Source organism: Palaemon carinicauda, chromosome 31 (assembly GCF_036898095.1).
Source record: "Palaemon carinicauda isolate YSFRI2023 chromosome 31, ASM3689809v2, whole genome shotgun sequence".
NCBI lineage: Eukaryota > Metazoa > Arthropoda > Malacostraca > Decapoda > Palaemonidae > Palaemon > Palaemon carinicauda.
In genome coordinates this window covers 33,209,002-33,281,090 of record NC_090755.1, presented here as the reverse complement: position 1 = coordinate 33,281,090, position 72,089 = coordinate 33,209,002, and the positions used below count along the sequence as shown (strand labels likewise).

Below are 72,089 nucleotides of genomic sequence, written 5' to 3'. Positions count from 1 at the left end.
ATATCGAGGAAGTTGATTGTTGTCGCTCGTTGCGAAGAGATTGATCTGAAGTTCCGGGACTTGGTGAGAGATGAAGGAGAATGATCTTGCGTCTAGAGACCATTCCGACTCAATTGGGCTTGTCCGCGGTCACGTTGCGGAATCCTTTTAGGTGAACTGCAGACAGGTGCCATTTCTTCCTTTCTGCCAAACGAAAGATCGGGAGAAGCACCTGATTTATCTGGGGCGATCTCGAGCCCTGACAATTGAGACATCTGACTACCACCGAGTTGTCGAGAGTCAGACGGATGTGGATCGAGGGAGGCGGGGAGAGTTTCTTCAGGGTGAGAAGAACCGCCATGGCCTCCAAGATGTTGATGTGAAACGTCTTGAATAGGGGAGACCATGTTCCTTGAACCTGCTGTTGGTGGGAGTGACCTCCCCAACCCTCCAGTGAAGCGTCCGTGTGGATGTTGATCGACGGAGGCGGGTGTTGAAGAGGGATGGACCTTTTCAGGGCCTTTGCTTCTGACCACGGCTTTAAAAGTAAGCGAAGTCTGTTCGGAAGCCGTCTCTTGAGGTCTCTTCGAGCGATGGATGCGAATCGTCTCCAGACTCCCGCGGCATACTTTAGCTGTGCGCGAAGCACTGGTTTTGTCACAGAGGCGAACTGTAGAGAGCCGAGAACTTGTTCCTGTTGTCGTCTTGAGATCCGTTTGGATTTTAAAAGCCTTCTGACAGACCCTGCTATTTCCTTCCCTTTCTTCTGTGGAATGGAAAGGTGGTGTGACTGAAGGTCCCAATGGATTCCCAACCATTGGAACTTCTGAGCTGGAGAGAGGCGAGATTTTTTTGCGTTTATCTTGAAGCCCAGATGCTCTAGGAACTGGGTGACTTTGTTGCAGGCTCTCGGACAATCTTCGAGTGATGTCGACCAGACTAGCCAGTTGTCTAGGTAGGCCATCACTTGGACGCCCTGAAGACGTAGCTGTTGGACGATTGCGTCTGCCAGCTTGGTGAAAATCCGTGGAGCAATGTTGAGCCCGAAGGGCATGGCCCTGAAGGTGTAACTTTTCCTTTGGAGTCGAAATCCTAGGTAGGAGGAAGCTTAGTGATTCATTGGAATGTGCCAGTAGGCATCCGCCAGGTCTATGGAGACCGTGTAGGCCCTGTGAGGCAGAAGGGTCCTTATTTGTTGCAGTCAGCATCTTGAATTTGTTGTTCGCAATGAACTTGTTGATAGGGGACAAGTCTAGAATGACTCTGAGTTTGTGTGAGTCTTTCTTGGGAACACAAAAGTCTCTCCCTTGGAACCTGGTTGACTTTACCCTCCTGATCACCTTCTTGTTTAAGAGTTCCAGGACATATTCTTCCAGGAGGGGGGTTGACTGTTGGAAGAATTGCTGGAAGGCTGGGGGTGGTTGAGTCCAGCTCCAGCCCAGTCCTTTCTTGATGATGCTGTGTGCCCAAGGATCGAAGGTCCAACGATCCTGGAATTGGCGGAGTCTTCCTCCCACAGGAAGCACTTCATTGCTTCTGGTGTCCCGAGGGTTTGCCACCTCGGCCGCTAGCTCCCCTTCTTCCTCTGCCTCTGGAGGGGCGGCGAGAAGAATCTCTGCCGGAGCCTCTGCCTGAGCCCCTACCTCTGGGACGAAAGGTAGTAGAGTGTTGCTCATAGGCAGGGGTGAAGACCGGTGACTGCGACACCACCGGCTGGGGGACCAATTGAAAGGTCTGTTGTGGCTGCGTAGCCACTTGGGGAGTAGCGGGACCCGGAAACTGTCGTCTTGGTTGACGTTGCTGGGGTCTGGGTGTTGAGGATTTCCTCTTAGGCTGAGGGCCATCGTCCTGAGAGGACTTCCTCTTTCGGGACATGCCCCACTTGTGGAGAAGGTTCCTATTCTCCGTGGCAGCTTTGTCCACTATCTCTTTCACCAAGGTAGATGGGAAGAGATGTTTACCCCAGATATTTGAGGAAATCAGTCTCCGGGGTTCGTGTTTCACCGTTGCACTGGCGAATACGAATTCCCTACAGGCTCTGCGAGCCCTAGCGAAACTGTACAGATCCTTGGTCACAGTCGCCAGGTGTGACTTAAGCTGGCCATACACGATAGAGACTGGCCCGTCAATTTCAAGGGGATTGTCCCGCATCGGTCGAGTCTTTATGGTGTATGGGGGGAAAAAAGCCAGTCTCGTCGGGCTTGTCTTGGCTCGCCATCCTTTCAGCATGTTGAAAATCCTGTCCTGTCCCGTTGCAATTTGCTGACTCGCCGCGCAAGTCCCTAACGTGTGTGGGAAGAGATTAGCCTCCCAGAGTCCTGACCATCCCTCAAGAATGAAACAAGTATGATACCTGAGACTGAATGTTATTCACCCGTAGGACGAAGATTGGCCTCCATACATATCGTTTTAAGCAGTGTCCTCATTGCAACTTATCAAGTATGTCGCAGGCAACCAAATATTTAACTCAAGATTTTGTTACTGAATTCATTGAACTTTATAGACTTCATCCGTGTTTATGGAAGGTAAAAAGTGAAGATTATTTTAATAAATCTAAAAAGCAGGCTGCCTATGAAGAGTTATTAGAGGTTTGCAAGAAAATTGATGAGAACGCAGACGTAGATTTTGTGAAAGCTAAAATTTCCTCATTCAGAGGATCTTTTCGAAAAGAGCTTAGAAAAGTCAGGACCTCGAGGAGGTCTGGTGCAGGAGAAGAAGAGGTATATGTGCCCAAATTATGGTACTATGATTTGTTACTTTTCACGGCAGATCAAGAAATTCCCAGGGATTCTACTTCAAACTTACAAGATGAACAAACGCAGCAGGAAAATCAAGGAAACTCTCATGAACCAGTAAGTAAATATAGCCTTTATTTCCTTTAATTAACAGTTTTATTAGCAATGTGATTACATAAGAAAAAGTTTTGACATGAAAGCAATATATATATATATATATATATATATATATATATATATATATATATATATATATATATATATATATATATATATATATATAAAACAAGAGCATTCTCTTAATGTATCATTGTGTCTTGCCATGGAACTTTACCATTACCACTGAAATATTCAACATATGAAAATCTAACATCTTTAGCTGAATCGCAGGCATTTCGTTGGCGTGCTACTTGAATGTTTGCAAAGTGTGTAGCATTATAGTCGGCCTTTCGCCAATCTCCATCCTGCAAAATGCCACTTTCAGTGTTTTCAAAGTCAATCATGTTTTGAGGTGTGTAGGATTTCCTGCAACTTCTCCGTAAGAAATTATGAAGTACACAGCTTGCCAATACCACAAGATCAATTTTCTCAGGTTTCAATGCAATGGGGGTATGAAACACTCGAAATCTATTAGACAATACACCAAAAGCATTTTCCACTACTCGTCTGGCACGAGATAATCTGTAATTATAAATCTTCTTCTCATAGTTTAAATCTCTTTGGGGGAAAGGTTTCAGTAAGTGCTCATGCAGTCCAAAAGCTTCATCCCCAATGAAGACAAAATTCAACCCATGTTTGGTTTCGTTATTTTCAAGCAAATTTAAAGTCCCTTCCAATAACTTTTGGTGAAAAAGAGTTTCATCCAACACTCCACCATCTGAAACCCGGCCATTTTTGCCTACATCAACCATTATAAACTCTAAATTAGCATTGACTATTGCCATTAAAACAATACTATAATACCCTTTATAATTAAAATAATAAGATCCACTGTTTGCTGGAGGTACAATAGAAACATGTTTTCCGTCAACTGCTCCACCACAATTGGGAAAATTCCATAACAGATCGAAGTCCTCGGCAGTTTTTTTCCACTCTTCACGCGTTGTTGGGAACTGAAAGGCAGAAAAATTCATCTATGTAAATAAATTTCAATATATAATCATAAAAACAGCAAATTTTTGTATATTTTCGATGAGTAGAATAGGATATATATATATATATATATATATATATATATATATATATATATATATATATATATATATATATATATGAGTGTGTGGTATACAGTGAATATGTGTATTAATATTTATTAATTAATTGTATGATTTTCATTTTTCTCAGTATGGTGATGAGGAAAATTTAGAAACAGTCCTGGACCAAACAAGGAAACCATCTACGGCAGATGATAGGCCTACTTCTTTAAAGTCATCTGTTCAGGAAACCCGTAAGAGAAAGAATGGTGGAAACCTTCAAAGGGAAACACTCATGAAAAAAGTTGAGAAATGTCTCGAAAGGGAAGAGGATGACTTTGATATTTTTGGCAGACTCGTTGCTTCAAAATTAAGAAAATTAAATGGCCAACAACATATGTTGGCTGAAAAGCAAATCTTGGAAATATTATACAACTTCTCACTGAATACAAGTACAGCCTCATCATCAAGATCATACTCCCCCATTCTAAATGAAAATCTACGAGAAACCTATGTAAATAAAATGATTCTGATATCCCTTCGTTCAGTGGTGAAGAAGTAAACCGGCCCTATTATTTTTCATTATAATTTTCAAACAGTTTGAAAAGAGCCCTTATAACTTTTCATTATATTTATCAAATAGGCTAGCCCATATTTTTTTTTATCATAAATTTGAAATACATACATATACCAAAGGCACTTCCCCCAATTTTGGGGGGTAGCCGACAACAACAAGAAACAAAACAAAAAAAGGGGACCTCTACTCTCTACGTTCCTCCAGCCTAACCAGGGACTCAGCCGAGTTCAGCTGGTACTGCTAGGGTGCCACAGCCCAACCTCCCACATTTCCACCACAGATGAAGCTTCATACTGCTGAGTCCCCTACTGCTGCTACCTCCGCGGTCATCTAAGGCACCGGAGGAAGCAGCAGGGCCTACCGGAACTGCGTCACAATCGCTCGCCATTCATTCCTATTTCTAGCACGCTCTCTTGCCTCTCTCACATCTATCCTCCTATCACCCAGAGCTTTCTTCACACCATCCATCCACCCAAACCTTGGCCTTCCTCTTGTACTTCTCCCATCAACTCTTGCATTCATCACCTTCTTTAGCAGACAGCCATTTTCCATTCTCTCAACATGGCCAAACCACCTCAACACATTCATATCCACTCTAGCCGCTAACTCATTTCTTACACCCGTTCTCACCCTCACCACTTCGTTCCTAACCCTATCTACTCGAGATACACCAGCCATACTCCTCAGACACTTCATCTCAAACACATTCAATTTCTGTCTCTCCATCACTTTCATTCCCCACAACTCCGATCCATACATCACAGTTGGTACAATCACTTTCTCATATAGAACTCTCTTTACATTCATGCCCAATCCTCTATTTTTTACTACTCCCTTAACTGCCCCCAACACTTTGCAACCTTCATTCACTCTCTGACGTACATCTGCTTCCACTCCACCATTTGCTGCAACAACAGACCCCAAGTACTTAAACTGATCCACCTCCTCAAGTAACTCTCCATTCAACATGACATTCAACCTTGCACCACCTTCCCTTCTCGTACATCTCATAACCTTACTCTTACCCACATTAACTCTCAACTTCCTTCTCTCACACACCCTTCCAAATTCTGTCACTAGTCGGTCAAGCTTCTCTTCTGTGTCTGCAACCAGTACAGTATCATCCGCAAACAACAACTGATTTACCTCCCATTCATGATCATTCTCGCCTACCAGTTTTAATCCTCGTCCAAGCACTCGAGCATTCACCTCTCTCACCACTCCATCAACATACAAGTTAAACAACCACGGCGACATCACACATCCCTGTCTCAGCCCCACTCTCACCGGAAACCAATCGCTCACCTCATTTCCTATTCTAACACATGCTTTACTACCTGTGTAGAAACTTTTCACTGCTTGCAACAACCTTCCACCAACTCCATATAACCTCATCACATTCCACATTGCTTCCCTATCAACTCTATCATATGCTTTCTCCAGATCCATAAACGCAACATACACCTCCTTACCTTTTGCTAAATATTTCTCGCATATCTGCCTAACTGTAAAAATCTGATTCATACAACCCCTACCTCTTCTAAAACCACCCTGTACTTCCAAGATTGCATTCTCTGTTTTATCCTTAATCCTATTAATCAGTATTCTACCATACACTTTTCCAACTACACTCAACAAACTAATACCTCTTGAATTACAACACTCATGCACATCTCCCTTACCCTTATATAGTGGTACAATACATGCACAGACCCAATCTACTGGTACCATTGACAACACAAAACACACATTAAACAATCTCACCAACCATTCAAGTACAGTCACACCCCCTTCCTTCAACATCTCAGCTTTCACACCATCCATACCCGATGCTTTTCCTACTCTCGTTTCATCTAGTGCTCTCCTCACTTCCTCTATTGTAATCTCTCTCTCATTCTCATCTCCCATCACTGGCACCTCAACACCTGGAACCGCAATTATATCTGCCTCCCTATCATCCTCAACATTCAGCAAACTTTCAAAATATTCCGCCCACCTTTTCCTTGCCTCCTCTCCTTTTAACAACCTTCCATTTCCATCTTTCACTGTCTCTTCAATTCTTGCGCCGGCCTTCCTTACTCTCTTCACTTCTTTCCAAAACTTCTTCTTATTCTCTTCATATGACTGACCCAGTCCCTGACCCCACCTCAGGTCAGCTGCCCTCTTTGCCTCACGTACCTTGCGCTTTACTTCCACCTTTTGCTCTCTATATTTTTCATACTTCTCTATACTATTACTCTGCAGCCATTCTTCAAAAGCCCTCTTTTTCTCTTCCACTTTTACCTTCACTCCTTCATTCCACCATTCACTGCCCTTCCTCATGCTGCCTCCAACAACCTTCTTGCCACATACATCACTTGCAATCCCAACAAAATTTTCTTTTGCTAACTTCCACTCCTCCTCTAAATTACCAGTTTCTCTTACTCTCACCTCGTCATATGCCATTTTCAACCTTTCCTGATATTTACTTTTTACCCCCGGTTTTGAAATAGCCTACATAAATTTGATTTTTATTAGGTAGCCAACTAAAGAAAAACACAGGCTTTTAGTTTTTCATTTTAATTTTCAAACAATTTCAAAATAGGCAAGTTAATTTTTTTAATTTGTACTTAATTCAAATAGATGAGTAAATTGCATATGTGGAAATGACTTATCAAATAAAGTACTAAAAAGGCATGATATTTTACTTACCTTCAAATATTCATCACGTAAGCTGTCATATATTGCTTGACAAGTTTCAGGTATGATTTTTCCTAAAGCTTGGGCAGAAATTCCAGTTGAAAATTTGAGATCCTCCAGTGACCGTCCCGTTGCTAAAAACCTCAATGTTGAAATCAACCTTTCTTCTGCAGAAATAGCCTGTCTCATTACTGTGTCTTCTTTTGTAATCTTTGTCGAAACAAGGGATAAGAGGTATGTGAAGGCTTCGTTGGTCATTCTCAAATAATTTCTATAATCATCTGGGTTATTTTCCTTTAACTCATTCAGTAACATCATATGAGAAAATTACTCTCTCTTTCTTAGCCATTCTTTTGACCATTGTCTTCTGCGATTTTTGCCACACATTTCATAGTTATTGTCCTCTTGATCCAAGAGAGCTATGATTACAGCAATCATCTTTCTTTTATTTAAAAAAAAAAGCCATATTGCGAATGATATGTCACCTTACAATCAAGACCGCTTGAACACTGAGTAATCTTCTCATAGACCGATGGGCAGATAATGAAGAATGTGGTAACTCCCAGAGATGGCAGAGCATGTTGTCCTCTTGAAATCCTGTCTCCATCGTGTATGGGCAATCCTTAGGGGTCTGGCGCGGAGGGCCAGTACCGCTGTGACGGCCCGCCGTGCCAGTCTCTATCGTGTATGACTAGCTTTAGCAAGGACCATGTAAAAGTCCGGGACTCTGGTGTCCCCGGCCATGAGTTCTAGCTGTACCTGATGTGACAGCGAAGCGGCGAGTCTCTCCTTAGTATCCTGTTCCCTACGAAGGAGATGATCATTCAGTCGTGGGAGGTCCTCGTTGAACTGACGACCAGCCACATCAGGTTCTAGCTTAACCACCGTGAAAGTCAGCTGGACGTCTTTCCAGTACCTGTCATCGGGGGGAAGAGTGAGGGAGAAGGGTCTGCACTCCTCCAGTGCAGGGCAAGGCTTCCCCTCCTCCACAGCCTTCATGACCGCTTGGAAGGCCTTTTCAATGAAGGGGAAGGTCACAGTAGCTGGAGAAACAAAGGTTGGATGCTTCTTGCTCAGCGGTGGCATCTTGGAGTTTGTGAAACCCCGACTCTTCACTGCCTGAGCTAGCATAGCTTGGGCCTTCGCGAGATCGAACACTATCACTTATTTTGGTTCGGTCTCTTCTTTTGAGGCTGGTTTGGACCTGAGCCGGACGTAACAGTCCGGATAAGCCTCGAAGTTCGGGAAGAACTCCACTTCTTCCAGAAGAATAGAGCCAACCCTTTCACTAAGGAAGATTTTGCCAGTAGTGATTGGCTTATGCTCGGCGTATCTCCAAGGGTTGGCTTCCGAGCAGGTGGGGAGGTCCTTAACCGAAATCTTCTTCGGTTGTTTGAAGCCGACGAGAGTCGTCCGGAATTGTTCCTGGGTCTCACGCAGCTTCTTGTCCATGAGGGCTTCAAGCATTCTGAAGACCTCTTGAGTGGCCGATGGAAGAGGGTCCGTGGTGGCAGAAGTCGAAGGAACAGGTTCCTCGAACGTCGCTGGAGTTGCTGGGGGGAGCAGGAGCGACCTCGTTCTCCGAGTCAGGGTATTCCACCTGATCTTCCTCATAGTCGAGCTCCTCGCCCATGAGGTTCTTCTCCGTCTCTTCAGACACCTCCGACATACGTTCCACGTTGTCGGAATCAAGATGGCACTCGCGCATGGACTGTGCCATGACGATGTCGGGTTCGACCACTATTTGGACGGTGGGAATTTGTTCTGGAGGGACCACCGAGTCCTTGGATGCTTTCGGAAAAAGCAAAGCCCTGAAATCTTCATTGGGAAGATAAGGTCCAGTGACGTTCTTTTGGAAGCCACGCACCCATTTGCGTAACTTCTCTCTAACGATGTCCCTTACCTCCGTGGTAGGAGGATCGTTGAACGCCTCGTCAAGAAGACACTTGCAGACTGAACAGTTCTGTGGGTCCCAGAATTTAAGGTCGCCTTTCTTGGCGGCGCAGGGGGCGTGGGTCCGGCACGCCTTGTGCCCGTAGAAGTCCGGGCGCTTAACTCCACAGAAGTTGCTTTCACACTTCATATACTCCTCCTGTAAAAGAAAGAGGTCATGAGTACATGGAAGGCATAAGAATGACTTACATTACTCTAGACTTAAGAATAACTTAATCTAAAACCATATTAATGTTCAAGATTGATGAGCAGGAAGGGAAGTAGATAGACACATACTTGTGAATCCCGCCCAGCCGGTTACCGTAATCTTATCCGTAGACAATTCCTTAGGACCTGAGGGTCTCAAATGAGGGAAATCCGTATGGATTAGCCAAGCTAGGCTTCTTAGAAATGAATTGTCCGCAGAGTGTACAAGGATCTGAGACCACTCAGAGCCTTGGGGGAGAGGGGAAAATAGGATAAACCCCTTAGAAAATGTAGGTTCCGACAATCGACTGCACTGAGATGCACAGAATATGCTGGAAATGTTGTAATGTGCAATCAAACAGCATAGCCACTATATTAGTTGGTATAACAATACCTATATGGAGGTGGCCAGGCTATCTGGCTGCATCATATTGACTGCTGGCATGTTGCCGGCAGCCAGGAAAGGGATACATGTCCCTTAGCGCCTCATTAGGGGGCTCCGGCAGACCAACGGCACGCCGGAGGCCGGTCCTGCAGGGTGGAAAACATCAAGGAAGACACACTGAGCAACGAAGATGGACAATACCACATTGGCGACAGCCGGCACAGCGGCGGATCGCCGGCAGAGGCGGCGGGGTCCGGCAGCCAGAGACTGGCAGCATGGTGAACCTTAGTTCAATTCATAAGATATATAAATATAAAGGGTGGATACCTCGATTACCGGCATGTGGGCGGCAGACTTCGGCAGTCGGGCGGCTGTCGCTAGGTAAATATAAGGTGTGGAACGTCGGCGGTATGCCGATGGAAGACGGCAGCCTCCGACACGCTGTGGAAAAAATTAATAATAGTTGGGAAAAATACAAACCATTTCCACATATAACAAGCTTGGGTTATATATGTTTTACAGTAACTCTCATTATCAATTCCCTTTTGTCATAATGTCTGATATTCTGCCCCAGTACTGTACTATAACATTTTATTCACTGTAAAGATTTCAATTTTTCTTAAATAGGTTTAAATGTTTTGCAAGTATAATGTAAGGGGTATGTATATATTTTTGTTTGGTCCTACCAACTGTCTTAACAACATTTGTTTTTGCAGCACGCCCTACTCTCTGTAGGGTTTGAGTCAATAGGTTCCTTCATCAAGAAAAGAAAAAAAGAACAGATACGGCAGACATTTATGTTGACAGAAGTTCCCATTTGTAAGGGAAGTTTACTCGAGACCACTGTATGTACAGTATATAGGAACAGAGTATCTGTCTAGTACTGCTCATAACAATTATGAATGTGGTTGATGGCCTGTTACCAGTGTGTAGTGGTGTGTGTGTCTGCTCTGTATTCATTTTACACTGCCTGTGAACTGTAAGTACTATCATGTGTTTGACTGAATAACACCACAACCAATGTATTATGAGGCCATTGGCGATTTCTCGTGTGTTGACAAGATTTTTGAGACATTGTTATTGTGGGCCTGCAGAGACCTGCACGGCATCGTATGCGGCCATACCGTTTAGAGTACAGTTTGATAATTTTAAGTGACTTTGCAGTTTAGTGGTGAACTGGATATTGAAAGGACAGTAGTGATTCAGGGGAAAGTACTGTAGTTCAGTAGTCTCACAGATTTATATATTTCTTATGGGTGGTTGGTTTGAGATGGCTTAGTAAACGTGAGTGACCAGTATGTGAATAATTTTTTTTATTCTTTTTCAAAATTTGTTTATCTGGTTATCCTGTGGCTGAAGCTTGATGTAAAGGGATGCTAATTTTGCCTTTAATTTTCTATTTGGATTGATGGGTCAATGTAATTGTAATCCTAACAGTATTGGTTAAATAAATATTTTTTTCTTGTTTTTTATAATACAGCATCTCATTCCAGTTCCTTAAACCACTGAATTCCCCTACTCAGCCACTGTTTTTTTAATCTTTCAAATAACTTAAAATAATCCCTTTCACCTAATGTTCTTATACTTATGATCAGCAAGCTGGAGAAGCAAAGGTTTAAGTCAGGATCTAGCTGGGTCCCCTTGCCCATTATAAATCAAGGGGTGGTGCCCAGTGCTTTGAACTGTTACTTAGGTTTTTGGGTATTCCACCGTTGTATGTTTGTTGTGTAGTGAACGTCGGGTTGTGGTCGGCATTCGGATACTAGGCAGTTTGGGTGCTACCTTTGGCCACAGTCCGCAAACCACTACAACGCGGTAGGCGGACGTCTTAGAGGGGAGGTATCTTATGAATAGAGGTCACCTGAGGTAGTGGTGGTTATCGCCGGCAGTAGAGGCAGCAAGGGACCGGCACCATGATAGAGAGAGAAAAAGGTAAGGAGGGATGGGAGGGGTAATATCCTATACCCCTCCGGCATCCCTCCGGAGAGAGTGCACTCACGATAGGAGTAGGTACTCTTAACATCCGGCGGCAGACGGCCGGGAGCCTGAGGTAACCCAAGGGAGGGATAGAGAGCTCTCAAAGAGGGGGAATCCTCCGCCGGCAACCACCCTTATAGAACACTATGAAGGGCATGTGTACCAGAGCGGCCAGCTCAGTTGAAGAACAAGGTTAGCCCTACCACTCCACCCAAGGGAGGAGTTGTAGGACCGAGGACAGGGGTGTGTAGGCAGGCCTACACCAAAGGGATAGAGTGGGGAGGGAGAAGTAGGGGTCTTTCTTAAATGGGTAGACTCTGTATGAGAGCGGCCACCAAGGCAAGGGAGAATGCTCCCTAACCTAGGATAGGTAGCCCAGATCAGGTACAGTACTTATGTACTGTCCTAAACTATAATAAGACAGAGTCTGCCCCCAGAGCTTGACCTAGATTAGGAGGACCAACTCCTAGGCTAGGAAAGTCTGAAAAACACATCGCTAGGTGCAGGGAGGAAGGAGTAACCCAACCAAGTGCAACTGGGGAAGGGCAGAGCCCTTCCTAATGTCTCAGACGCGACCCTAAGGGGGGTTCATTCCCGTAGGGTAGGCTGAGAAGCGATAAATACTCTGGGTGAAGACAAGATTCTCCCTATAGATAAGGGAAAAGCAAGGCTACCCAGAGGGAATTACCCGTAGGCAAGGAGCCTACAAGGGTTCCTACATTAGGTTAGGAGGGGATTGGTACACAAACCAACTCAGTCCCTTGAATGGTCCCCGAAGGCAAAAACACTTTCATCACAGTAACTAGTATGTTTAATAATAATGCCAAAATCTTCATAACTTAACTTAGAAACACTAATATATATCATGCATGAAATGAGCACTAGGCTGTCAAGCCTAGGGGCTAAGCTAGCGATCTAGTATGGGGTCGAACAGCGACCGTAGTCTAACGAGCGCTAAAACAGGATATAATGATTTCCTAGCTATGAAGACTAAATAACTAATAATATTAATTAGTTAAAGGACCAGAGAAGGCTGTTCTGACTAACTAAATAAGGCATGCAACGTGAACAGCGACGCCGTCATGGCGCGTCCGGTATCGGCACAGCTCCGCCGCAAAACACAATATTTTAGGAAAAATAGAAGTTACTTTACAGCCAGAGCTTATTTAAACAATACTAGGACCTGTTACTCAACTTTCCAGAAGAAGGCGAGGCTGAAGGCTGCGACATTACGGCGATGTAAGCAGATAAAAGAGGCACTTGGGAAAAATCCGACTTAGCGTAGAAGCTACAGGCGAAAGGATGAGGACGGACGTGACGTCATTTAGCAATGGCGCCCGTTTGTTTACGTCTCGAGTACCAAAAGTAGCCACGGATGAGAGTAACTTTGGAACGGCTCCTTAGTTACTCAGCCACCTTTCCATATCGAAGTGTTAACTCTATATGGGGTGCAGATAGCTATGTGGCGTGTTCATACATGCGTCCCCTGTTGATATACGATATCCTAGAGGGAAACCTTTAGGGTACTTGCACCAGAAGTTAGAATTCTGTGATAACCTTTAGTTTAATTCTTTGGGAATATCCACTGTAGTTAAGTATACCCTAGGAAGCTACTGGAGGAACCTTCCATCAGGACGACATGGCTCGAGCCCAAAAATAGCGATCGCAGAAAAGGGGAATAGTATAATTTGAACACGCATAATTCGGGACCCTACTGTAATAGGATATCCTCAGTCATTCCCCAGGATGTTCTCTCAACTTTATAGGTAGTCGCCGACTTACAACGGAGATGGGGACCAAGTGGCTTGTCGTAAGTCGATTTCGGCGCATGTTGAACTAAAAAAGTGAAGTTTCCGTTGATTTATTAAGCTGTTATGATTCAGCAATCTTCCAAGTCATATTTTATCAATATTTTCTTACTGTATATCATTATTTCTTTTTCTTGTTCCATAGTATATCTTATGCTCTAATAAATCTCTATTGTATTCTATTTTCAATTTCGGAAACATTTTTGCAGTCAGAAATTACCAACTTTTTTCTTTACTTTTGGTTGTGATCAGCTGTGCTGTTGATATGACGGTCCCGCATTGCTCATAAAATGGCATATTGTTTATATGATTATGTTTTTTTATTTGAAATATATTCATGATGAATATTATATACAGTACCAGAATTTTACATGATATAGTTTTCATATACTTCGTTTATAACCAGTATTGCTAGGAATTAGCTATATTATGCTGATAGTATTCTTTAATTTTGGTGATTTAGGTAGCCGATCTTGTTGACGCTAGGCTTCCTAGCCTAAGTGTTTTAGTTTACTCTCCTGCATGATATAATAGGAGTTCCTAGTGTTATTGAAATTAAATGAAGATATTAGGCAATTTATACGTGTATGAAATATGATTTGCTTAATAATTTCCCTCTTCCAAGATAGTATATGTAAGAGCTTCGATGAGTTAGGTAGTCGATCTCACTGTCTCTAGGCTAATAGCCTAGTGGCTTTAGTATACTTTCATACAATCTCCCTGGTTACCTTAGTGTATAAGGTAATCCCTTCTTCCCTCTGAGTATAGCCTATGGCTATGATCCTATCCGGCCTTGCCTTGAATTGTGATTCTGGTAAGGTTACGCTAGGGTTTCTGCTCCTTTTCCAAGACATTGTTTATGAGCTTTGAGGTTAGGTCAGGACCTCAGAGTACTTGTTGTATGCCATCTTCTGCCTAATAGGGTGAATGTACTCCCCTATCGGGCTTAGCTGGTTGGCATAGGAGGCCTTGCCTCCCTGGTCTGCACTTGGAGGGGTCATGGGATCCCCTCCTCTCTGCGGTCTGGGGACTAGTCCATTACCTGCGGATCCTAGGCTATAGGATAGTGTTTACTCTTGGCCTAGGAAGGTGTAGGCAAGGGAGCTCTTGTTTCGTTATAGTTAGGTGACGGCTTGATGCCGATCCCTTTACTGTATTGGCACACCCTATGCTGGAAAATGTACTCTCCTTAAGCCTAGGATGCTAGTGATAATGAAACAGAGTTCCTTACTGTGTGATAGGGACGACTTGCCGGCTCCTATCACATCTCTTACAGGACCTTTTTTTCCCCCGTCCCTTTCTATCCTTTAGCAATGGCCTAGCCTTCACATCTCTGTGTCCGTTGTCCTACAACTTCACAGTGTGCCGGCGAGTTGTAGGACTGGCTCGGTCTTGTGCCTGTATGGCCTAGTCGTTCAGTTTCCCTTAAGACATTTGGTTCAGGGTAGCCCGTTTCGGCAGGTCTAGCTGCAGGCAGGAGACCCTTTGCCTTTGAGTGTTCTTCAGTCCTCCCTTGGGCTGCCTTCCGTTGCCTTTGTCAGACTGACTCCGGCATAATCTGCAGATGGATGGAAGCTTGATTATGATATGTCTCCGCTTCCATTTGAACCCTCATTCATGATATGTCTCCGTTTCCATTTGAACCCTCATTCAGGAGGAAGGTAGTGATTCAGTGGCTAGTGCCGCCACTGTTCTTCATATGCCTTCTCTCCTCGCTTTCTCTCTATCTATTGGCTAGTACCGCCTTTGATTCATTGACATCCTGACTCTGCCGGCGAGAGCCGGCGGTGTCTGCCCTTGGCCCCTACCCAGTCGCATTGAATGATGGCTGGGATGGTGTGCCTTCGGTCGGTGACCCTCCGGCAGTCCCGGGGGTCGCCAGCAAGGCAGCTGCCTCTGACTAATCTTAATTTTATACTTGGCCACTATCCAGTCACATTGAATGATGACTGGGTTGGTGTGCCTTCAGTCGGCGATCCGCCGGCTGCCGGAAAAGTGCCGGCAGTTCAGTGGGTCGCCGGTAATCCGGAGGGCTACCAGATACATGTACAATGAATTTTGTGCCAGTTGAATCAAGTCTAAGTACTAGCCTTGCCAGCAGGGTGCCGGAAGTAACTGCTGTACAGTATATGAAAATTGTAGCCAGTACATCTGTAGTATAGAGTATACTGCAGACTGAAAACTGGGATTTACTTATATAGCAGCTAAAGTTTTCTAACATACTCTGTGCTTCCAGGCATAGTCTATTGTTGAAACCAAATGGAATTGGGAAAAGAATTCCCTTTTCTCTTCACACTGATTGTCGATCAGTCCTTTAATCCTCACTATTAACTCTTTTGGAAGTGAGCGTCGTGTACACTACATCCTTAGGGACTATAATCTTCCATGGGGCTTCTCACTGAAGATACCCTAGAATTAATAGTGAAGGAAGTCACAGCAATTGGCCGGGCAAGGTATGTGTCTTTCCTATTTCATTTCCAGCTTACCTATCCTAAGCTTTATGCAAAAAAAAAAAAAAAAAAAAAAAAAATTAGTTATAATATTTATAAGTAATGAGATAGACTACAATATACTCATGTAATTTTCCTCTCTTTACAGGAGGATTATGTCAAGTGCGACAGCATGTTCTGCAGCATCCGCCGCAAGAACTTTTATGGTCATTCGGGGTGTAGGACACACTCCTGCTGTTCCATCACCAAGGGAACTCTTGAATTATTGGGACCCGCAGCTATGTGTAGTATGTAAGAACCTGTTAGATGAGACTTTTGAGAATCCCAAGACAGCAGAGTCAAGGGATGCAGCTCGGGATAAACTACGCAGTTGGGTGTTATTCCTCAGCCTCACCCTTAGATCCCTTGCATCCAGTTATCCGTCGACACGGTTGTATCGGATGCGATGAAGAACATCCACCTAGATGAGAGGATGTCAGAGGTGTCAGAGGACACTGAGAAAGACCTTCATCTAGAGTGGTCCCTAGATGAAGAATCATTCTCCTTCATCTTGCATCAAGTCCCAGAACTGCAGATAGACCTCTTTGCAACGAGCGACAACAAGAAAATTCCTCGATACGTGGCCCCATACGAGGACCCTCGAGCGGAAGCAGTGGACGCCATGTCCCTGGACTGGAACAGATGGACCAGGATTTATGTCCCCTCCGCACAACCTGTTGTTGAAGGTCCTCACCAAACAGATCGTTCCAGGGAACAGCAGCCCTAGTGGCTTCCAAATGGCCCCAGAGCAACTGGTTCCCCCTGATTCTGGAATTACAGCCGAAACTGATTCCTCTGCCGGACCCAGTTCTGTCTCAAGTTCAGAAGTCGACTGTCTTCGCTTCATTACAGGAAACCCGAGACCTTTATCTCATGATTTTTTCTCCCTAGCAGTTAAGAAAAGGTTTGAGATCTCCAAGGAAAGTATTGACTTCTTGAAGGAATAGAAGTCAAAATCTACTAGAAGACAGTACGAGTCATCTTGGAAGAAATGGGTAGCCTTTGTCAAGGCCAAGAATCCAAGAGAAATCTCGATGGATTTCTGTTTGTCTTTCTTTATTCACCTTCATGAACAAGGTTTAGCAGCCAACGTGTAAATCCGCCTTGACAAGACCTCTACTGTATGCCTTCCAGATAGACTTGTCTAATGAAATTTTCAATAAAATATCTTGAGCCTGTGCCAGACTTCGACCTGCAGCACCTGCAAGGCCCATTTCGTGGTCTCTTGATAAGGTGATACATTTTGCTTCATGTTTGGACAATGAGGCTTGCTCATTGAAAGATTTGACTCAGAAAGTTATTTTCTTGTTTGCTCTAGCCTCAGGGGCTAGAGTTAGTGAAATAATGGCCTTGTCTAGAGAAGAAGGCTATATCCAGCTTGCTGAAATGGGCGAGTTAAACCTGTTTCTCGCCAAGAACGAGCTGCCCACTAAGAGGTGGGGTCCCTGGAGAATCTGCCCTCTGAAGGAAGATGTCTCACTGTGTCCAGTGGAGAGTCTAAAGGTCTATCTTCGCAGAACTTCAGACTTCAGGGGAGGACAGCTCTTTAAAGGGGAAACATCGGGTTCAAACTTATCACTTGAGCAACTAAGGGCGAAGATCGCCTACTTTATTCTCAGAGCGGATCCTGACAGTACACCAGCAGGTCACAATCCTAGGAAGATTGCTTCTTTGTTGAATTTCTTCCAACTGATGGACTTCGAGAGTCTTCGCTCGTTTACTGGATGGAAATCATCCAGGGTGTTCTTTAACCCTGGATAGGTACGTTACTCGGACACCCCTTTAAGGGTATACTCTGTCGCGCGCGACCCCGACTCCAAAAAATAATTCAGGAAAAATTTAGTTATGCATCAATCTGTATTGTTTGACTTGCTAAAAATACTTCAAAGAATGCTAAAAACTACTGAAAATATAAATGATACCCATCTACAAAACAACTATTTATTAGAAATATATTAAAAATTTAAGTATACAAAAAAAAGACGACGTAAATATTCACAAAAAATAGAAATATACATATACACACAAATCCCTTAAGGGACACCTTAGATGGCAAAGCAACAGCATGTAATTGCTGGAAATGAGTTGGACCCATAGAAGTCAAGATCTGAAATGAGAAAAAAAAGGGTAACTTTTTTTGGCCAAAAAAATTTGTCCAAATTTCATGAATTTTTTGGGGTACCCAAATGAAATAGGAAGAGGCTAATTTTTTTAATAGAATAAACTCATATTATCCTAGAACAGAAATACATAATAAAATGTGCACTAAGATGTAATTTACTGTTATATCAGGGGCGAAATCTAAAGGTCATTTTTTGACAGCCTAGTTTCACAATGTAAATTTCTTATGAAAATCATTGTATCTCCTATAAAATATGATATTCATGCATTAAAATATACCAAAATATCACGAATTCTATACAGAACAAGAATATATACAGATATGCCAACTTACCTTTCGGGTATGTCAACAAAATGGCCGCAGACCGCAACAACTCTTACAGCCCAAACTACCACTTGAAATGAAGAATGAGGTTGCAAGTTCCATATCATCAACATCTCTTTTTAACTCCATTAGAAGTGTGTTGATGACTTCCATGCCGAGGGAATACTGCCTGCTGGCCATTATTGAAGATAAATTCAAAATAAATAGAAACAAATCAGAAATTTGCAAAAAAGAAAATTCAGAAATTAGCATTTGAGGGAAAATGGACCTCATGGCAATATATGGCATCGAAGCCAAAACCAATGTCATGCAAGTGGTAGATACACCATCCACCCACACTTTCCAACTATAAAGAACCAAACAAGTATCAACACTGTTCGACAATTTATAATTATGTAATAACTTTGCTGTTTGATCACTTACCCCTATAAAGGTATTTCAGGGTTGAAGTTGACCCCTGGGGGTGGTAAAAAAACGGGGAAGGAGGGAAGTTAGACGAAAATCAGTCCTAAAGCAGACAATGGCATGTAGACTAGTCACCCCTTGCAGGTTGATCACTTCCATATTCGAGACAGCTGATGATTTATGGGGAAAAAACAGGTTTTGAAAATGCTGTAGGGGTCGCGTACGACCCATCATACCTTTCCAGGTTATACACTATGCAAAACAAGTGCAGGAGCTTAAGCATTTTGTGGTGGCAGCAGGTAGTGTGTTTAAACCTGCCGCTTAGTGCTGCGAGGAACAGTGAATTATTTGGGACGGTAATTCTGAAGGGTGTACATGTTGGCACCTTATAGTGCAACATGGTAGTGAAATGTCATCAAGGTGACATTATGGACTGTTCCAATATACTAAGGTGATATAACATAGACTGGACACTAGTGCCGTTTGTTTTTACACAAGTGTAAATAGATAAATTCTCAGAAATCAGTAAAATATGTTCATATGAAGTGGCAAAGTTTTATTTTTTCAGATAAAACAAGCATTCTGATATAATTTATCATGTCCATGTTATTGAAATTATTATTTTACATTATTCTTAATGTATTTTAAACCTTAATCATCATTTAACAATAAATGATTAATGGTTTTATGCGTCTCATTTTGCCCTAAATATTCATAATAATAAAACATCAGAGCCTTTTATTTAAACCCTTTACTCTGCATGAAGTAACTGAACGTAGGTAACAACCTCGTTCTTTCACTAGCTTGATGGAACTTGTTCTAATACTAAATACAAACTTTGACTAAAGGACATACAGTGAGACCTGCCTGTCCATTTTGAATGCTAGGTGGGTTACATAAAATATGCAACTTCGAGACTTTTTCCAAGTCTAGTTGACTCTTCCCTGTAGGGGCCAGGAAGCACTAACATAGTATATGATTAGCAGAAATGACATATAACGGTAATGTCATAGGTCTCTTAGGTCTATAGGACCATGGAAATATTGTTTTGAAGTCGAAAGGCACAAACTGGGAAAATCCACGATACATTAATGCTCTGGTAAACTTCCATCAGGACGACATGGCCTGAGCCCAAAAATAGATTTTTCACTTCGCTCAAAATCCGTTTTTTAACCATACAAATATGTTCTCTCTTTTTCTGTGTGTGTACATGCTTTCGTATGGCTAGTTCATTTTTAAAGCTTTATGTACTGTAGTATTTATATTTATTTTATTATTAAGCCTTCATATTTCACTAGAACTTATAGTGTTTAATAGTGGTTGACTAAAGCATGTATTATGTGCTATTTTTCAATTTCTTGAGCATTGCAATATTCAATAATTACTTTGGTTTTACTATCGGTAGCGATCAGCTGATCTCCAGGTCACGCTACTGTACTGCGATTATGCACACAGCATTGTTTATGCAATTTTCTTATTCAAAATATCTTGATAATTAATTAATCTCTCTCTCTCTCTCTCTCTCTCTCTCTCTCTCTCTCTCTCTCTCTCTCTCTTTATTTTTTTTTATTTCTAATTCCCTGTTAAATGTTCGCATTTCTTTGAACATTATTAAAAATTCTTTGTATCATTACTTGATGTTTTGATTATGGGAATATCAGTAACACATCAAAAGGAAATCACTTGATTTGCCATTCACCTTCCGCAAAAAATATGACGTCATCAGACTAATTTTCTTAAATTTGTGGTAAGTAGTACTATTCTCATAACTACTAATAAAGACCACTAATCGTTACTCGGTGTTTCGATGATGGGAATACTGTAATAAGATTACTATGTAACACAGTGAAAGGAAATCATTCGATTTGCCCGCACGCTTCCGCCAGAAATATGACGTCACAAGACACATGACGTAAACTCGACAAAGAATGACTTGCAAAATATGTAAATCACTTTTCTTTTTTCTTGCAAGAAGTGAATGAAAATACTAACTTACCAAGCAAATGTATTTCATTTTCATAATGTAAAAGGTAATATTATTTCTAAGAAAATATTTGTCCTATTAGTTTACTTTATTTAGATAAATATCGATCTATTACCAGGTATTACATAAAACAGCGTAGAATAAAATTTACGCTACACAGTACTCATGACAATCGATTCAGATTGTATTGTTACTTTATATTTCCCTAATGGGAATACTAATATTAATCGTTAGCCTATTGGAAGGAAATCACTGTATTGCCCTGTTGATTTTTGCCAGTAATATGACGTCACCAGACATTGATATGAAATCAGAAGATATTAAAACTATTCTTTATACAGTGGAACTTCTACACACGAACGTATCTACATCCGAATTTTCCAACATCCGAAGTAGAATTCGAGCAAATTTTTGACTCTACACCCGAATTTTGTTTCGACACACTAAGTAAACATTATGCCATTGAGCGTCGAGTGCTCAGTTCTCTATTCTTGTGTGTATCGTGTGGTTGTCCTCTGGTCTGTTATTAACAGTGCTTATTTTCTTCCTTTTCTCACATTTCCTTTTTGATTTTACCTATAATCATGGTGCCTAAGAAGCTAAGTTTCAGTACAGGAAGAAGGCAATTCTTTCATTAGAATTGAAGCAAGAAATTATAGAAAAACATGAGAGCAGTGTGCATGTGAGTGATACTGTATGGCTAAACAATATGGCCGGAATAGGCCTATGATCTCGAGGATCATCAAGCTGAAGGCAGCCATTAAAGCAAATAACCATCGAAGGGGATCACCATTATTACAAGACATCTTAGCAATACCCTGGAAGAGATAGAACGCCTTTTGTTGATAGGGATAAAGGACAAAGAGATTGTTGGCAACGATCATTTGTGAGAAGGGCCAGCGTGATGAACAGAAAGAAAGAAAAAAGTGAAGCAAAGAAAACCATGATAGCATTAACAAGCTCTTTTAAATAAGACTTCTCTCTTTTTCTGTTTCTCTCTAAACATAGCATTAACATGTTCTTTAAATAAAATTCTCTCTCTCTCTCTCTCTCTCTCTCTCTCTCTCTCTCTCTCTCTCTCTCTCTCTCTCTCTCTCTCTCTCTCTCTCTCTCGTTCTTCGCTGTTATAGTGTTAGATACGTCTATTATTTTTTTTTCTGAGAGAGAGAGAGAGATTAAACAAAAATGTGTTTAGAGTAATATGATTTTTAACAGCGTCGAGTTGACAAACAATTAAATGTAACTAAGAAAGTAATAACAGCTAATCTGAATTCCTTTATTAACTAAAACAAATATTGATACAAACACACTCGTGTGCGTATGCACAAACACACACAGGTGCAAAAATTGCTACGCAGTAAGAGAGACGGTCGGGGAGGAGGTAGAGATGGTGACTGCGATAACATACCGTAACTCGTCACTGAAAGTGATGAAAATAAAAAATCAAAAGAAAAAAATGTGAAAAATATGAAATATAAAAATAAAAAAAAATAAATAAGCCGAGTTAGATTAAAATTTCCGTAGTGTAAGTTACGGTTTGTTATCGCAGTCACCATCTCTACCTCCTCGCCGATCATGTCTCCTCGTGTGTGTGTGTGTGTGTTTGCGCATACGCACACGAGTGTGTTTGTATCAATATTTGTTTTAGTTAATAAAGGAATTCAGATTCACTGATATTGTTTTTTTAGTTACATTTAACTGTCTTTCAACTCGTTAACGCTGTTAAAAATCATATGTACACAACACATTTTTGTTTAATCTATCATTTTTGTTTAATCTATCATTTTTGTTTAATCTCTCTCTCTCTCTCTCTCTCTCTCTCTCTCTCTCTCTCTCTCTCTCTCTCTCTCTCTCTCTCTCTCTCTCCCTCCCTCTCTCAGAAAAAATTAATAGACGTCTCTAACACTAACAGTGAAGAAGAACAAGAGAGAGAGAGAGAGAGAGAGTATTTATTTAAAGAACATGTTAACACCATGTCTACCTTCTCGCTGATCGTCCATCTCCTCCTGGCGTAGCAAATCCTACACCTGCGTTGGCCTGTCTCTAAGGTAAAGTGGCAATAAAACACATTTTTTATTTATTATTTCTTTATAATTATCTTTTTTACATGCTTCTTTCATATTATGCAGTTTTGTTATTGTTATGTGTAATTATGTGTAGCCATTTATTAAGGATTTATTATGGGTTTTTAGGCTGAGGAACGAATTAAATGAATTACCATGTATTCTTATGGGAAAATTTGTTTCTACATCCGAACATTTTCTACATCCGAAGTTGGTTGTGGAACGAATTAAATTCGTATGTAGAGGTACCACTGTATACTTTTTACTGAAAATAGATACTGTATATTATCAATAAAAGAAAATAATAATTTACCAAGATAAATCAGTTTATTTTTATACAAGAAAATAGATTACTTTGAAAGAAATATTTGTCCAATTAGCGTACTATTTCCGATAGACTTTTGACGTCATCACCATGAAAAAATCGTCGTAAGTCGCATAGGTCGTAAGTCGAGCACTACCTATACTGATGGCTCCAAATCTGATGCTGGCGTTGGATTTGGAGTACATAGTAATGGTTTTAATTGTAGAGGTACACTTGCTCTAACAGCTTCAATATTTACTGCCGAATTGTACGGCATACCAACCGCTGTTGAGAAAATAGCATTGGATAAGGAGGGTAATTTTACCATTTTTAGTGATGCAAGGACTGTCCTTCAAGCTTTAGTAGTTTTTAATGCTAATAACCCTCTAGTTTTAAAGATTTAGAGTGGCATTTTATTATTGAGCTGAAAGGTATAATGGTTCGATTGTGTTGGGTTCCAGCACATGTGTGTGTGTTTGGGAATGAGAAAGCAGATTCATTGGCGAAGAATACTGCATCCGAGTTGCTGCCAAGAAGGTATCCCATTCCGTGTAATGATTTCCTACCTAACATGAAGAAATTGCTTTGCAATAAATGGCAACAGCACTGGGATAGCTTAGATGGCAATAAAATGAGAGAAATAACAAATGTCATATCACCTTGGAGGGGGTCAGGACAAAATCCCCCTGGACAAAATGTCTAACAAAAATAGCAGGGCAATCATTTGCTCATGTCTAACTATGCACCCACCCTTGCGCAACCAGTCACGCTTCGGCACATTCCAGGGAGAATGCACAAAACTACAGTTACTTACTGCGCGCCAGCGTTCTTCCTCACTTCCCTGCGCCCTCCTGCGCAGTTACGGTCCAGGATCCAATGCGCCAGCTCTTGCCAAAGAGTCAAGGCTCGCAGATCCAATGCACCAGCTCTTGCCTAAGAACCAGCGCTTGCGTGCTCTCCAGGCAGATATTAAGCACCAGCATCATTCTGTGTGCCATCGCTCCAGTACTCTCCTACACACGCGCAATTGTCAGTAAAAAGGAATAGAACTTTTTGGTCAGGTCACCATTGCCCCATTCCTCCCTGCAAACACATAAACATTGTCACAGAAGGATTCAAGATCCCGAAGATTCCATCCTACAAGGGGAATTGAAACGGGGAATCCTTCGTCCCTGTCTCTTCTGAAGTTTCTTTTACCTTGACAGACCACCGTCAGCAAACAGGAAAGCATCAACAGACTGATCTCTAGATCACTGTTTGCTGATGGCTAGTTCACAGTTTACTGATCGCTAGGTCGCTGATCGCCAATTGCAAGCTCAATGCTGATCTTTGACCTCTAGTCCCTCCAATGACTAACGATCTCCAATTGCTAGCGTTTCCAATCACCGATTACTAGTCAATAACCAGTCATCAGCTTGCTGATCACTAGATCACCGATGGGCAGCGCATCTTTCTCCGTTCATTGAACTCAGCTCGCTGATCTCTGACCAGCCCATCTTCAGCTTGCTCATCTCTGACCAACCAGGGAGGACCATAATCAGCTTGCTGATCTCGAACTCGCCATCGGCTCTCAGACCACCGATTCATCGGTCATCGGCAATTTGCCAGCAGTTCGTGACTCGAACCTCTTCTTGTAGTTCCTAGACCAGAAGGTATACAACATACTTCTCGCTACTGGCCATTTGCCATCACACTAAAGTGATCAGCAAACGTTCGACAACCCTCATCAACGGCTTGCCGACAGTGAACTACTTGTGAGCACTCTCCAACTGCACAGTAACCATGATACCCAACTGTTAACCATTGATTAACATTCGCCAGATTGATTCTATTCTAAGGAATAGCATCAATCCCATCAGGGCGCATGGTAAGGCTAAGCGTTGCCTTCCTTCTGTTAGTTAAAGAAATTCTCTCTCAGAGAAGAGTTCTTACACTGGGTATCGTGCCTGATCCTTTACGACACGAGTCAAGACTCCAGCGTCGACAATCTTCCATGCAAAAGGATCAGCAAGGAGCTGTCCCTTTGGGTCAATGTCCACACCAAGTTGGAGTTCAAACAAGGGCTAACGACTGTATGCTAAGAGAAATTATAGGGCCTTCTTTATACCCTATGGAAAGTGTAGGGGAGCCCTATATTTTTCGGTGCTATGTTTAAAGCATCTTCTAGGAAAGGGTGTGGTTGGTATCCCTGCTGAGAGGGTGTCTGTTGTCCTCTAAACAGTTGGTATGCCGGAGAAATGTTTGTTTACATTTGTGAGGGTAATTACTAAGTTGGGTACACGTGTGTCGCGCATTCCTGTTCTTTCAACGAGTTACTGAGGACTCGTAGACAGTAGAAATGGCAGAAAAGGATGGTATAAGAGCGAGATATATAACTGCAAATGAGAAAACAGTGCTGGTGACCTTGATAGAGGAAAGAAGCGACATTTTATTCAATAAGAGCCATGACTTCCGCATCATCCATCGGAAAAAAGCAGCATGGGAAGAAGTCACTAGCTTATTTAATGCTGCTGGTTATGGACCACCAAGAAGCCACCAACAGCTGAAGAAAGTCTGGGAGAATGCAAAAGGAAAGTAAGTATTCATAAACACATTAAAGTAATAGTACTTTTGACTCACTTCCTGCATACATAAGCAAGCATCAGCTTAGGGATTGGCGAGGGTGAGTTTTATTTAGGCTATATGTAAGGAATAACATACTTTTCAAATGCTGAGCAAATAAATAATTCTCATTGCAGTTTGTACTATTCTTAATTTCAGACTTCATACTGGTTAGCCTAATTGTTGGGCTTTTATTCATAATTTAAGGCTCTATACTGGTTAGCCTAATTGTTTGGTCTTAATTTCAGGCTATCTACTGGTTAGCCTAATTGTTTGGCTTTTATTCTTAATTTAAGGCTATATACTGGTTAGCCTAATTATTTGGTCTTAATTTCGGGCTATATACTTGTTAGCCTAATTGTTTGGAACAAAGATATTAATTTAACCACTTATCTGTTGTAAAAAGTTCAGAGCAAAGAAACAGCATGCAGCCTATAAGCGAGAGACTATGAGGACAGGTGGTGGTGCTCCTCCTAAGCCTGAAGATGAAGAGACTGCTAAAATCCTTACTATCATAAGTGATGACCTTGATGGTGAGGAGAATGAACTGGACTGTGATGCACTTCAGAGTACTGGTAAGTCCTACTTTGATAATTCTACAGAGAGCTCTGCTTGGATGTTTTGCATATTTTACTGATTTTCATACAAATGTTTTGTTTCTCTATTCATTTTTTCCCATAAAATTGAGAGGAAGTCACTTGTTTTACGCATATCCCCTACCTATCAATTTATAAAGAAGTTAAATTAGCTCCTATTTGGTAATATTCTTGTAAGTCGTAAGGAAGCATTTAATGTAGTTGAAATTATGGAAGAAAGTTTTGTCTTGGCTTAAAATGTAGGTTATAAAGGTGGAACTCTGTTGAATAAAAAAGGGGGCCTGGGGGCTACAGCCCCCAGCTAGGAAATAACTAATTTAGTGCCAGGTTAGGTAGGTGTTTTATGTTAGATTAGTGCCCCAGACTAACCTAAAATACCTACCTAACCTGTCATTGAATTAATTTCCTAGGTGGGTGGCTGTGCACCCCCATCCCCTTAGCTGCCAAGGGGGTCTAGGCAAATCCTGTCTTCTTGTCACATTTGGGATTATTTCAAATTTCACCATAACCTAACCTTTTCTGTAAATTAATAAACTTACTGCACAAGAATCATGTCTAACATGGTGTGACCCATAACTGTGTAATTATTAGGATTAGGTAAATCATTCATCACTTAAATATTTGCTTTACTTTTATGGAATCTTTTATAGAATTAGGAGGAATTAGTAGCCCCACAGTTTGCAAAAGTAATGTTCTCCAGTACAATCATAGCATTACTTTTTTTTTTTTTTTTTGGTCTTTTCAGGTCAACCACATACTGTGATTGGTATCAGAAATGATGGGCAAAAATGTGAGATAATGTTTGATTCTCAAATAATGGAACAGCACACTAACAACTCTATAGACTCCATCATAACACCTCCCAAACTCACCTCAACTGAATTCAACACAACACAGAGCACACCAGCTGGCAAAGTCTCCTCTCAAGAAGCTAACGTGACACAGGATACTCAAACAAACACACCCACCTCTATACAGTTTAATGCCAGAGACACCCCAACAGAATACACACCAACACCTGGCCAATCAAATTTTACCTCAGCCCGAAAGTGCCGACGAACAACAAAGTTCACTCAGGAGGCCAGCTTTGAAGCGTCTCTTGAGATGCAATGGAAGGAGCATGAAAAGACAATGGAAAGCCTCAGCCTAGGTATTGAAATTAAGAGCCTAGATATTGAAATTAAGAAAGAAAAACTAAAAAAAATTAAAAAGGAAAACGAGGATGCAAACCTTTGTCTCCAGGCTCATCAAATCTGGGTTGATGTGGGCAAGAAATTGTTGGAAGTAACAGGGGAACTAGGACAGGTAACCAAAAGAATTTGTGATAAACTCGATGCTTTAAACTGATCCAATGTCACTTCAAGTTTTTTCAGTGCAATATAGTATTATATATATTTCGGCTGTGATGAAATTGTGCTTGTTCCAACACAGGGACTTACCTCGAACTACTTTCTTAAGAGTTACCTGGAACCTCCTCTCAACCGACCAGAGTTTTGTGTAGTTTACCCTACTTCCGTTTTCTGTGGTGATAGGCCTATGCAGATGGATACGTGCCCTGAGGGCAATCTCGAGGCAGGCCTCATGTTAGCTTGGGTCTCGACCTTCAGTAAGTTCTCTGATCGCGTCGTGATATCATCTCGACGCTCTCCATATCTCAGTGCGACCCTTTGTGGACTCTTGTGTACCGCGTGTGTTTCCACGTGGTCTGTTGTGCTTACCCTTGTGCTTTCGCGCTTTTAACTTAAATTCCCTCGTGTTTTCACTTGTGTGTTTTAGCGTTCTCTTTCATTTTCCGCTACGTTCCTGTGTCTGGCGGTATTGTGTTTGTGCGTGATGGAGCATGCCCACCGTTTTCCTGGGCCTAGGGCCGGGAAGCTGTGTGGAGCGTTTTTGTCCAAGCCAGATGTGGACCCGCACTCCTTTTGTTCCTCGTGTAGGGGTAAGGTGTGCTCGCCTTCGGATACGTGTCCTGAATGTGCTTCGTGGAGTGAAGTTCGGGACTAAGAAGAAGAAGTCGTCAAAACGTTCTCCCAGGAAGGCAAGTTTTTCTTCTCCCGCGACATCGGCTGGTGAGAAATCAGACAGGGTTCCTACCCAGAGTAGGAGACGAGGTAAGTCAGTTAAGGGGAAGAAACCGGTGCTTCTTCCCCTGGAGTGTCTTTTAGATTCTGGGGTGACTGTTTCTGTACAGGCAAGTGGGGGGCCTGAGGGTATGTTTTGTGAGGGTCCGCGGGACATTGCCACTTGTGCAAGGGGGGCATGTTTCGGCTGGCGACCCTATGTGGAATAAAAAAGGGATTTTGACGTAGGAAAAATCTATTTCTGGGCTCGAACCTGTGCCGCCCAGTGAATAAGCTCCATTTAGCACTTATTCTTAGGTAATTTACTGCTAAATATACCAGAGAAAAAATGTAAAGGAGTGCTAGGTTAACTAGCTCGCTCACCTATTGGTGTCGGTATAAAATTGGGCGTATATTCCAGAGGTCCCGCACTATTTAGATTAATCCACGACAGAGAACCCCAATAGAGGAGAGCCGTTCAACCTCACTCGGTACTACTACAATGCATCCGCTCAGAACCCAACTCCTTAGCACCCAAAGTTTGGGGACTCCAAGGGAGAGGAGCTGGGAGGGTTCACTGGGCGGCACAGGTCCTTCGCCCAGAAATAGATTTTTCCTACGTCAAAATCCCTTTTCTGGGCTCGAACCTGTGCCGCCCAGTGAATCTATACAAGAGAAAAATGTCACCAAACTTGCAAAATAAAGGAAAAAACATAAGCGTAAGAGAAATACAGGATGCTTTAATCAGAGATGAGTACCAAAAAACAATTATAAGGGTATCTTAAATATGAACATAAATCCAATAAGGTAGGTATAATAATGCCGTGAGTGATAATATATACAGATACTCAGGAGCATAAAATTTACAAATATAATAACAGTATTCAGGTGCGAGACCAACGAATACAATAGGGTATAAATGAGGCAGGTAAGAGGGAGAGATAAAGAGTCAAGGCATTAACCTGTGAGTTACTCGTGAGTAACTACGCTCCCTGCGGCTACTGTAGAAAATTTTAGGGCTTCCAAATGTTTAAGGTAGTGTTTCTTGAACACTGACGGTGATTTCCACCCTGTATACCTGGAAAGGTCTGTAAAATTCATGTGGTGAAAGAAGTTCACCGAGGTGGCAACCGCCCTGATATCATGTGCAAGAGGAAAAGAGTCAGGGTTAGCTTGTTTAATAAAATACAAAATTTGTTGCCTGATCCCTTTAATAGTAATGGTACCGCCTTGTTCTCTAACGAATAGAGGCCCCGAGGAGTTAGAGGAGGTCCGGGATAGATAAGACCTAAGAGTAGTGACAGGGCACAGCGACGGATCTTGCGTGAGGGGAACAATTTTCCAGGAGGTCCATCTGTTTTGAGGGTCTTCATTCTTAGCCAAAAAGAATTTGTTAGGAGAAAGAAGGACCTCTCCTGAAGGCAGAAAGACAATATGACCCGGGTCTCTCGACAAGGCTGCCAATTCAGAAATTCTTGCCCCGGAAGCCAAGCTCACTAGGAAAAGTGTTTTCCTGAGAAGGGGCATGTAATCACAAGAACTGTTAATGGTATCAGAAGCCAATTTGAGTACGTCATTAAGGAACCAGGTCACCGGGGTAGGACGAGTAACCGGTTTCAGTCTGGCACAAGCTTTCGGAATTGAAGCTAACAAAGAGTCGGTTAAGTCTATGTTAAAACCCACTAGGAAGATCTTTTTCAGAGCCGATTTAATAGTGGTGATAGTATTGGCTGCCAGACCTGATTCTAATAAAGATCTAAAGAAAGTGACTGTAAGGTTCAAGTTCATACAGTTCACGTCTGAGTCTATTAAAAATTTTGCCAACTTTTTAACTGCAGAGTCATACTGACGGATGGTGGAATCCCGTTTATCCGATTCTAGGAACAAGGTGTTTTGAGGATCAATATTGGCACCATGCATAGCCACAAACTTCATAAAGTCCATAAAGTTAGGGCGCTCTGAATGTTTGAGAAAGCGTACACAACGCGTGTTTGTACTATCTGAGACAGAACCGGATTGGGTATCGGGTGAGGGTATAATCTCAACTCCCGCAGGAGAGGATACCAGTTGCTCTTGGGCCAGTTGGGTGCGACCAAGGCTACTTGTCCCTTGAAGGATCTCAGTTTGTCTAGAACTTTCAGCAAAAGATTCACCGGGGGAAAGAGATAAATCTTTTCCCAGTTGTCCCAATTCTGTGACATGGCGTCTGTGGCGTAAGCCTGAGGGTCTAGATTGGGAGCCACATATACTCTCAATTTGTGGTTGGATTCCGTGGCGAAGAGGTCCACTTGGAGACCGGGAACCTGAGAGAGAATCCACCGAAATGACTTTAGATCGAGTGACCATTCCGATTCTAGAGGGGAGGTCCGGGACAGGGCGTCTGCCACTACATTCCGGACTCCCGCCAGGTGGACAGCTGAAAGATGCCAACGGTTCGAGGCTGCTAGGGAGAATATGGCTACTAGAACATGGTTCAGAGGCCCTGACTTTGACCCGCCTCTGTTGAGGCAGCGGACCACCACTTCGCTGTCGAGGACCAGACGAAGGTGTTGTTTCTTGGGAAGAGCGAGACGTTTCAGGGTTAGAAGAACTGCCATGGCCTCTAGCACATTGATGTGAAAATGGCGGAACAAGGGAGTCCAAAGACCTTGAACTTTCTTGAGCTGAGAATAGCCGCCCCAACCTGATAAGGATGCGTCTGTGTGAATGATTAATTCCGGAGGCGGAAATCGAAGGGGAACTGACTTTGACAGACTGTTTGCTCTTGTCCAAGGAAGAAGTCTTTCCCGTAGAATGGGAGGAAGGCGGACTTTCCTGTCCCGGAGCTTCCGGTTCGCCCTCGAACGCCAGACACGATTGATATCTTTCAATTTTGCCTTCAGAAGAAGATCCGTCACTTAGGCAAACTGAAGGGACCCCAGAATCTTCTCTTGGAGTCGTCTGGAACTTACTTTGTCTTTGAGAAAGCGTTTGGTGTTCCTTGCAATCTCTAACCTCTTGGGTCTGGGAAGACACAGAGTATGAGATATAAGATCCCATTGCAGGCCGAGCCATTGGAACTTCGATTTTGGAAGAAGACGGGACTTCTTGAAGTTGATCTGGAAGCCTAGAGATTGAAGATAATGGATGACTTTGTGAGTGGCTTTTAGGCAATTTTGGGAGGTGTCTGACCAAATGAGCCAGTCGTCCAGATAGGCTACTACTTGAATCCCTTGATTCCTGAGTTCCTGAACAGCGACTTCTGCTAGCTTTGTGAAGATCCTTGGGGCAATGTTGAGCCCGAAAGGCATCACCTTGAAGGAGTAACTTTTGTCCCCTAAGCGAAAGCCTAGGTACGGACGGAAGTGTCTCGCTATCGGGACGTGATAGTAGGCGTCTGTAAGATCGATAGAGGTGGTGACGGCCCCACGGGGAAGTAAGGTCCGCACCTGCGAGACGGTAAGCATTCGAAACTTGTCGCATTGAATGGACAAGTTGAGAAGGGATAGATCTAGAATCACTCTTCTCTTGTCTGAATCCTTCTTCGGGACACTGTACAGCCGACCTTGAAACTTCAGATGTTTCGTTTCTTGTATGGCGTTCTTTTGTAAAAGATCCTGGACAAATTCGACCAGGTCTGGAGTGGAATGTTGACGAAATTTGTTCGGAGGAGGAGGTCTTTGAATCCAACTCCACCCTAGTCCCTTGGAGATGATACTGAACGCCCAGGGACTGAACCTCCATTTGTTGCGGAAGGCATAGAGCCTCCCCCCTACCTGCTGCACCTCAGTATTGGTTTGAGGAGTTGCCTCCACGTCCGCCTCGGAAGTTCTTTCCTCTGCGAAAGGCTCTTCCCCTGCCTTTGTTCTGGTTAGAGCCACGGTGGTAGCCTCTACCTCTACCATAACTCTGGGAAGAGCTATGAGCCTCGTAGGACTGGTTAAAGGCAGGGGAAGTGGCGGAGGCACCAGAAAGCTGGCTCTTAGGTAGCAGAACGGTGACATAGTCATCCGAAGGAGCCCGAGAGGTGGAAGGCTGTGCAGGGACAACAGAAGATGGAGGAAGAGGCAGCCGGAAGTTGGATGAGGCACTCTGTTGTTGCCTGAACTGGGTGGAGGTATATGGTCTAAGCTTCTTCCTACCCCGGGCTTGATAATTTGCGGGGTCATACTTGCGTTTAGGGGTCAAACCCCAACGGGCTTTAAGGCTCTGATTAACCCTAGTGGCCTCCGCCAAGACTTCCTCTACGAGATCCTCGGGGAAGAGATTTGAACCCCAACAGGAGGACCGGATGAGTTTATTAGGTTCATGCCTAATCGTCGCCTCAGCTAGAACATGCTTGCGACATCTGCGTTTAGCAGTAGCGAAGTCATACAAGTCATAATATAAAGACTGTAACGTAGCCTTGTTGAGAGACTTAAAAATACTCTCCGTATCGTAAGTCAAGGCTATCGACTCCGTGGATGTGGCCAGGTTTAGAGTACGGCCCACACGTAGGCGGGAATCATATTCCTGTTTAATGAGGGATTCCGGGAGACGGGGAAGCTTCTCACTAAACAAGACTGAGGCACAGTCTGCTGCAAGCTTGCCGGAGGTAAAGGTGGTATGGACGTTGTCCCAACACTCAATACCTGAGGGAAGAAGGAGGGAGATTGGATCCACCTCTCGGATGGGAGGCAAGGGCTTCTCCTCCAGAGCATATTGAAAGGCAAGCTCTGCCACCTTATTGACGCATGGAGTCAAGGTGTTCTTGTCCATTAAGAACATCGTAAAGGAGCTTTTATAAGGCGTCAGCATGGTGTTAGTGCAGCCGATGTCATTCAAAAATCTGGCCCAAACAGATTGGGCTTGCTCCTTCGGGAAGATGACCGTCTCTTTGGGGACCTTGTCTAATCGGACTAAAGCTTCCTCGGTAAGTCTGGCATAACCATGAAATGGAAATGCCAGACCCGGAGGAAAGAATTCAAAGTCCTCTAGAGGACGAGTGCCAAGGCCCTCCAGAGTCAACATTCCGTCTGAGAACGGGGAATGAAGAGCCATCCGCCAGGGGTTGTTCTTGGCAAACGGCGGGAGCTTAGAGGCATCCGGTATGAGAGAGCTTTGGACTCTCTCCGGAGCTCCTTGCTCTAAAGCCCCAATTCTCTGACCGAAGTTAGAGAACATCGTGTCCATCCTCGACTGCATCTCCGAAACCAACTTTGTCTGCATCTCCGACACGATGCGAAGCATAGCTGATTCGGAAAGGCCCGGGCTAGCAGCAGGAGGGGGGAAGGAACTCCCGGGTCGTGAGACTTAGAGGAGGAACCAGAGGTCTTTGAAGACGGGTTCGTACCATGTTTAGAGCCATGAGAAGTCTTGTGAGGCTTGCGAGCTTTGGGTAAGGTCCTTGAAGTAGACTTATCCTTAGGGGGAACCGGGTATGAACATTGAGACGAATCACGGTCCCCAGAAAATCCAAGAAAGGAAGAGCGATCAGAAGAAGAAGAAAGAGCGGGGCTGAGGATAGGAATCTCAGCGCCGGACACACCTGCCTCACTTACCACCCTACCTGTATCCGGCTCGTCTAGCAACATTGGTTCGACGTCCAGGTTCATGGAGGCAACATTGTCCTCCAGACCTCCGGGGGCGTTCGATGGATCTTGCTCTGGGTCGATGAGACCCGTTATAGTGGCATCAATGTGGGCAATGATGGGAGCTGCCACATGCCTAGCCACAGCAGCTGAAGACTTGGCGTTGGGGTAAACCATGGTGCAGTAGTCCTCAGATAGGACGTACGGCCGCTTAGACTTCACATTCCGGGCAAACCCACCAACCCACACCTTCAGTGTGGCCCGAGCCGCAGACTTTTGCTCCGGGGATGCCTGAAATAATAGTGGGAATTATAAAAGGGAGACTCCCAATGGTCCTTCAAGACCATAGATATCTTACTAATAGTAAATAAAATAAGAAGGCAATATAGCCAACGGGACTCACCGAGTCAGATCCAAGGGTAGTGATGAGGTCGAAGCAAATCACACAGTTATCCGGGTGCCATACCACAACGTCTTCCAGTTGAACCCCACAAGGGGCGTGAGATCGGCAGACGGAGTGGCCACAAGGCTGGTGCAGAACAGCTGCACAGGCCGGCGTCAGACAATGCACCATCTGTAAAAAGAATAGTATATGAGAAACTGTAATTCTCTTAAGTAGGGGCGGGTCTGGAGGACCCGGGCCTAACATAGGTCTAACACAAGATTAGAGCTTAACTGTACTATTCTTTAAGTAGGGGCGGGTCCGGAGGACCCGGGCCTAACATAGGTCTAACACAAGAATAGAGCTTAACTGTACTATTCTTTTAAGTAGGGGTGGGTCCGGAGGACCCGGGCCTAACATAGGTCTAACACAAGATTAGAGCTTAACTGTACTATTCTTTAAGTAGGGGCGGGTCCGGAGGACCCGGGCCTAACATAGGTCTAACACAAGATTAGAGCTTAACTGTACTTATTATTTTTATTTTTATTTTTTTTTTTTTTTTTTAATTAGGGGCGGGTCTGGAGGACCCGGGCCTAACATAGGTCTAACGCAAGGTTAGAGCTTAACTGTAATATTCTTACATAGGGGCGGGACCGGAGGTCCCGGGCCTAAACATAAGTCTAACTTGAAACTAAAGTATAGCCATCCATTCCGGTCAAGCCGGGAGCATAAAAAAGGATGCAATAACAAGGAATTAAGACACATAGTGTCTGATTTCCCGGGGTGGGGTAGACCCCGGGCCGGGAAATAAAGGTATATTCAATACCAATTCCTTTAGGGACTCCGGGGTAGTGATCTGTCATATATAATCATCATAGGAAATGTTATAAAATAATAGGGGGGCGGAACTGCCAATCGAACCCGGAGGGTTTCGTATAACATAAGCCAGAATGAAAAGTGAATATAAAATAGGGTGCACCGGGATCCAACTCTGTTGACCGGTGGCCAACCAGACTAGACAGAGACGAAACCGCCGGGCCACCCGGAGGACAAAGTCCATAAACACTTAACTACCCCCTCTAAAAGGAGGGAAGGCAACGGTCCCTTAGTGGAGGGGGGAGAAGCCTAGCCTCCCACCTAGCTAGAGGGGGAGCGTGGGGGAGGATCACGTGATACGAGGCAGCAGGGCTACCAACTGACGATCCCCAACCAGACAGATCAAACGGAGTAATGGCACAAATATTCATTATAATAATAATAATAGCGTTAAATATATGAATAAACACATAGAAAATTTTTGGGCAAGGCATGCAACATAAATAATTAAATCACAAAAGACACACCTGATGGCTAAAAATAACATTGCCGCCTTAGCACGGTCGGCAGCCATAGCGATACGTAAATGATATCGGCCCAAAAATTGAACCACGAGGATTCTAAACGCTAAATAATGAATATTCACAATAACAAATAATATTTGATAATAAAAATAATACACATAGTAACACCGCAAGTGAAAATTAAAAGCTCTCAAAAACAGGAGTACCAACTGTAGTGAAATCAAGCAAGATCGGTATGAACGAAGAGAATAAACTCCTATAATATAAATATTAAACGATCTAGGTTGCTCAAAACACAGTAAAACCCAGCTTGGTACTTAACTTAGACGGTGTCTCCTGGGAAACCGACGAAGAAGCCATAATTCACTAGAAAATATCCAAAATTCGAGAGCACCAGAAAAATGCGGGTTACTTTACTCGTCGTGCTAAAAGGAGTTGGGTTCTGAGCGGATGTATTGTAGTAGTACCGAGTGAGGTTGAACGGCTCTCCTCTATTGGGGTTCTCTGTCGTGGATTAATCTAAATAGTGCGGGACCTCTGGAATATACGTCCAATTTTATACCGACACCAATAGGTGAGCGAGCTAGTTAACCAAGCACTCCTTTACATTTTTTCTCTGGTATATTTAGCAGTAAATTACCTAAGAATAAGTGCTAAATGGAGCTTATTCACTGGGCGGCACAGGTTCGAGCCCAGAAATGTACCTTTTTCTTCTTCAGATTCTTGGGTGGATGTTTCAGGCACCTCCGCAGCAGAAGGCGCCCCAGGGAAAGAAGATTCCCCTCTAGAAGATCCCCTCGGACGGAGCCTACCGAGGACACCATGTAGGTCTCCTATGAGAGTGGAAGACGGTTTGGACTCCTGTTTCCAGATTATAGAGCATCCTACTACTCCTCCAGCGCCTTCGTCGCCAGTCCCTGAGGTTTTTCTGCAATCGTCGACGTCCGGGACCCAACAGGTGTTGAGCAAAGCTCCACCTGCCCCTCGGTCCCGTTATAGAGAGATGTCGGAGTCTTCGGCAGCAGGTTCCTCATTTTCTTCGGAGGAAGAAGTTCGGAGGAAACACCGGAGGAGGAGAGATAGATCTAGGAGAAGACGGTCCTACTTTAGGTCTCCATCTAGGTCGCGGCATAGCAGGAGATCTCGTTCCCCGCAACGGAAGGTCAGAAGAAGTTCTTCTCCGAATGAACAATGGGTCCTCGTCCCCCGCAGTAAGCTTAAGGACCTTACTACGGTCACGAGCACTGCGGGTCGGCTTACCGGAGACAGTCCTCCTAGAAGGGCCTCCGACAGCTGCAAGTCGGCTACAGCCATGGACCATAGATCCTCGTCGGACAGGCGTAAGACCTCGAAGAAGGAGACTCAATCCGCCCAGCAGAGGGAGTCGCCTCTTAGGACGGGCAGCCGCGACGAGTCAGCCTGTGGGAGTGATCGTCGTGCACGGCTACCTCCGTCGAACATTCCCACGGAAGAGCTCGTTCCCTGGTTAAAAGATCAACGAACCGCGGAGGCGCCCATCTCTTCCGAAGGGTGCAGCCTCGATCCTCATCAGACCGCAGTTGCCCGCTTCAGTGCTACATCTCATCCCCGGACGGAGGAAGCGGTTGATGACTCAGAAGGAGTGCCAGCGGAGGACTCCGCGTATAGGAGAGTGATCAACCTGATCAGGAAGCATCATAGGATCGAGGAGCCCGTACCTTCGGAGGAGGACGTCTGGAGGTCAGGCCTCAATAGGATCATGGAGGAGCCAGTCCAGAAGAAGCCATCCTTAGCCCTGCCTGAAGCGAGAGACGTTAAACTGGGACGGGTCCACATAGACAAAGTTGTGGCCCGAAACAGGGAGAACTCTAAAGGGCAGAGTGCTTCCAAACTCCTGCAAGGACTAAAATCACAAAATAAATATTATTCTTTGGAAGGACGTCCACATGGAGCCAGTAAGCTGGAAGACTCCCTGGAAGTTTTAGGCCAAGGCTCCCCAGAGGACAGGACCTCTTCTGCGCCGATCTACTTCTCGCAAGCAGAAGCGGTAATGATGGAGGAGATGTCTAAAGACCTCATCAACATTGCCTCCTGGTTGGACTGGTGGGCTTCTACACTAGTGGGCACCCAGATTTCCACAGAATCAGCAGATCCCTCCAAGCGTGATGTGTTGAAAGAGTTCGTCAGCTCGGGGGCCCGCGCTCTGAAGTTCTTGACCTTCCAGTCCTTAGCCTTGTCTGCCAACTGGGTTTTAAGGAGGAGGGACTCAGTACTAAAGAATCTGTCTAAGAAGATTCCGGACAGGGAGGCGAGGACACTACGGAATCTTTCAGTGTGGGATGAAGGGCTCTTCCCGCTCAAGAAGACAGAGGAAGTCGTCGAAAAACTGGTGAAGAGGAAGGAGACCGTAGTACCTAAATCGCAACCTATGAGAAGACCCGCTTATAGGAGACCTGCTCCCGAGGCTCCTTTGACCTCTCGCTCTTCTCCTACCCAGGTAAGGAGAGAACCCTCAACGTCTCTGTGGTCTCAGACTACGCAGCCCACCCGAAGGGGAACAAGCTTGGCTCCAACCTCGTTTAGGACAACCTATCCTTCCGCCAGGAGGGGACCTTCTGGACGTACCTCCCGAAGGAGGTAGGGAGAGAGGCCCCCTTCTCCTGCCCAAGCCTCAGGTAGGGGGATGCCTCAAACTTTTTTGGAAAGCATAGAAGCTCCACGGAGCAGAACCGTGGACTGTGACAGTTCTAAAGGAGGGTTACAGACTGCCCTTCTGGGCAGACCTGCCCCCCCTTATCCCAGCAAGTTAGGCGGAGTGGTTAGCCCCCAAAGACCCCTTGAAGAGAGCAGCCTTGCAGGAGGAAGTCTCCACTATGTTGGCAAAAGGAGCAATGGAGACTGTTCTCCTTCCGGGACCAGGTTTCTACAGTCGTCTTTTCCTGGTAGAAAAAGCAACGGGTGGTTGGAGACCAGTGATAGATCTGTCGGCCCTCATCAAGTTCATATGCAAGACCGACTTCAAGATGGACACCCTGAAGTTGGTCCTGGAGTCCTTGAGGGAAGGGGACTTCATGTTGTCCATAGACCTCAAGGACGCCTATTTCCAGATTCCGATTCATCCCTCCATCAGAAATGGGGTACCCAGATCTTGCAATTCAAAGCCCTGTGCTTTGGACTTTCTACAGCCCCCCAGGTATTTACAAGGATTTTCACGATAGTCTCCGTTTGGGCTCACGAACGGGGAATCCGTCTGATTCGATACCTGGACGACTGGTTGCTCCCTTCTTCCTCAGTGGAAGTTTTGAAGGAACAGGGCACGGAGCTTCTTCAATTCTGCAAGATCCTGGGTATCACCATCAACGTGGAAAAGTCTCACCTTACCCCCACCAACAGGATGACGTACTTGGGCATAGTCCTGGACTCTGGTAGTCAGAGCCTTCCCATCGACAGACAGGTTGAACAATTTGGATCAAGTCCTCCGTCCGTTCCTAGCGGGTTAACCCAGAAGAGCAAAAGACTGGCAGCGGTTGATAGGTCATCTTGTGTCTTTGGAGAAACTGGTGCCTCAAGGAAGACAAAAACTCAGGAGCATCCAGTGGAATCTGAAGGATCTCTGGGATCAGAGGGATTCCCCCTACAAAATTGTCCCGATTCTTCCAGAGACCAGACAGTCCCTGGAATGGTGGTAGGATCGGTCAAAACTCTCTAAGGGATGCCATTATCTTCCGAGCCCCCAGAGTTGCTCCTCTTCACGGACGCGTCCAAGGAGGGGTGGGGAGCTCACCTCCTAGGAAAAGCAGCAAGAGGCGTTTGGACAGAGATCGAGAGGACTCAACACATCAATGTCCTGGAGATGAGAGCTGTTCAGGAAGCATGTCTACACTTCGCATCCCTTCTAAAAGGAAACACAGTGGCGCTGATGTCGGACAACGCCACAGTAGTGGCGTACATAAAGAAGCAAGGGGGACTGAAGTCAAAGGAGTTGTGCGTTCTCTTGTTGGAGATCCTAAGATGGGCCGAAGAAGAGCAAGTCAGGATGACAGCAAGATTCATTCCGGGAAAGAAAATGTCCTGGCCGACGGCCTCAGCAGGGTGGGTCAGGTAGTAGGAACTGAATGGTCCCTTCACCCGGAAGTAGCAGCGAAGTTCATCATCCAAATGTGGGGCTCACCAGTGATGGATCTCTTCGCAACAAGATTGAACACACAGCTCCCCGTGTTCTGTTTTCCTGTCCCAGACCCAATGGCGGCATTGGAGGACGCCTTTCAACACAAGTGGGACAATCTCGACGTTTATGCCTTTCCTCCATTTGCACTGATCAGACAAGTGCTCAACAGAGTCAGGATGGCTCACAACCTAAAGATGACTTTGGTAGTGCCCTGGTGGCCGGAGAGAAAGTGGTTCGCAGACATAAAAGGGCTGGCGTGTCTTCCTCCGTGGCCCCTTCCAGACAGGCCAGACCTTATGAGACAACCACACTTTCTAAGGTTCCACGAGAATCCTCGGTCCCTTCGTCTTCACGCCTGGAGGTTATCCAGCGCCTTCTGAGGAGAGAGGGATATTCGGCAGTAACAGCAGACAGGATGTCTCGGTATCTTAGACAGTCATCGACAGCAGTATACCAGGCGAAATGGGCAACATTTACAAGGTGGTGTGCCTCAAGAAAAATCAAGCCCTTGAGGGCTTCGATCCCGGACATCGCGGACTTTCTCGTCCACCTCAGGGATGAGGTGGGCATGTCAATTCCAGCGTGAAAGGAGTACGTGCCGCTCTGGGCCAAGTTTTCCTCTTGAAAGGAATTGATCTAGGTGCTTCTAGACATATTTCTATGCTCATCAAGAGCTTTGAACAATCTTGTTCCCCCTATACCTCCAGAGTTCCTCAATGGGACGTGGCTAGAGTCCTTGATATGCTTAGTAAGCCTCCTTTAGAACCTTTGAAAGATATAGTGGATAGGAATCTTACGCTTAAAACTGTCTTCTTGTTAGCTTTGGCTTCAGCGAAGAGAGTAGGAGAAATCCATGGGTTATCCTATGAAGTAGAACATTCAAGGGGTTGGCGAGATATCTCCTTCAAGTTTGTACCTTCGTTTGTGGCTAAAACACAGAACCCAGCAGTCTGGGACCCTAAGTTTGAGGGTTTCTCTATTCCGGCAATTCCTAGGTCAGGTAATCCGGAGGATTTGAAATTGTGCCCAGTCAGATCCATAAGGAAATATCTGAAGAGGACGGCCAACCTCTGTCCAGGTATAAAGAACCTTTTCATTTCCACGGGTCCGAATAAGAAGAAAATATCTAAGAACACCATTTCTTTTTGGCTCAGACAAGTGATCATCAAGGCATACAGTAGTGCTGGTCTGTCAGTACCAGGAAGACCCAGAGCACATGACATTAGAGGTGTTAGTACCTCTCTGGCTTTTGAGAAGAACATGGCAGTAGCACAGATTCTCAGGGCAGGAACGGTCAAACCAATCGACGTTCACATCTCACTACCTCAAGGAATGTACGAGGAAGTCTCTAGATGGTTTTTCTATCGGGACAGTCATCTCCGCGCTCCAACCGATTTAACGGCCCAAGCCCCAGGTTCAATCGTGGATATCAATTCCAACAGACACAGGTGCGATCTTTGTACCTTCCCCTTGTCGTCTTTTTAACTATCTCTTCCCTTGGAGCTCGTGACCAGTAGGCCTGCACAAGCCATGAATATATAACTTCTTCATCAAGCACATCAACAGGGAATTCTGAAGGGTGAGTACTTAAACACTAACATGAGCTCTTTGTGTAGTTTGTCCTACTATCCAGTTTCCTTATCCATCCGTACCTAGCCTCTTATCTAAGTACTTGTCATTCCCGTTAGTTGGGTCTAAGTCAGGTAGGCACTCCCACCTCCTAAAGTGTAAGTCTCCTAAGAAAGTAGTTCGAGGTAAGTCCCTGTGTTGGAACAAATTATAAATTATTGGTAATTTGTATTTTTCCTAACATACTTACCGAGAACTACTTTCGGGTTATGGCCCTCCCTTCCTGCCCCGAGTGCCTAACTGATCTTTAGTATTTATTGTTTTCAAAGAACTTACTGAAGGTCGAGACCCAAGCTAACATGAGGCCTGCCTCGAGATTGCCCTTAGGGCACTTATCCATCCGCATAGGCCTATCACCACAGAAAACGGAAGTAGGGTAAACTACACAAAACTTTGGTCGGTTGAGAGGAGGTTCCAGGTAACGCCTAAGAAAGTAGTTCTCGGTAAGTATGTTAGGAAAAATACAAATTACCAATAATTAGTGATATTGTGTTCTAGTCTGCAATGTATTTTGACTACTGTACTGTATATTTTTGTGGAAATTAAAATTACACATAACTGTTTCTGGTTTATTTTCCAAACCTGTACTGTATATACATAATTTGAATTTGGTTTTTGGTAACTTCAAGCCTAGTGGTTGTGATTATTTTTTTCCTAAGCAAAATATTCTCTGGTGATTTGCTGTCTTTTAAAGACTCCTTGCATATTTCTCATTGCTTGAGGTTGCTGCCTCAATTCCTCCTCTTGTATGTTTCCTTGGGTTTCTGGGTCATCTGGATCATGAAGTTCATGAATTACATTATCTGGCTCAGGTACTCTGTAGGCGATGGCCAAATTGTGGAGAACTGCAGCAGCAACAATTATGTGTTTGGTGTTTCTCATAGAAGTCCTCATTTTCTTTCCGAGGCAAGCAAATCTTCTTTTTAATAGTCCAAATGCTCTCTCAACACTGTTTCGCATTCTTATGTGAGAAGCATTATAGCGGTTCTCTCCATGGCCATGAAGAGCTGTCAGAGGAGTCAACAAATATTCACGACATGGATAGCCACCGTCACCCAACAAGTGTCCAGGCAGAATACCATCTTCAAGTTCCTGACAGAGTCGACTATTTCAAAAATATTGCTGTCATGTGCACTGCCAGGCCAACGAGCTACAATGTTGTACAGCTGCAACTGAGGACCACAGACTGCTTGTACATTAAATGAAAAATAACCTTTTCTGTTGCGGAAAACTTCAGGACGTGGGTGACTTGGCATCTCGATTGCAATATGAGTGCAGTCAATGCACCCAATTACACCTGGCATTCCAGCTATAGTCATAAATTCATGCTTGATCCTGGTAATATTATCTTGGTCTGGAAACTTGATGAACTCTGCACACAAAATTCCAATTGCATATGCTACCTTGCCAACACATCTACTAACAAAAGACTGTGATACGTCACACCAATCTGATATACCAAGTTGGTCGTTTCCAGTGGCAATGTATCTCAATCCAATTAGGACCTGCAGGTGAGAAGGCACAGGACAGCCTGTGGAAAAAGAAAAAATCATGAAATACTTCACTCAAACCATGTCCAGGCATAATTCTCAACTTTTTTTACTTAAAAAATTGTATAATCTTTTACTGTATTAAGCATAATATCTCTAGGCAGCTTCATATAACCTTTCAAATAACACATTTAGCAGAAACCAATAAAATAACTTGCCTAAGTAAACTAAGTACAGCAAATGCCTCAACCTTTTTTACCAATGGCACACTTAATATCTCATAAGAATACCACAGCATACAGTATACTTGGCAAAATTTTAAAGGGTATACATGTAATTATAAGATAGAACTACAGACATAAAAAAATACTGGGTATAACTGAGAACTTATTTTACTTCAGTAAATATCACCATACTGCTTGAATTAGTTGGAAAGCATTACTTTTAAATTCATGTAAAACTAAAATCTATACCCATTTTTAGTGTTTTCAGGTGTGCCTTGACAATGTTTCGCAGCACACTTCTAATAATCTTGTGGCATATCATTCTGGTTGAGAATCGCTGCAGTGCAGTATACAGACATAAAAATTACTTTTGCTTGCGCTTACAGGTAATGAAGGCACCTTATGTACTGTACCTACCTGGTACATTATTATTAAGGAAATGTTGTTAAATAAGTAAAAATGAGCATTACATCACTCACGAATAGCTCATCACCTGACATATAAGCACAAAAACAATGTGATAACGACTCATGCCTACCTCTGTTGCTAAGAGCATTGGGCAGTCGATGCTCTATCTGTGCAATCAATGAAAGTGTGCATTCTTTACTTAATCGGAACCTCATCAGAAAATCTTCCTCTGTCATGGCATGGAATGGTTTGCTTCGGTCTGTCACAACCCTTCGTATGTGGCCATGCGGATAGCGCTGAAGGTTTCGGATATGACGGAATTGTCGGTACATGCTGAAATATATGAAATATACGTGAAATGTTTGTTAGCCTAGTGTTTAACTCTACAAAGCCTAAGCTGCCACCCTTGACCCCTGGCTAGCTCAACAGCAGCCCTCCACAGTCCACACTGCACAGCTAACTTACACTTTAGTAGACTAGGCATAAACTTAGATGCACTATGAAATTCCCAAATTAGGTTCAAATTGGTTTTTACACTTTTTAGATGATAATCATGCTGGAAATCAACCCTAGGCCTACTCTAGACACCATCTAAATTATCTTACAAAGTTATGATCGAACCCTAGGTTAGGCTACCATCACCAGCCCAACACAACCAACTTGGAGCTATGATTTCCTACATTAGATTCACATTGGTTGAATTATTCTTGAAAACCTGGGAATCATCTCCAGATATCTAAATCATTTATAAAAAGGCAAAATTGTGGATGAAAATTGGTTCATTTTGCTAGAATCTAAAGGATAAGGCCTTTTTATTGGCATTCTCTTCCAGGGGGTCACCCCCTGCCTAGGTTACTTTGATTTCGTTAGATTAGTTACCAGAATTTCTCAACTTCTCCAAGCCAAACCTAATGTAAACTTTGTACAAATACAATAATTTCTCTTAAAAACAGATGAACCTTTTAGCATCAGTTAAAAACCAACACCTTTTCCATGCATGAGCTATCATATCTATTGGAAGAATGTAATTTATTTATGAATTCAAATGACAAGTTTACTTGCAACTACTATTTTATCACTTACTATGTTTCACACCACCACAAAATGATCTACCTATTATGATGCCTTGAAAATATTGCATTTTCACCCCGAAAGGGTGTAATTCACCAGTTAACATCAATGAACTACAATGCTAAAAAATAATCAAAGAAATTCTTACCTGTGAAACTTGGCAGAAGCTTGTTTTGTTGATAGTGTTGTGCTTGAACTCCGAGAGGGACATCTCCGAGTTCATAAAATATGAAGTTTGGCCCACCTGTGCAATAGTTTTTCTTTCTTTTTATATGTTGTTATTTTTGTAAGATGTCTTTTGATAATATAAATGTTTTTCACCAGCAAAGAGTTGATATCATGACTACTATTTATTTATAGGCCTTGCGAAAGGCATGTCTGGGCCTCCCTTTAAATAGTATTGGAACCACCCCTTAAATTATAGGGAACCCTAAATTTATAGGGCCTCTATATGTTCTAAGCATAGGAATTTAATATAGGGTCTATATTATAGTCCCTTTATTTTCTCTTAGCTTACGGCCGTAAGACCTCAGGTCTTCCTTTGCACACTGGACCTAAAGGACACTTACTCCCAGGTCCAAACCATCCATCTAAGAAGGTTGGAAGATTCATTGTAGACAAACAAGAAACACCAGTTCAAGGCACTGTGCTTCAGTCTTTCCACTACACCCATCCTGGTCTCACAGGATCGGCTTCTGTCTCCTCTCTCTCAGGACGACTGACTGACGTTAGCAGACTCACTGGCAACCCTGCATTAACTTCCTCCCATGAGACTGGTGTATCTGGGAATGATTCTAGACACCAATCTCCACAAATCCTTCTCGAAAGGAGAATGACTTCCATTCCAAGAGACTTTTGAGTCTGAAAATAGAAGAAAAGAAGGACCATAGTGCTGCACCACACGACCTCAGCCCTCTGGACAGAGCCCGAAGGTACCAACTTTCCGGTCCTTCAGCAGCCTCATCGGTTCCTAACAGACCACTTAGTGATGTGATGGACAACTCACCACACACCACATAGAGACTCCCATCGACAAGCAAGAAGGAACTTGCTTGTAGCCTCTTCCCATCTAATAGTATAAACACTAAGATGGGCCAAAGTCCGTTCGGTACCACTATCGGCCCACTTCATTCCAGACTGGAAGAACGTGCTCGCCGACAATCTGTGCACAGCATCTCAGATAAGGTATACCGAATGGACTTTGGATCGCCATGTAGCCAACAAAGTCCCGACGACTTTACGAGGTCCTCCAACTAGGGGGTCGGTTCGCAACGCTCCTAAATCTCAGGCTACCATTGCTCACCAGCCCTAGATCCCAAGGCTCTCTGGCAACGACGGGGGGTACAACAATGATGTTTACGTCTCGTCCCTGTTTTATCTGGAGAAGGGCATTCAACAAGGCTAGAACATCGGTCAACCTCTCAAGGACTCTCCTAGCTCCGCTATGGCATTATGCAGAACGATCTCCAAACCTTTTGCAGCTCCTGATAGTCTCTCCAAGAGAACCCTCTCCACATAACAGACAACCCACTTCAACACCTACCACAAGCTATAGCTTTGCTATGATTGTACGCCTGAAGACTACCCAATACCTCTTTGCGAAAAGGTTGTCTAGATATCCGAGGAATTCCTCGGCATCAGTCTACCAGGCAGTATCGTGTCTTCTGTGGTTGGTGTCATGTGAAAGTGTCTCTCCACTCGATACCTTGATTCCAGCAATAGCGGAATCCTCATGTATATACAAGAGGAAAAGACTCCCTATTCAGTTCCGACAGGTAAAGATGATCACTCAACCTTGATCTTTCACCTTCAAACTGAAAGAAAGGGACACCCTCTCATTGATAGACTTTTCCCAATTCATATGGACTTACAACTTGCCTTTCCCCAGTCGGAATTGAGACCTTCCTCTCAGAACATGGTTCAAATCTCCAATTCCTAAAGGGACCTCCTTATGTTCCACTTCACCAGGCAACAAATTTCCTCCTGATTTAAGAACACAATGTTCCTACACACTCGGACAGCAACCATACGAGTCAAGGAACTTCATGGTCTCTCTTTCGACATCGCCCATTATTGAGAAGGGTGAAAGACAATGTTCAGTTTCGTCCCTGAGTATGTCACCAGACACAGTCTCCAGAAGTACCGGATCCTACACAAGTCTCAACTAGGTAACGGACGATCCAGATCATCTGTTACTGTACCCAGGGTAAGGTATGAGACTTTACCGAAAGAAAACGGCAACACCCTGCCCGGGTCCCTCCTCTTGTCAGCACTGGGAGAGACTAGAGGAGGATCACCGAAACATCATCTCGACATGACGACTCACAGTGTCAGGGGCATAACTAGTCCTTCTTAGCAGATTACTCTGTGACGCAGGTTTTTCAAAAAGATGTGAATGCTCCAGGTGACCTTCACAACCTTTCTCCTGCAAGACGTGACCCACAGGAACTCGATACGATCTCTATCGGTTCTTTGGTGGCTGCACAACAGCTGGTTGTATACCTCAAGCTCCTTATTGGACAAGTAGCAGAAGGTTGAGGGCACTGTTACCCGGTTTTAGTCTGCGTGAACGAAAAGATTTGACTGGCTCTTATTCTTTTCTTCATCCTACCCTCTCGTGGGGAAAGCAGCATCCTGGGTTCTCTGCTTAAGCTGACCTCAAACCACTGCAGGTAAACCATCGTCCCTTGTGTACCTAGTATGATGCTAATACTGTTGCGTCCCCATACCCTGCCGAGGTGGTAATGGGAAGTCTTGGTTACGTCAGGGATTTTCCTACATAGACTCTGAATAACATTACCTAGACAGTCACGCTTCTGCACGTCTCAACACACAGCTTGCGTAGGCCGCGGACCCTGCGTAGCAAGGTTTAGTGAGGGCAGGGACTCCTTATTTTTGAGTACTAACCTACCCAGATAAGGAGTCCCCGGGCAAAGCCAAAAGCCAGATTGGCAGGGACATCCACCCTTCCTAATGGGTGAGTCACCCCTAATAAATAGCGTGGTTTGTATTCCAGTTATGGAACAAATGACATTCGTAGATAATTTGTATTTTTCCTAACCATACAAACCTTAGCTATCTATACAAACTTGCCCGCCATCCCTATCACCCTCGCTAAATTTTAATGGCTCGTCATTTCAGCTCGGCCGAAAGTATAACCCCTAATAAATAGCTAAGGTTTGTATAGTTAGGAAAAATACAAATTATCTACGAATGTCATGTTTTTTTTGCTTACCTTCATATAATCCTCCATTAACGTGTTAATAATGGCACTGTATGTCTCCGGAATAATTTTGCCAAGCAATTGTGGTGATATCCTTGTATGGAACTTTAAATCTTCATAGGATTGTCCTGTTGCTAAAAACCTGAGAGTTGTTGACAATCTTTGGTGAGGCGATACTGCTTCCCTCATATTAGTATCCTGCTTTTTAATATAAGGAGTAACACAGGAAAGCAACTGATCGTAGGTTTCCTTGTCCATTCTTAAATAATTAGGCCAGTCTTGTGGTTCAAATCTCAGTTCTTCCATCAAAAATATGTGTGATTTTAAATCCCTTCCCTTTAGCCAATCCTTACACCATTTTGATTTAGTCTTTCTTCGTTTCTTCAAAGTAGAATGCGCCGCAACAAGCCCTATTCCCATCAACAATAACTCATTATCACAAAAAATAGAGGAAGCCATTTCGATTGTCTAATCACCACGGTAGTCTATCCTACACTGATGAACGCACTGACCGTTAGTGGACGTCCTAGTTCTGACTCTGAAGGAATTCCTTCAGTAATTACTGATCGTGAATGGGCTGCTATAGCTACACTCCTCTGCTCTTCGAATCAGCCAATCAGAAGATGCCTGCCCTTCTCGCCAAGATTGTTGCTCCTTCCAAAGACACCTCAGTTGTTTTCAAGTCAGAAAAGCGACAAGACGCGTCACAGTGACGTCTACGGACTCCCCACCCCCCGACTTTTTTAATCATGGAAAGTACACAGTGACTGTGGGATAGTGAAGCCTAGGGATATGCTTACCTTTTGTATTGGGTTTCAAGGGCTGTAGTGTTACTGATGTGTCGTAATGATTCGGAAAAAGTATAGATCCCATGTGGCCTACTTCGGTCGAGTTTAGGCAGACCATGCTCATCCCATATGGGATCTATTGGACCTTAACGATTCTAGCGGGCACTAGGTTACGACGCACATCATTTTTGCAATATTTTTTTAGTGATTGTTTTAAACATTTGTGAATAGTTTTAACCATATTTATAGAAATAATAGGGATTATTTAGAGATGTTAGGCTCATGTTCATATAAATTATTACCTTACAAGGGATTGAATGATAGGGTTTTGTTAGGCCAAGTTACATTTTTTTTCATTACATGATTTTTCTTTTTTTTTTTTTCTTTTTTTTTCTCTCCAGTTTCCTGGCCATATCTTTTATGGGCATCGCAATGCTGCATTGGAGCCTCGGGATCGTACACCATGGGTTGCCCCTAACGACGCCGAAGGAAGTGATGTCGACGTGAGCCCTTTGGACGTCGACAGTGATGACGACGACCCTACGTACGTTCCTGACAAATGCCTTACTCAGGAGGATGCCTTTGACCATCCCAATGCTAGATGTTAGTATGAGACATCCTTAGAGAGAGATTTGTTTTGAATTTGTTTTTAAAAAGTCTTGTTGTTACAATGGTTGCGCTTTAAATTGGTTTTCATTGTGTTGCTCTTTAAATTTTTGTAAACAATGGGTATTTTTAAAACTTATTTTTGGGCTCAGGCAATGTCGTCCTGATGGAAGCTCCCTATTGGTAGCTTTCTAAGGGATATTTGGCTACAGTGATACTCCCAGAGAATTGACCATAGGTCTCCAGAATTCTAACTCATGGCGCGAGTATCCTTAAAATTTTTCTTAAGGATATCGCATAATATCAGGGGACGTATTTCTTGATACGACACATGGCAATCTTCACCCCGAATAGAGTTTTCGCTCTGAGGAAGAGTCTACTCTACCACCTGGAGGAGAGGAGGACTAAGACTCGACGGAAGCGGGGGAGCCCCTTCTGTCTGTGCCGGCAGTAGAGCCGACACCGAGAGAGTTCCGTGAAGCGACTCGGATTGTCACCTCCCAAGGGTCTTACAAGTGACCCAGAGTAAAGGACCTGCCACCCTGCTCCGAGACCAATCCCTGGAGGTATGCGGAGTTCATGCCAATCACGAATGGCAAACTCTACTTCTCGGAGAAGTTGGGAGCCGTCCACCTAGATGACATTGAGTTTTGGCCTAACTTTGCGGCTTTTCCGGAGTGCTTCATTCGGCTGAAGAATGAGCCAGCGTTGAGAGAAAAGACGGAACCAAAGGAGGTCATGGTATTCGACCACGGCAAGGCACAGGCTCTCTTGACAAGTAGCCTGAAGAAGGCAGGATACACTAACTCGCAAGTTTCTGCACTGAGCAAAAAATACCCTACCTTTCTTGCTCCTTCTTCGAGAGCCTTCCCCTTCACGTTGAAGGCTTTTCTGAGTGTCCTCAAAGGCCGCTGAGGCAGGCAAACCATGCCCTACAGTAGAGGAGTGTAGGCCTTTGTCTTTGGCCTTGTCCACAGATGAGAAGGAATGGAAGGAGGTCCACCTAACCTTCTCAGTAGCAAAGCTTGACGCAGATATCGCGGGACAGCAGTTCAGCAAGAACCTACCGAAGCTATCGGACTTTCTCTTGTGAAGGGAGCAAGAGACAAAGGAGAGGCTAGCCACCTCCCTTTCCCTCCAGAACTGCATGGAGATGTGTGCAGGCCATAACAGCACCCCAGATATGTTCACAGTCCTGGCCAAGATGCACATGGCCACCCTCGTCAAGGACCTGTACACCTTCGTGAAGGCCAGGAGAGCCTGTAGGGAGTTCATGTTTGCTGGCGCAACTGTGAAACACGAACCCAGGAAGCTGATTTCTTTCAGTATCTGGGGTAAGGACCTTTTCCCAAAAGAAGTGGCCCAAGAGGTAGTAGAGAAAACTGCCACGGAGAATAGGAACCTTCTCCAGAAGTGAGACATCTCCTCAAAGAAGAAGTCTTCACCGGATGCTGGTCCCCAACCCAAGAGGAAGACAAGGAAGCCAAGACTACCTTCTCGGCCTTCTCAGCAAAATCCCACGGTCACCATGATCGCGATGCCCCAAGTGGTCGCTTAGCCACAGACCACCTTCTAAATGGTGCCTCAACAGCTAGTTGCCCTGTCACCAGCCTTCAACCCAGTGTTTGAGAGGCACACTACTACCTTTCCTCCGAAAGGAAGAAGATCTCGACCGGGCTCCTCAAGACACCCCTCACGAGACAGGGGAGGACGCGGTCAGGGTGGCAAGCCCTCAGGACCATCTAAGCAATGAGATGCTCTAGGTAGGAGGGAGACTCCAACACTTTCAGGATCGTTGGACCTTCGATCCCTGGACCCACAGCCTAATCAAAAATGGACTAGGATGGAAATGGAACAGATCTCCACCTTCATTTCCTCAATTCTTCCAACACTCCACCCCCTTACTGGAAGAATATACCTTAGAACTCTTGAACAAGAAGGTCATAAGGAAAGCAAAGTCCATCAAATTCCAGGGAAGGCTGTTCTGTGTTCCCAAGAAGGACTCGGACAAACTCAGAGTCATTCTAGACTTGTCGCCTCTCAGCAAATTCATCGAGAACAACAAGTTCAGGATGTTAACCCTTCAACACGTCAGGATCCTGTTACCGAAAGGGGCGTAGACAGTCTCAATAGACCTGGCAGATGCTTACTGGCACCTTCCAGTCAGCCGCCCCCTATCCTCCTACCTAGGATTCAAGTTACAGAAGACAAAGTATGTCTTCAGAGCCATGCCCTTCGGACTAAACATAGCCCCAAGGATCTTCACGAAACTTGCAGATGCAGTCGTGCAACAACTACGCCTAGAAGGCGTTCAGGTAGAAGCATACCTGGACGACTAGCTGGTGTGGGCAGCATTCAAGACTGCTTGTCTGCAAGCATCCAAGAAAGTGATCCAGTTCCTGGAACATCTGGGATTCAAGATCAACGACAAAAAGTCTTGCCTCTCTCCAGCTCAGGTTTTGTCAAGAGACTACTGAAATCCGACAGGATCTCAAGACGCCAATAGGAAAAAGTACGGGGCTCTCTCCAGTTTGCAGCAGTAACAGACCCAGTGCTAAGAGCACAGTTGAAAGATGCATCACGAGTCTGGAGAAGATACACATCAAACGCTCGAAGAGATCTACAGAGACTGGTACCGACCTTACTACGATCACTTCTCAAGCCGTGGTCAAAGGTCAAGGACCGTTACCTTACAACCACCTCCTCCATCGGTGACCATCCACGCGGATGCCTCGATGGAAGGATGGGGAGGTCACTCCCATCAAAGGAAAGCCCAAGGAACCTGGTCATCCCTGTTCAAGACCTTTCACATCAATATTCTGGAGGCCATGGCAGTCCTCTTGAAGCTGAAGAAATTATCCCCTCACAGATCAGCCCACATCAGGCGGGTCTTGGACAGCGAAGTGATAGTGAGATGTCTGAACCGACAAGGCTCAAGATCGCCCCTCATCTACCATGTGATATTAGCCATCTTTCGTTTAACGAAAAAGAAGAGATGGCACTTATCGGCAGTTCACCTACAAGGGTTCCACAATGTGACGGCGGACGCTCTATCCAGGCTAAAGCCGATAGAGTCAGAATGGTCCCTAGATGCAGACTCATTCTCCTTCATCTTGGAAAAAGTCCCAGAACTGCAGATCGACCTCTTCGCGACGAGCGACAACAAGAAACTACCTCGATACGTAGCCCCATACGATGACCCTCTGGCAGAGGCGACGGATGCCATGTCCCTCTTTATTGGAACAGATGGACCTGGATCTACCTGTTCCCTCCAACGAATCTCCCTCTGAGATCCTTCAAGGGAACTGCAGCAGTAGTGGCCCCCAAGTGGCCCAAGAGCAATTGGTTCCCTCTGGTGATGGAACTGAAACTGATGGTGGTCCCTCTACCGAACCCAGCTCTATCCCAATTGGTTCAGAAGTCGACTGTCTTCGCTTCATCACAGAGAACTTGAACCTTCATCTCATGATTTTCTCGCCTTAGCAGTCAAGAAAAGATTTGGGATATCGAAAGGCATTATAGACTTCCTAGAAGAATACATGTCAAAGTCAACCAGAAGACAATATGAATTGTCTTGGAAGAAGTGGGTTGCTTTCGTTAGAGCAAAAAAAGACGAAAGAAATCTCAATAGACTTCTGCCTGTCATTCTTCATCCACCTTCACGAACAAGGCTTGGCTGCCACCACGATAACTACGTGTAAGTCAGCTTTGACTAGGCCTCTTCTATACGCCTTCCAGGTGGACCTGGTGAACGAAATCATCAACAAGATTCCGAAGGCATGCGCTAGTCTTAAACCAGCAGTCCCTCTGAAGCCCATTTCATGGTCTCTGGACGAAGTCTTACACTATGCTTCAACCTTGAACAACGAAGATTGCTCTTTCAAGGATCTAACACAAAAAGTGATATTCCTGTTCGCTATAGCCTCAGGGGCTAGAGTTAGTGAACCATGTTCAGTTCACAGAAGTGGGAGAACTGAATTTCTTTCCTGATCCTACTTTTCTCACCAAAAACGAGCTACCCACCAAAAGGTGGGGTCCCTGGAGAATCTGCCCTCTGAAGGAAGATGTCTCTCTATGTCCAGTAGTGTCTACAGGTCTATCTTCGAAGAACTTCAGACTTCAAGGGAGGACAGCTCTTCAAAGGCGAAACCTCAGGATCAAACTTATCCCTAAAACAACTGAGGGCGAAGCTCGCCTACTTCATTCGCAGAGCGGATCCTGATAGCGGGCAGAGCGGATCCTGATAGTATACCCGCAGGTCATGATCCGATAAAGATTGCTTCCTCACTGAGCTTCTTTCAGTATATGGACTTTGAGCGACTCCGCTCATACACTGGTTGGAAATACAGTGGAACCTCTACATACGAATTTAATCCGTTCCAGAACCAACTTCGGATGTAGAAAATGTTCGGATGTCGAAACGAATTTTCCCATAAGAATACATGGTAATTCATTTAATTTGTTCCTCAGCCTAAAAACCCATAATAAATCCTTAATAAATGGCTACACATAATTACGCATAACAATAACATAACTGCATAATATGAAAGAAGCATGTAAAAAAGATAAATATAAAGAAATAATGAATAAAAAATGTGTTTTATTGCCACTTTACCATAGAGACAGGCCAACGCAGGTGTAGGATTTGCTACCCATGAGGAGACGGACGATCGGCGAGAAGGTAGACATGGTGTTAACATGTTCTTTAAATAAATACTCTCTCTCTCTCTCTCTCTCTCTCTTGTTCTTCTTCACTGTTAGTGTTAGAGACGTCTATTAATTTTTTTTTCTGAGAGAGAGAGAGAGAGAGAGAGAGAGAGAGAGAGAGAGAGAGAGAGAGAGAGAGAGAGAGAGAGATAGAGATTAAACAAAAATGAGATTAAACAAAAATGTGTTGTGTACATATGATTTTTACCAGCGTTAACGAGTTGAAAGACAGTTAAATGTAACTAAAAAAACAATATCAGCGAATCTGAATTCCTTTATTAACTAAAACAAATATTGATACAAACACACTCGTGTGCGTATCCGCAAACACACACACACACGCACAAGGAGACACGATCGGTGAGGAGGTAGAGATGGTGACTACGATAACATACCGTAACTTACACTACGGAAATTTTAATCTAACTAAGCTTATTTATTTTTTTATTTTATTTTTATATTTCATATTTTTCACATTTTTTTCTTTTGATTTTTTATTTTCATCACTTTCAGTGACGAGTTACGGTATGTTATCGCAGTCACCATCTCCCTCCTCCCTGACCGTCTCTCTTACTGCGTAGCAAAATTCTTGCACCTGTGTGTGTGTTTGTGCATACGCACACGAGTGTGTTTGAATCAATATTTGTTTTAGTTAATAAAGGAATTCAGATTAGCTGTTATTACTTTCTTAATTTCATTTAATTGTTTTTCAACTCGTTGACGCAGTTAAAAATCATATGTACTCTAAACACATTTTTGTTTAATCTCTCTCTCTCTCTCTCTCTCTCTCTCTCTCTCTCTCTCTCTCTCTCTCTCTCTCTCTCGGAAAAAAAATAATAGACGTAGACGTATCTAACACTACAACAACGAAGAAGAACGAGAGAGAGAGAGAGAGAGAGAGAGAGAGAGAGAGAGAGAGAGAGAGAGAGAGATTTTATTTAAAGAACATGTTAATGCTATGTTTAGAGAGAAACAGAAAAAGAGAGAAGTCTTATTTAAAAGAGCTTGTTAACGCTATCTTGGTTTTCTTTGCTTCACTTTTTTCTTTCTTTCTATTCATCACGCTGGCCCTTCTCACAAATGATCGTTGCCAACAATCTCTTTGTCCTTTATCCCTATCAATAAGAGGTGCTCTATCTCTTCCAGGGTATTGCTACGATGTCTTGTAATAATGGTGATCCCCTTCGATGGTTATTTGCTTTAATGGCTGCCTTCAGCTTGATGATCCTCGAGATCATAGGCCTATTCCGGCCATATTGTTTAGCCATACAGTATCACTCACATGCACACTGCTCTCATGTTTTTCTATAATTTCTTGCTTCAATTCTAATGAAAGAATTGCCTTCTTCCTGTACTGAAACTTAGCTTCTTAGGCACCATGATTATAGGTAAAATCACAAAGGAAATGTGAGAAAAGGAAGAAAATAAGCACTGTTAATAACAGACCAAACAGAGGACAACCACATGATACACACAAGAACAGAGAACTGAGCACTCGACACTCAATGGCGTAATGTTTACTTCGTGTGTCGAAATAAAATTCGGGTGTAGAGTCAAAAATTTGCTCGAATTCTACTTCGGATGTTGGAAAATTCGGATGTAGATACGTTCGGATGTAGAGGTTCCACTGTACTCCAGAGTTTTCTATAGACATTATGCGAAGCAAGTGCACGCTTTAAAACATTTTGTGATGGCGGCAGGTAGTGTGGTGAAACCTGTCGTCTAGTGCTGCGATGAACAGTGAATTGTTTGGGACCGTTTCAATTTGGGTGAAAAGGTGTTGATACCTTCAAGTGCAATACCCTTTTTATTAAGTGTCACCCTGGTGACTCTAGGACTGTTCTTTATGGGTGCAGAATTATACCAATGACACCAGTGCCATGTGTACACTTGTACGCAGTGTTGATAATTATCCAACATTTACAGTGAAATTATCTTAATTTTTCAACTGATTTTGTGTGGCAAATAATTTTTCTTCCCTTTCAGGTAGAAAATATATTATCTTTTATATGTTGAATGTTATATACATATGAACAAAAGATCTGAATGATACCTATATTTGTTCTTATATGAATACAAACCTGGTGCTTCTACTGTCGAGTACGACATTTCCCTGCAGGGGCAGGAAGCCCTAACATTGTTCCATGTTCAGTGGTGATGACGTATAACTGTATCGTCATATATTTCTGTGGTCTGGATGACCATATAGAAGTTGACCCAAGGTTGAGGCACTTATACAAACCCACAGATATAGTACTTTCAAGTAATTCTCTGGTAAACGTCCATCAGGACAACATGGCTTGAGCCCAAAAAAACGGATTTTGAAGCAAAGCGAAAAATCTATTTTTGGGTGAGATGGCCATGTCGTCCAGATGGACCCACCGTCTTTTTCTAAAGAAAAGGATTGTATAACAATCCCCACCCGAAACTACTTGATAATAGCACCATTCTTAATTGCTACAAGGAATGGGTAGTCATTTTGGACCCTGTAGTTGTACGGGAAAAGGGTAACCTTGATGACGGCTCCCCTTCAATTTCACCACTCTTCCCCCTCAGAGCGAAAACTCTATTCGGGGTGAAGATTGCCATGTGTCGTATCAAGAAATACGTCCCCTGATATTATGTGATATCTTTAAGAAAAATTTTAAGGATACTCGCGCCAGGAGTTAGAATTCTGGAGACCTATGGTCAATTCTCTTGGAGTATCACTGTAGCCAAATATCCCTTAGAAAGCTGCCAATAGGAAGCTTCCATCAGGACGACATGGCCATCTCAACCAAAAATAGATTTTTCGCTTTGCTTCAAAATCCGTTTTTAAATATTTAACTTAGCCGGTGAATATATAGCTGCAACTCTGTTGCTCGACAGACAAACTCTACGGAAAAAACTCGCCAGCGATCACTACACAGGTTGCGGGTGTGCCCAACAGCGCCATCTGTCGACCAGATACCCAGCTCTTATGTAAACAAAGACTCAATTTTCTCTCTGTCGACGTGTCGACAAGACGTACTTTACTCGCTGTTGAAACCTGGAGTTTTTCCCATCATATTTGGTGAAGTACTATATTCTGGTTTGAGCTTTCGCAGTGCAGGTGTTTTATCTTCATCTTAAATCTTGAACTCGTTTTGGATAGATTTAATTTTGGTGACAAAGAGAGTATGGACTTTCTTTCACTTTTAAATGGCCGACCCTTCCCTTAGACGGAAGTGTGTGGAAGTGTGTTTAGGCTTTTAGTAATTATCTTATCACGTTATAAATTAATTATAGATTTTCCTCTTCGATTAACTTTCCATTTATAATAAACATAAAAAAAAAAAATTTAATGTTTTGTTTATATGCGACCTTTCCTGAGAGTAGGCGGTCCTAACTTGGAAACCGAAGTTAATCAACGTTGAGCCCTTTATATCGTAAATAGCTTTTAAAGAGCTAAGGATTTAAAACTTTTTAAATGAAATATTTTATGAAAGAATTTCTTTGAATAGTCTTCGTACCTTTTTCAAAGATGAATTAACGTTTAGTTTATTTATGCTACGCAGCTGTTGACGTTCAGGACGTTCAACATGCGCTCTATCGTTACGATAGAGAGAGAGTGTATCACGGTTTCACTTTGCAGAAAGAGTAAATCGATTCTGACGTTTTGTTCATTCTTTCTAAGCTTAAATGTTTTAAATTCTATTTTAAAGGAACTTTTTAATTGAAAAACCTTTCAGTTTTTTCCTTTGGTCAAATAACATGTTTTTTTGACGAAATGTAATTGGGCTCTTCTCTTAGGTGCGAAATCAAGAGAGAAAGAGAGAGAGAGATAGAGACGGAGGGAGAGAGAGGAGAGAAAACGTTCCGTTCAAGCGGGTAACGTTGTTCTCGTGTTACTCTCGTCCCTAGTCTCTGTACGGGGAGAAAGGATAAAACGTTTTTAGTTTTATTCTCGTCCCCAGGCTATGTGCGGTGAGAGATTGAAAACGTAGTCTTGAATGAACTAGTGTTTAGTCTCTTCCCCAGCCACTGAATTTTTTATCTTGAAATATGTTTTCTGTTTTTTGCTGGTATTAATGAGCTTGCATTATACGACTGATTTCGCAATTACTACCTTTTGATGAGGGTAGAATTGCGTGCTTCAGGTAGAAATCAGTAAAAGTTTCGATTTCAGTGAAATAAGTGCAAAACAGAAAATCGAAGTGATAAAGTGATATTGCTCAAAGTGTTACAGTGTTGCGTCCGAGGGTTCGTCTGTTCGTGCCTGTCGTTCACCTAGTCCGGGACCTCTTGCAAGCTCCCAAGCCAGGGGAGAAGTAATGTCGAACGACTTATGGGTTCGAGAGGCCTTGATCAACGAACAGACGTTTCCCTCTATGGTACCGGGTGTATCTTACCAAGATCTCCCCTACCATAAGGCGAGAGAGACGTTTTTTCTCCTCGTCATCCGAAGGCTTTTCGCATAAGAAACCTGTAATAAGGTTTCGAAGCCCTTAAGCGAAAGTCAGTCCTTTCAGGACAGGTCCAGCGTCCTGGTTGCAACCATTAGGACAGCTCTGACCCTATGCAGTCTCGGATAACTGCTCGCCGCCTAACAAAAGCGTAACACAGGCTCCTAGAGTCTTTTTTGTTGGCAAAGTGTTGCGGTCACAGACGTTACCCTCGTCTCTTTCCACAACCATTTCCGTTGATCCTTAATGGGTTGTACGGCAAGACATGCAGAATATGCTTGCCTCCCTTATGGAAGACTATTCTGCCGATTAGTCCGTTGAGTCTAGCCGTTTATCTCATCGATATCCTGGCTTTCAGCCAACCTAACGTTCCTTTGTGCTTCCTGTTGACGTTGGCGTAGCTAAGTCACGTCAGTCAGGTTGTTTAGAACCACACTCGATGCGGTCTCGTGTGGATTTTCAGCCACATTTGGACGTTAGGCCACTTGCTGATGCTCCTGTTGACGTTCAGGACGTTCGCTAACAATCGGAGTTGACTTGTTTTGACGCTGTGCGTCAACCTCCGCATTCTAGAGTTGTTTTGACTGCTCAGTCTAGACAGTCAAAGCAGTCTCGAGTGGTCGCTGTGCGTCCTTACGCACCTGTTGTTGTTGACAGTTCAGTTGTTGACAGTTCACAGACTGTCAAGCAGTTACATGACGTTGCGTCCTGGTCCGCTACTAATGCACCAGTGTGTGTGGCCTCTGCTTGTAAAGCATTGCCACCACGGTAGGTCTCTCCCTTGCTTGAGACTCAGCTTTTATCGGACAAGGTTCCTTTAGATGAGGAAGTTGCTGTTCCCCCTCCTACTGATATTCCCTTGAGGACTCTGTCAGAAGGAGAGGAGCCTAAAGCTGCTTAGCCCTCTATGGACTTTAATTAAATCATGCTGATTTTTAAGGATCTTTGTCCGGATCTTTTTGTAACTGCTGCTCCTCGTTCGCCTAAACGTCAAAGCTTACACTAGGCCTAGCTACTTCGAAGCCGTTGTTTTTAAGCTAGTGCTCTCTCGCTCTCCTAGAGAGCTTTACGTTGGCTAGGCGACTGGTTTATCACCAGGAGGAGTTTGGGGGATACAGCCTTTGCTTTCCCTTCTTTTAAACTGGCTTATAGAGCGAGAGTCTGATATGACACGAGAGAAGTTCTCGGCTTGGGAGTTCATGCCTCTGCCCAGATAGACTTCTCAAATCTCGTAGACTCTCCCTGGCGCCTGGCCAGGAGACGCTCCAAGTTTTTTACAGGTCAACTTCACAGCTGTTTTCGAGCCTTTGAAGTTTTGCTGTACAATTATGTCATGCATAAACAAGGCTTTCAGGGATGGAAAGCGGTACCGCCTCAGTCGCTAACCCCGTCTGTTGCCGCACCTGCTCCCGTAGACCCTAAATGGGCTTTGCTGCAAGACATGCAGTCCAAGCTTGCGTCCTTGATAGAGGACTTTAATGCGGAGAAGGTTGCTGCCGAACCTTCTGGCCAACAACCTTCCAACCGGTCGGTTGTGCGCCCTGTTGACGCTGAGGTAACCTTCTCGCGTCTGCCAGTTGAGGTGGTTCCTCCACCGATGCGACCCAGTGTGGGTTGCCAGCCGCACGTTGACGTTAAGCGACGCTCGGAGGTGGTTGTTGACGTTCAGGACGTTCAACAACCAGCAGAGGTGACTTGTTTTGACGCAGTGCGTCAACCTCAGCAACCCGGTAGGGTGTTGACTGCACAACCCAGACGGTCTAGACAGTCTCGGGTGGACGCTGTGCTTCCTCGCGCACCCATGGTTGTTGACAGTTCACAGACTGTGCAGCAGTTCCATGATGTTGCGTCCGGCTCCGTCACGCATGCACCAGTGCGACCGGACTCAGCGAGCCAGACGTTGCCCACTCCGTTGCCGTTTCCTCATCAGTTTTCGGATGAGGAACCTTCTGATGAGGACGTTGCTGAACAACAAGACGATCAGCCCCCAGAATAGATCAAGCCCTGCTATCCATCCAGAAGATGCTGAAGAAGGAACGCTGCTCAGTCAGGCTGTGGATGAGTCTGGTAGGGACGCTGTCATCCGTGGAACAATTTGTGTCACTAGGAAGACTACACCTCCGTCCTCTTCAATACCATCTAGCTTTTCACTGGAAAAAGGACAAGACGCTAGAAGCTGTCTCGATCCCGGTTTCCGAAAAGATAAAGTCTTGTCTGACTTGGTGGAAGGACAATATCAACCTAAGAGAGGGTCTTCCCCTGGCTGTTCAGACTCCCAACCACGTTCTCTTCTCGGACGCATCGGACGTGGGCTGGGGCGCGACACTAGACGGTCGGGAATGCTCAGGACTGTGGAACTCGAGTCAGAGGAGCATGCATATCAACTGCAAGGAGCTGTTGGCAGTACATCTGGCCTTGAAAAGCTTCAAGTCTCTCCTTCGAGGCAAAGTGGTGGAAGTTAACTCGGACAACACCACGGCCTTGGCGTACATCTCCAAACAAGGAGGTACCCACTCACTGACGTTGTACGAGATCGCAAGGGACCTGCTCATCTGGTCAAAAGGTCAAGACATCTCCCTAGTAACGAGGGTCATCCAAGGCGACTTGAACGTCATAGCAGATTGTCTCAGTCGGAAAGGGCAAGTAATTCCAACCGAATGGACCCTCCACAAGGATGTGTGCAAGAGACTTTGGGCCACTTGGGGTAAACCATCCATAGATCTCTTTGCAACCTCGCTGACCAAGAGGCTTCCAATCTATTGCTCTCCAGTCCCGGACCCAGCAGCAATACATATAGATGCTTTCCTCCTAGATTGGTCACATCTGGATCTCTACGCATTCCCACCGTTCAAGATTGTCAACAAGGTACTGCAGAAGTTCGTCTCTCACGAAGGGACAAGGTTGACGTTAGTTGCTTCCCTCTGGCCCGCGAGAGAATGGTTCACCGAGATACTTCGATGGTTAGTAGACGTTCCCAGAAGTCTTCCTCTAAGGGTAGACCTTCTACGTCAGCCACACGTAAAGAAGGTACTCCATAGCCTCCACGCTCTTCGTCTGACTGCCTTCAGACTATCGAAAGACTCTCGAGAGCTAGAGGCTTTTCGAAGGAAGCAGCCAGTGCGATTGCTAGAGCAAGGAGAGCGTCTTCCATTAGAGTCTACCAATCGAAGTGGGAAGTCTTCCGAGACTGGTGCAAGTCAGTTTCTGTATCCTCGACCAGTACCTCTGTAGCTCAAATAGCTGATTTTCTCTTATTCCTGAGAAAAGGACGATCCCTTTTAGCTCCCACTATCAAGGGCTACAGAAGCATGTTGGCATCGGTCTTCCGGCATAGAGGCTTAGATCTTTCCAAACATAAAGATCTGCAAGACCTCCTCAAGTCTTTTGAGACCACCAAGGAGCGTCGTTTGGCTACCCTTGGATGGAATTTAGACGTGGTACTAAGATTCCTCATGTCAGACAGGTTGGAGCCGTTACAATCAGCCTCCCTGAAAGATCTCACTCTTAAGACTCTTTTCCTGGTATGCTTAGCCTCGGCTAAAAGAGTCAGTGAGATTCATGCCTTCAGCAAGAACATCGGATTTTCGTCGGAAAAAGCCACTTGTTCGCTGCAACTTGGTTTTCTAGCCAAAAATGAGCTGCCTTCTCGGCCTTGGCCTAAATCTTTCGATATTCCCAGCTTATCGGAGATAGTAGGCAATGAACTAGAAAGAGTCTTATGCCCTGTTAGAGCTCTTAAGTTCTATTTAAAGCGTACTAAACCTTTACGAGGCCAATCTGAAGCTTTATGGTGTTCAGTTAAGAAACCATCCTTGCCTATGTCAAAGAATGCTTGGTCAGACTTTATCAGATTGTTAATACGAGAAGCTCATTCACATCTGAGTGAGGAAGACCGAACTTTGCTTAAGGTGAAGACGCACGAAGTTAGAGCTGTAACAACTTCCGTGGCCTTTAAGCAAAATATATCTCTGCAAAGTATAATGGACGCAACCTATTGGAGAAGCAAGTCAGTGTTCGCGTCATTTTACTTGAAAGATGTCCAGTTTCTTTACGAGAACTGCTACACACTGGGACCATTCGTAGCAGCGAGTGCAGTAGTGGGTGAGGGCTCAACCACTACAATTCCCTAATTCCTTATCCTTTTAATCTGTCTCTTGAAATGTTGTTTTTTTATGGGTTGTCCGGAAAGCTAAGAAGCCTTTCGCATCCTGGTTGATTTGGCGGGTGGTCAAAGTCATTTCTTGAGAGCGCCTAGATTAGGGGTTTGATGAGGTCCTGTTGTATGGGTTGCAACCCTTGATACTTCAGCTCCTAGGGGTCGATCAGCATCCTAAGAGGATCGCGAGGCTCCGTAAGGAAGACGTACTTAAAAGGCAGAGTAATTGTTCAAGTCGACTTCCTTACCAGGTACCTATTTATTTTGTTTTTGTTATTTTGATAACTTCTAAAATGAAATAAAAAACTCTTAGCTCATAAAATGTAAACATATATTACTGGTCTCTACCCACCATCCTGGGTGTGAATCAGCTATATATTCACCGGCTAAGTTAAATATTTAAAAATGATATTTTAATTATAAAATAAATTTTTGAATATACTTACCCGGTGAATATATAAATTAAATGACCCTCCCTTCCTCCCCAATAGAGACGCAGTGGGACGAGGAGAAAATTGAGTCTTTGTTTACATAAGAGCTGGGTATCTGGTCGACAGATGGCGCTGTTGGGCACACCCGCAACCTGTGTAGCGATCGCTGGCGAGTTTTTTCCGTAGAGTTTGTCTGTCGAGCAACAGAGTTGCAGCTATATATTCACCGGGTAAGTATGTTCAAAAATTTATTTTATAATTAAAATATAATTTTGTGTACTTGCATACTCACTGACATACACATGCATCACACTCCAGCACTCACGATTCATTTACTGTTTCACTAATGTTACTTTATTCTTGTTTCAGGTTGTAGGGTCAATGTTGTTGTCCCTCAGGAGATGCCTGTGGAAGAGGAAGGTGAGGTCAACCTGAAGAGGCCTCGTGTTGATGAATGGAAGGACGACGACATTGACATCCAGCCCCTGCCCGACTTCATTCATCCACAGCCGGACTTCTTGAGGGAACCTTACGAGTATTTCTCTCAGTTCTTCACAGCTGAATTGAGGGAACACATCGTTTACCAGTCCAACCTCTACTCAAAACAGAAGGATGTAGGCAGCAACTTCCACATATCAGAAGAGGATCTCATGGTTTTCCTTGGCCTCATCATATACATGGGCCTGGTTCCTCTCCCTAGCATCGTCGACTTCTGGGCCGTGAATACCAGGATTCCTCAGGTTGCAGACTTTATGTCCAGGAACCGCTTCAAGGCCATTCGATCATCACTTCACTTCAGTGACAATGACCAGGCAGCAGGCTCCCAAGATCGGTTCTTCAAGGTGAGAGTCCCCTTCACCAAGGTTACCAGAGAGTTCCTGAAAGTTCCCGAGACTCATATCCATTCCATTGATGAAGTGATGGTCGCCTACAAGGCCACAAGGGCTGGTAACCTTCGCCAGTATGTAGCCAAGAAGCCTGACAAGTGGGGCTACAAGTTGTTTTGCCGCTCCAGCGTGGATGGATTTGTGCATGATATTCTTATGTACCAAGGAGAGACAACCTTTGTGAACCACCCTACTCTGCTGTCTGAAGAGGAGAAAGCCATGTCTGTGACTTCCAAGTTAGTTGTTTCCCTTGTCAAGACCATCAAGGACCCCAGTCACGCAGCAGTGTATGCAGACAACTACTTCACCAGTATAGGGTTGGCCAAGTACCTGAGATCAGAGTATGGATGTCGGTATGTGGGAACTGCCAGGGAAAACCGAGTTGGACATCCTCCCCTGAAGTCAGTGAAGGAGATGAGCAAGAAGACAATGCAAAGAGGCACACTGGACTACGTCTCTTCTGATGGCATCCTCGTTGCAAGATGGAAGGACAACAGCGTTGTGACAATCTTGTCCACTGATGTCGGTGTCGAGCCCATGGGAACAGTGGAGCGGTACGACAGGGCACAGAAGAAGAAGGTTCCCATTCCTTGTCCATCTGCCATCCAGATGTACAACAACCGCATGGGTGGCATCGACAAAAGTGACATGTTGACACACCTCTACGAGACCCCTTCAAAGGAAAGAGGTACTACATGAGGCTCTTTGCTCACCTCCTGGACCTGATCATCTGCAACGCTTGGATTTTGTACAAGAGGGAGTGCTTTGCTTTGCTGGTGACCCCAAAGCCCCTCAAGGACTTCCGATTGGATATCTCAAATTGGCTGAGAAGTTTCAAGACATCGAGCTTCAAGATAACTAGGAATTCTCTTGGCACCAGGGATGTGGCTTTGCCAAAAAGGGGCCAACGAGCAGTTGTGCCAAGTGTAGAGTCACGCCAGGATGCCACTGCCCTACACATGCCAAAGCATGTCACCATGAGGCAGACCTGCAAGTTCTGTTCTACTGCAGGCCACATCCACAGGTCCCGCTGGATGTGTGAGGAGTGCAAGGTGGCCCTTTGCCTCACTGAAAGTCGAAATTGTTTTGCTCTGTTCCATAAGATTTCCAAGTAATTTTTTTTGCTGTTTTTCACTAGATTTTTGAGTAAGTTTTATATCTTTCTATTTTTTTAATTATGAGTAAGGTTTAATATATTTTGTGTATTTTCATAGTATTTTTGTATTTATTGTATATTGTATTTTCTTGTATTTATAACGTATTTCTTAGTTAATTAAATTGTCAAGCCATATACATGTTTCTGTTATACATTGGAACCATAAAAAAACTGTTTCATCAATAGTAATCATATGATTTGTGGGCAAATCAACGTAAGTAGACACTTTAAAATCTGTGCCTTTAAGGTCCAATAGATCCCACATGGGACGAGCGTGGTCCGCCTAAACTCGCCCAAAGCCCCAAATGGGATACTCCATTGCATGCAATTATTTTGATAATTTGGAAAAATTTTTAAAAGTACTCAGGAGTAAAAAGGTCTTGTATTTGCTAATACTACAACATACTAAAAAGGTATTTTGACGAAGGAAAAATCTATTTCTGGGCGAGAAACCTGTGCCGCCCAGTGAAATGCTCCTTTTAGCACCATTTCTAAGGTATATAACTGCTATATATTACCAGAGAAAAAATTGCATAGGAATGCCTGGTTGAACCCAGCTCGCTCACCTATATAAGGTGTCGGTATAACTGGGGCGTGATAATTCACAACCAGAAGTCTCGCACCATTTAGATATCTCCTCTTCAAAACCCCCGCCACAGCGAGGTGCCGATCAACACTACTACCACTAACCTAACCCACGCCAGTGACGTCACTCCTCATAGCACCCAAGGTTTGAGGCCCATGCTGGGAGGGAAGTCAAGGGAGGGTTCACTGGGCGGCACAGGTCTCTCGCCCAAAAATAGATTTTTCCTTCGTCAAAATCCCTTTTCTGGGCTCCTCCTGTGCCGCCCAGTGAAATTGTACAAAAGAAATGGTCCCAAAACTTGGAACAATACCTGAGGAAGTAAAATAAAATCCAAAATAACAGGTAAGAGGATAGCAAGACATAGTTGATTTGGTGAAAGTTGTCACAAGTACTATTCACTAATTAATATATTTAAACACAAGCTATGCAACAGCACTTGAAGGTTCTTTCAGTCTTTTAAATGATGTAGACGAAGTGGTGATAAACAAGTATAAGAGTTTTTTAAAGTTTTAATTATAACATTATCAAAAAGAATACATAACATTTAATTGAAAATAAAAGTGAATAATATGGAATAGTCACGTGGTTATAATAAATGTCAAACAAATATCAAAGAACGGTGATCATTTCATCAATAATAATGTACGTAACAAATATAAATGATCGCTATCTGATTTTACATTATATATATAAGCAATAGCTATCTTATTTAACAATAACCAAATACAGTGAAAAGATAAAGAGTACACTCGCGAATACTGCCGTGCGGTCGGTCACTTATCCCTTGTGCATAAGGCCACAACCCTCAAACATGCTTTCGTGTCTTCGACAGGCCAATAAACACGCTCTCTCTCTCGATCATAGCGACCAGTGCACATTCTACGATTACCGTAACATTTACCATTAAACACCAAGCACCAATGCTTCGGTGACGGTAAACAACCAACACTGACGAAGACCACTTTCAAGTAGGGCTGATATATAAAATCCTAGGTGGCAGGGATCTCGACCTCTTCCGCACAACAGCACCACGAATGCACTCCCGAGTTATTTCTGCTGATCCCCATTTCACCTCTGAAGAGAGAGAAACAGTAACTAAACAACTGTCCAAAACAAAATATCACAACCAATCTTCACGGTAACAAGACTTCGTTGGTAATAACAGTTGGGTCTTTAACTCGGCTTAACTCTGAAATCCCTATATACATACAAACATTACTTACTATGATTTTAAATATAGTAATAACCTAAATAATAAACAAATATATATAAGTACACGGTGACAAAAGTAATTAACTGTGGTAGCTACAGCTCGTATATCATGGACGTGAGGGAGTGATGTGGGAATGATTCAAGGTAGCCCGTTAATGAAATGCAGAATCTGCTGTCTGATTCCTTTCAGGATGATGGTTCTTCCATCTTCTCTAATGGATAAGGGCCCTGAGGACTGAATGGAAGATATGTTTAAGTAGGCTTTCAGAGTGTTTACTGGACATAAAGATGGGTCCTGCGGAAGTGGGATAATCTTCTAGGGGAACCGTCTGTCCTGGGGGTCCTCATTTTTGCTAAAAATCTTTTGTCAGGGGAAAGGAGTACTTCCCCTGACGAGAGAAATTCAATATGACCTGGATCTCTAGACAAGGCTGAAAGTTCTGATATTCTGACGCCAGAAGTCAGGTTCGTTAAGAACAAGGATTTCCTTAACAATGGAATATAATGACAAGTCTCGTTAAAAGTGTCTGAAGCCAACTTAAGTACGTCATTCAGAAACAAGGAAACTGAGCTAGGGTGAGTTGATGGTTTCAATCTGGCGCAGGTTCTCGGGATGGATGAGAAGTATGAATCTGTAAGGTCAATATTAAAACCAATTGGAAAATCTTCTTCAAGGCTGACTTAATTGTGGTAATAGTACAAGCCGCTAAGCCTGATTCAAATAAAATTCTGAAGGTTACTGTCAGATTCATAGTCATCGTCTCAACCTTTGAGTCCCTTAAAAACTTGCAAGTTTCATAACAGCCGAATCATACTGTCGAAGGGTGGATTCCCTCTTATCTGATTCTAAAAATAGCGTATTTGAGGATCAATATCTGCACCTCTTGAGGTGCAAATTTCATAAAGTCCATAAAGTTAGGGCATTCTGAATTTTGAGGAAACTAACACACTGCGAGTTGTACTACTTGTGTTAGTATTGGATTGGGGATCTGTCGAGGTGGAGACCCAGTTCCACCAGAAGGGGAAACCCGTTGCTCTTGGGCCAGATGGGGGCTACTAGAGCAACTTGGCCTTTGAAAGTCCTGAGCTTGTCTAACACTTTCATTGACAGATTAATTGGTGGGAATAGGTAAATTCTCTCTCAAGTGTTCCAGACTAATGACATTGCGTCTGTGGCGTAAGCCCGAGGATCCGGGTTGGGGGCTACGTAGCACTCTAGTTTGTGGTTGGACTCTGTTGCAAACAGATCTATCTGGAGATCCGGAACCTGAGAAAGAATCCATCTGAAGGACTTTGGGTCTAGTGACCACTCCGACTCCAGCGCAGTTGTCCTCGAAAGTGCGTCCGCCACTACATTCCGTATTCCGCTAGATGAACTGCTGACAGAGGCCACTGGTTTGATGCTGCCATAGAAAATATTGCTGACATCACATGGGTTATGTAACCTGACTGGAACCTCCTCTGTTTATGCAGTGGACTATAACTTCGCTATCTAGAACAAACCTGATATGTTGGTTTTTGGCTGGAGCCAGTTGCGTTAAGGTCAAAAAATACCGCCATGGCCTCTTAAGACATTGATATGAAGTTGGCGGAATATTGTCGACCATAGTCCCTGGACTTTCTTGTACTGAGAGTATCCCCCCCAGCCTGTTAAGGAGGCGTCTGTGTGAATGACCAGCTTGGGGGTGGATATTGTAAGGAAATGGATTTGCCAGATTTTGACCTTTGTCCATGGTTGAAGTCTTTTCCTCAGAATTGGTTGGAGTCGAGCCCTTTGTCTCGATATTACTCGTTTGCCCTGGAGCGCCATACTCGGCTTATATCTTTCAGTCTGGCCTTCAGTACTATATCTGTTACTGAGGCAAACTGGAGGGCACCCAGGATTCTCTCTTGATTTCTCCTGGAAGACAATTTGTCTTTGAGAAAACGTTTTGTGTTTTGCTATATCGTTCCTCTTGGCTGTTGGGAGACACAGAGTGTGGGAGCTTAGAACCCATTGTAATCCTAGCCATTGAAACTTGTCTTCGGGACCAGACGAGATTTCTCGAAGTTGATTTGGAACCAAAACTGTTGTAAGAGATTATCACTGTAGTTGCTGTGAGGCAGTTCTTGCCTAGTTGAAGCCTAGAAACGGACGAAAATGCCTTGTTATCGGAATGTGATAGCAAACGTCAGCAAGATCCATAGAGCCGGTGACGGCCCCACAGGGAAGCAAGGTCCGCACCTGAGAGACGGTCAGCATGTGAAACTTGTTGCATTGAATGTAAGAATTCAGAAGTGACAGGTCCAGGATTACTCTTCGCTATTCTGAGTCTTTCTTTGGCACGCTGAACAAGCGACCCTGAAATTACAAGCGATTTACTTCCTTTATTGCATTCTTTTGCAATACAGTAGATCGTTTTCATATAAGAGTAGCTCTTCCGTTGGATGTTGATGAAAACTGGTTGGTGGAGGGGGCCCTTCTATCCAACTCCACCCCAGACCTTTGGAAATTATGCTGAAAGCCCAATTGTTGAACGTTCAACGGTTCCAAAAGATGTAAAGTCTTCCCCCCTACCCGAGAACTCCCAATGATTTGCTGCGGATTTACCTCCTCGGCCTCGAGAGTAGCTGTTGCGAAAGGTTCCTCTCGAGCTAGTGCCTCTGGCACGCTGGTAACCCTGGAAAGCACCCTGAGTTTCAAAGGTGGGGTTAAAGGCGGGGGAAGTAGCATAGGAGGTATTTGCTACTTGGGACTGAGGAACCAGCACGTATTGCTGTTGGGGTTGACCCTTCGAAGTGAAAGTTGACTTCCTTGTGCCACCGGGATGGTCTGAACCACCTGTTGGGACTGCCGGTTTGGAAGGAATGGAAAGGTCTCAAACTCTTTCTACCTCGAGATTGGTTGCTGGCCGGTTCGAACTTGCGCTTGGGGACTAAGCCCCACCGAACCTTGAGGCTCTGATTGACCCTAGCAGCTTCGTTGAGGACGTTGTTGACTAAATCCTCAGGGAATAAGTCAGGGCCCCAGACTGGGGCTTTAATGAGCTTGTTAGGCTCATGTCTGATAGTGGCCTCAGACAAGACATGCTTACAGCAACGACGTTTGGCCGCAAAGAAGTCGTATGAATCAGACAGTAAGGTTTGAAGTAATGATTTCGTCAAGACCTTAAAAAGTGGTTCCTCTTCATACATTAAAGAGGTCATTTCTGCCATTGTAGCCGAGTTGATAGATCTACTCAGGCGCATACAGGCTTCGAACTCGAGGCATATCAGGGATTCCGGAAGCCTGGGTAGCCGCTCACTGAACTGAATGGAAGCACAGTCAGCGCTTAATTTACCCGATGTGAAGGTCGCCGGGGCGTTAGTCCAGCAATCGTGATCCCCCGGGAACAGGAGGGAAGTCGGATCCGTTTCCTTCAGTTGCGGTAATGGCTTGTCCTCGTTTATTGCCTGCTGAGCAAGGTCCACTATCTTAGTGACACACGGAGTAGGGGTTTACTCATCCACTACAAACATCGTGTATGAGCTCTTGTGAGGTGTTAACGTAGTGTTAACACACACCCACTCGTTTAAGGGCCGGACCCAGGTGGACTGAGCCTGTGCCTTCGGGTAAATTTCGGTTTCTTGGGGACCTAGTCAAACCTTACGAGTGTCTCCTCGGTAAGGCGTGCGAAACCAGGGAAAGGGAACTGTAGACCCGGCGGGTAGAATTCAAAATATTCTACAGGCCGGGTGCCAAACCCTTCGATGGTTAACACACCATCTTTGAAGGGAGAGTGCAAGGCCACCTTCCATGGATTGCTTTCGACGAATTCCGGGAGCTTAGAGGCCTCCGGGATGATATATTGTTGCTGTTGAGGTAGCCCATAACGAATGAGACCCTGTACGAGGCTATCTGGTTTAGCACTCTCTCAGTGAGGGTGCTAACAAGGGAACCGATTGCAATAAATATATATATACAGTATATATATATATATATATATATATATATATATATATATATATATATATATATATATATATATTGTATATATATATATATATATATATATATATATATATATATATTGTATATATATATATATATATATATATATATATATATATATATATATATATATATGTATATATATATATACACATATATATATATATATATATATATATATATATATATATATATATATATATATATATATATGTATATATATATATATATATATATATATATATATACATATATATATATATATATATATATATATATATATATACACATATATATATATATATATACATACATATATATACATATACATATATATATATATATATATATATATATATATATATATATATATATATATATATATATATATATATATATATATATATACACAGTAGGGTCCCGAATTATGCGAGAATTTGGTCGATTAATGACCTCGTGTAAATGGAAAATCGCGAATTTCGAAACACAACTAACAGAAATAATTCCATTGCGGCCATGGCAACCAGCAATTTGCCTATTCAAATGTGTTTACTACCCATTTCCAATACTTTCTTTGTACTATACTGTATTTCTTTATAATATCAAATTGTTTTTGTAAATAAATAAAACATTTAATATACTTTAAAGTTCTAATAACTTGAAAAATGGTTAAAATTACAACCAGGATAGGTGTAAACACCATATATTTCCCGTTATAACACAACCCAAAATACAGACAAATTTTAATGTTTGTCATATCTATTGTATAATACAACTGGTGAATAGCAAAACCATCACTCTATAGACTAGCTTGTTGTATGATTGAAAATCCAGAATTATCAAAATAAAGGCGATTTTATATCATGCGTTTCCTAAACACGCTAAAAAGCACAATAGAAAACGACAACCAATGTTTTGTTTACGTTTATCTCTGATCACAACGAAGAAACAGACGCATTTATACATCTGTGTTTTTGAATTGACAGCAATTTTACCAAGTATAGATTATATGTTGAATTTGTTATTACCAATGTTCTAATTATTTTTTATTAGAACTTTCAAATAAATGAAATGAATGCCATTTATGAAATTTTTTCTTTATGATGGCGCCTGAAACGGAAATCTTCCATTTGTTTACGCTCCATCTTCGATCATAATAAACAAACGAATGCATTAAACACACATGATTTATAATTGTCCTTTCCATATCCAAAATACTTTTCCTAACTTCAGTTATAAGTCAACTTGTACCCACCTCAATTATGGATCTATATGCAAATAAA

The 72,089-nt window shown here is 43.6% G+C and overlaps 2 protein-coding genes and 2 pseudogenes across 2 annotated transcripts; 2 read left to right on the top strand and 2 right to left on the bottom strand.

Annotated features, from left to right (window-relative positions):
* The first annotated feature begins 2,327 nt into the window (after positions 1–2,327).
* LOC137624391 (uncharacterized) lies at positions 2,328–4,825 on the top strand. Its single transcript, XM_068355124.1, has 2 exons — positions 2,328–2,831; positions 4,059–4,825. Exons 1-2 carry the CDS (start codon positions 2,343–2,345, stop codon positions 4,467–4,469), a joined length of 900 nt encoding a protein of 299 aa, XP_068211225.1. The 5' UTR covers positions 2,328–2,342; the 3' UTR covers positions 4,470–4,825.
* Positions 3,014–3,847, bottom strand: LOC137625062 (uncharacterized). Its single transcript, XM_068355993.1, has one exon. It carries the CDS (start codon positions 3,845–3,847, stop codon positions 3,014–3,016), a length of 834 nt encoding a protein of 277 aa, XP_068212094.1.
* A 37,296-nt stretch (positions 4,826–42,121) lies between the features above and the next one.
* On the bottom strand, positions 42,122–43,892 carry LOC137624910 (putative nuclease HARBI1; annotated as a pseudogene).
* Positions 43,893–49,076: 5,184 nt separating this feature from the next.
* LOC137624388 (piggyBac transposable element-derived protein 3-like) lies at positions 49,077–65,155 on the top strand (annotated as a pseudogene).
* Positions 65,156–72,089: the final 6,934 nt, after the last annotated feature.

Excerpts from the sequence above, each read along its gene's own strand:
- LOC137625062 (XM_068355993.1), bottom strand. The coding sequence starts at position 3,847 with ATGAATTTTTCTGCCTTTCAGTTCCCAACAACGCGTGAAGAGTGGAAA.
- LOC137624391 (XM_068355124.1), top strand. The coding sequence starts at position 2,343 with ATGTTATTCACCCGTAGGACGAAGATTGGCCTCCATACATATCGTTTT. Across the intron at positions 2,832-4,058 it reads AAGGAAACTCTCATGAACCA|TATGGTGATGAGGAAAATTT; the intron begins GTAAGTAAATAT and ends CATTTTTCTCAG.